The sequence below is a fragment of the Anabas testudineus genome, chromosome 3 (genome assembly GCF_900324465.2).
Source record: "Anabas testudineus chromosome 3, fAnaTes1.2, whole genome shotgun sequence".
Taxonomy (NCBI): domain Eukaryota; kingdom Metazoa; phylum Chordata; class Actinopteri; order Anabantiformes; family Anabantidae; genus Anabas; species Anabas testudineus.
The window spans coordinates 20,633,331-20,705,419 of record NC_046612.1 but is presented as its reverse complement, the minus strand read 5'-3'; the positions used below and the strand labels follow the sequence as shown (position 1 = coordinate 20,705,419).

The following is a 72,089-nucleotide window of genomic DNA, read 5'->3' as shown; positions in this document are numbered from 1 at the left end:
ATCAGAATACTAATTAAAAACCACAAGTAAAGTACAAGCAACTTATAATGTCAACAGCTTAATCATATGCCTTGGAGGATAATTATTATTTTTTATTTTCAACCTTGGTCTTGTTGTGCAAGGTTGTTCATTATATTTAAAACACAATCAGTTGTATTTTTGCAGCAACTCCAGCTCTAAAGTGTGCTTCCATGGAGGCGTGGACATTTTTCACCTAAGGCATTTTGCAAGAATAAACACAGCCAGCAATCAACTTGTGTATATTTAAACACAATCAATTGTCATAAGGGCAGCAATCCAATTGCTTTTTACTGCACTTTTTATGTTGATAGTTTTGTAAATGGCCTCTAAATACAGTACAGACAGGTGCATTCAGTATGTTTGTGTTGAAATCGTAGATAGTGTTGCAGCACAGGTTATCGACATAACCTAAAATCTAAAGGTTTAAGCCTTCGGCTTGCTCTGAAATGTGGACAGGAAGCAACAACTACAACACAGGGGCCCTTGAGCAAGTCATGCTATACATGTACAGAAACTTCTTCATCCCAGTTGTTGTGAGAGCAGTGATTGAAGAACTCATCTGAAAAAAAGGAATAATGATGTGCATTACATAATGTTTGCATGGTTTGTGTTTGCAGTCACGAGGTAATGACATGTCTGCAGGTAAAAATAAAAGTAGGGTAAGCAGACTAGACGTGATCCATTACCACAAGCTAACATATCTGGACAGTAAAACCCTCCCTGCCATCATTAAACATTCATAATGTCCAAGTCTTGTCTATGCAGCTAATTAATTAGAGTAGCAATTATATATGTGCAGATGTTCGGCCAGATGCCAGTGAACTCTGCTCTGAAGTCATTTCAGCAAATTAAACCTGACAAACATGAGGCATGTAATCAAGAGTCTGTCTAATAACAAGAACTGCATCTGGTCTCACGCACATCCAAGATCCAAAGAGTTCAAAGATTCAGTAAAGTAAATGTACGTAAGTATTGGTAGTGAAGTCTACTTAAAGTATTACATTTAAAAGCCATTTGTGATGCTGAAACAGGACTCCTGACAGTTTTCTCATAAGCTGTACTTTCTTTTGCATCTTGTTGAGGTGAAGCTTGGTTTAACAATTATGATCCTGGACGATTAATCTACTGCAAAGCAATGCATTGTGTTTTATAAGCTCATAATCAATTTTCTAGATTGTGATATTATCCGCAAATAACAGCTAACAGTAAAAATTACTATTGTGAAAAGGAAAACTATAAAGATGATTTGGGTCTGTTGAGTGTCAAGGATGTTACTAATACACATGAGAAAACATGTCACTTTATTTTGTAATTTGCAGCAGGAAACACACTAATGTTTTAAACCCATTTTCATTACTTTCAGTCAACTAGTTAGCGTTCCTCTGCTTATCTCATCTAGTGAAAACTGTGCAGCTCCAAAGTGGCAAAACAGTGATGTGCTGCAATGCAGATGGATTATTCAGTGCCCTGCATGGAAGAGGGCAAACAGGTAACAGTGCCTCTATCCTCGCCAGGGTCTCTCTTGTCTCGGCAGCCTCCAGTCAAAACCCATGATCATCACTTCTCCTCTCTTTATCGCCACAATGTTCCGCGTCCTCTCCACCTGACAATTTCATATGAGCTGAAATTCACAACCTCATCACAATGTAGAAATTGATTTAGCATGCTGTGATTCCCTTTTTGCTTCTGAAGCTCATTCCGATTCTTATTTTTTGATGGCAGTGAGAATATGATGTGCTGAATTTTCGCGCTCTTCAATTACATTTGATATGTGAAGTCAGATTTGATGGTGCTTAGAGAATGCAAGCAGCTGGGTCAATAAATGACAAACAACAGAACTCAAAAATATTATACAGTCTGCAAAATGACTAGGGATCTCTAGTTGCATTTTAAAATGTCAAAGTAAATGTATGTGATGCCTTTTCAACATCATAAGGACACAACAATGTTTCTATGTCTCCAGTTTATAAAATTTACATTCACCTGGGAGGAGCCAGTAGATTATGCACTGCAATTATTTGGAAAAGGAATTCAATTAATAACTGGTTGCCTTAATAAAGTGTCTGTTTTTGTCAGTGATGACAGGTTGAGGAAGTGTATTTGATAGGTAGCGTTTGTAAATCCCATTGAAAGGCGTCATTAATCTTCTCATCTGGATGCTGCGGGACATAAAATGAAAGAGTGGGAAATTACTTGTCATCCTCACAGCAGTGCACTGGAACATTTTAAATGGGGGCGTAATTGTTTTCCTGATTAGTTCAGTGTGGGTATGTGTCTATTTATTTACATGTTCTGTTAACAAGGACGACAGTGTTTGTTTGTGACCTACACACTTCCACCCCCGCCCCCTTTAGGGACCCTGCAGTGAGATTACACTAACACTAACGTAAAGTAGCTGGGACGAACCTCGGGGAAGAGACATGATTAGTGTTTTACTAAAGAGTCAATGAGTAAATGTTGGTAAAACAGCAGACAAAGTGGTCTATACTTGGACTTTAATGAAAGATACTTGACAGAAGTTGTTCCTCAGCATCAATATTGAGCTGAGTTCTGGGCTCTGACTTGGCCCAGTTCAATGTTTTATGTACTGTAGACTTGAACACTGATGTTAGCCAGTTCCAATGATGCCTTCAAATCTTCGGCTGTCACTCTGGGTTGTTTCTTTACCTTATTGATGAGTGTTTGTTGTGTTCTTGGGGTCATTGTGACTGGTCGCCCACTTCTTGGTAGCGTAGCCGCAGTGTCCCCATTTGTAGATTGTTTGCCTAACGTTTGACTGGTGACTGGTAAATAACTTTGTAACCCTTTCCAGCTTTACGTAAATCAACAATTCTCGATCGTAGATCCTCTGGACGCTCTTTTTGACAAAGCATGGCTCACATAAGCATATTCTTCTTGTGCAGAGCAAACTCAAAAAGTGCTTTTTGTCAGTCAAAGTAGCTCTAGTCCACACCTCCAAACAAATTTACCTAAGTTATGCTTACACCTGACTCCAATGAGCTTTTTTGAGTTGGGTTCACATACTTTTTCCACTCGCCTTATGAGGTTTTTATGGTTGTTCTCAAACATAGCAATAATAGCACAGAGTTGGAGTCATGTTTCTCTTTAGCAGCTAAAAGCTGCAACAGCTGGTTTCCAACTGCTGTTTGGTGCTGAGCATGGAGCAGACAATTTACTAGATTTGTTTTACTAGATGTCAAACCAAAACAATTTGCTGAAAGGCGGTACAACACTGTGGCACTGAGCGACACCGCAGAGTCGGGCGACACAAAACATGTGCTGTGCACTGAGCAATGCACAGTATTGAGGGTGAAAGTGAAGCAACACTGGAGCAGTGCTCTGAGCTACAGTAAACCACCCACACCCCCCTAGCAGACACTGCAAAAGTGAGTAATGCTGCAGTGTTTATAATGAGTATACATTGATACATTTAGAAGCAGACTGTCTTCTGCATGGAATTCCTAATTGTATGGAAAGAAAATGCAGTGAGTGGGAGGTGTAATGCTTAGCTTTGGTGCAGTGTATTTAGTTTAAATGTCTTTTTCGAACCTATAATTAAACTACCTGCCCTAGTTTTAAAGGTTCGAAAATAACTCCTGAATGAGCAGATGTTTGCATTTTAACAGCAGCTGTCATGGCTGGGTGCTGGCAGCCTCATAACATGCATACTTGTAATTGAGAGGTAGTTCTGCTTGTCAAGTGAAAAAATACATCTGTCATAACAAACTGCTGCTGCAACTGGCAGGATTTATTGATATGGGTTGTAGAACTTGCCGGCAACCTGGAAATAATTTGAACTTTGTCACAGAGCCCTGAGCTGTACTGTGCTATCAGGCAGGCTAGCCATCCTTCATCACACCGTATCGGAACTCTTCTGTCATGGCCGCGTTCAAGCTCCCACTGCAGGAGAGAGAGAGGTGTAGTCAAAAACACTCGGAGGAGGAATATGGATGAATCAATAAACCTTTATGGTTTTGTTTATGTACTGAATGTGCCAGAAGTATTTATGAGTATGTACAATCATCAGACACAATGATTGTTGTTGGTATTTGTAAATACCAGCAACAACATTAAATGTTCTTTATTTCTTTAGCTTTAAAGCAACACATGCAATCATGTTGTCATATATTTGTTCATCCACTCACAAAAGTATTATTATTATTATTACTTTAAAAATAGACTTATTATGTAGTAAAACGTGACATGAAGAAAACTCTGTTGTGTTTATCTCGTGCACCCTGTAGTGACGTGTGCCGTGAAGTGCTGGTCACAGACACAGACCCCCCCCTACATCATGATGCAACTAGATCTAAACACAGAAACCTGATCATTCACGTCTCATGGGAGCCTGCCGATGTGCCAAAAGGCTCAAGTTCACAAGCAACAAAAACCCAAGGATGCAAGCCACCTGCTGCTGCTCAAACAAAACAACGGCCAAAAACTGCGGCTCACGCAGCTCCTCACTCCTGTTGACCAGCCAGCGCAACATTACCACTGATCCAGACAAAGCCAGTCTCGCCGAGCATCAATAAGTAATGGCGAGTCATAATCACAAGGTTCTTAATAAAGGACTTCTTAGTCACTGGTCTTTTCAGGGTTAACCAGCTGTGTTGTAGGCGAAAGTCAAACCAATGCTTTGTTCAACCCATTTATTTTACTTTGATTCTGATGTAGAATAAAATGCAAAGTGTTAAAAAGTTGCTCATTTTTGTTCTATATATAAATAGGTACGATTTGTTTGAGTAGTAACTGCAGCATTTTAAATGAACTGCAGCACCCTGTTGTAATAATAGAGTTAGTTATTGTCCACCATACTCCGAATTAGATGTCCTCTTGCTGCTGTCACAACAGAGCTTTCCATAATGTGTGCTATTTCAGTCTGTGGTGGTGGGAAACATGATCCTAAATATCAATATCCCATTCACTGTTCTCAGCTCCTTACAACCCAGTTTGATGAAGGTGCACGGACTTAGAATCAGATTAGCATAGTTAGAAATCATCTAGCACCAGCCAGGGCCGGGAGAAAACAACAAGACAGTTGATATGTGTAAATGAGTAGTCCTGTTCTTAAAGTAGAATGTATTCTCACACCATTAATAGCCCATAATTTGTACGACTGTGCCAATTTCACACAAACAAATCACAGACAGTTATAGGATACAATTTGTTTCGTACTTTTCGCCTTCCTGACATTTAATTTCACTTTATTAGTTAGTCTGGCTTTCTGTTCGTTTACTGTATTCAGCTGGGTAGCTACCTAACAAAGAACATGATTATTATGTTCAGATTACACGCTGAAATTTGATCTTTTTGCCCTGAAGTGAACCAGGTTTTTTTTTTCACTGAGGTGTGAACAAACCAAATCAGATTTCTTTTATATCAGATCTGAGTCACACTCGTATGTGGTCCTAAATCCAATTTATAGATGATCTCCATGGTCAGATCAGAATTAATGTTCTTTTTTTTTTTTCTAAATGTCTTAACTCCATGTGCATGCACAAATCGTCAGTTGTAATCAGTCAGTGTTGGGATCTCACAGTAAAAAAAAAAAAAAACACAGATGGGGGTGTACGTTTGGTACAGTATGTATGTATAGCTGAGGTTGAACATTTACAGAGAAGGTTCGTGCCAAACAGAAGGTAAATATTGTAAACCAGCAGGTTTTTGAAGATTTGACTGTCTCACAACTGATGTTGTTGTAAGCATATGGCTTACTTTTCAGGTATATTTGCATATATGTGGCAGTTAAGGACCATAATGATGTTCACACCACGGTTAGATACCTGTCCCTTGTGAATTACCAACATGAAAAGACTGGATCTGAGCAGAAAATATTAATTTTCTTTTCAGATCTGTGATGTCAACTTAGCCTAATCTTGCTTGTTTACAGGTTCTAGTTACTCTTATGAAAAAAATAAACCCCTTTCAGTGGACACAACACCACCAAACCCATTTAAAATGCTGAACAAATTGAAGACATGGGCAGCAATTCAGAGATCCGAAATCAGGCTTCCTACAACTTCAGCAACAAATCAAAACTTCCAACTCAAACAGGCAGCTGGCAGAGCTCTGTCGAGTGACCTGACCGACATCAAATCTTTTCTTCTCCTGCTTCGTCTTATAATTCTAAAGCATCTCAGACTGGGCAGGAAACACGAGCGCCCTAAAAGAATTTTAATTATGTCACTGTTCAAGATTCAGGTCAGCGAGCCGGTGAAAATTCATTTACTTTTTTGCTGTCATTTGGCGTGGTAATGTGCAAACCCGATAGCTTCAAGCGTGCTCTACTTGTGGCTGCATTCAGGACAGGTTTGTTTGCAAAATCAAGCTCTATATTACTGCACACATTGATTAAACACAAGCTGGCACCCTGTTGCGTGTATTAGAGCTCATATATTTGTGCCTGGCACGCCGTCAATTTTACATACAAGTGAATGGGAGAAGGAAGTTGCACCTGCCCCTTTGTTCTCTTGCCCGAGGGGGATCTTTGTGTTTGTCTGAAAGCACGATGGAGTACAGTGACAAATTTCACTCTATAAACCACACAGCCACTGACAATGACTAAGGAGTTTATTCCACCTCCCATTCTCTGTTACAGTTATATGTTTGTTAAATGAGAGGAATTAAGCAGCAGGCTGGGCTATCGAGAAGTATTTTAACAGAACAGTCTCCACTCCTGCTTTTCTTTTTTTTTTTTTCATACCTTTTTTTAGTACACACTTACACGATCACACATGCACACACACACACACACACACATAAAAGAGAAAAAAATTAGGCGTTCTGCCAAGCCTATTACCATTTTTACAAAGCCATCTTCTGATTTAAAGGGGCAAAATACTGAAAAAGAAATCAATTAAAGTGAATTGGATACAGTATAACGGATAAAGCGGACACGTTGTTGAAATGCAAACAGCAACTCCAACACCTCCCCTAAAAGAAAGAAAGAAAGAAAGAAAAAAACACTCCCATCTCTTCAGCTGCTTCGGCCTTGTCCTGAGAGATTGGAGCTGCAGAATAAAGACGGCATCTGTACTCTTCCAGGTCAGTCATGCCCTGTTTGGGAAGGTTGGAATTTGAGAATCAAGGATAAACATCAGCTCCTCAGAGAGGACAGTTACTCATGTTTGAATACTGCACGGGGAAAATGAATCTCTCCACAAGCAAAACATCCAAGAAGAACACTTTTTCCCTGAGACATTGCCTCTTTTGGGAAAGTTAATTCTTAACCAGCGGCTTTAGGCTGTGCAGTAACTACAGTATGAAAGACAGAAAAAGTATATGAACCTTTTGGAATTTCGTGGTTTTCTGCATTAATTTGTCATAAAATGTGATCTGATCTTCATCTAAGTCAAAAAAATAACACAAAGAAATTCTGATCTTTCATGTCTTCACTGAGAACAATCATAAAAACCTCACAGTGATAGTGGAAAAAGTATGTGAACCCTTCTGAATAATGACCTCCAAAAAGCTAATTAGAGTCACGTGTTAGCAGAAGTTAGGAAAACTAAAAGCAGACTCATGAACACAGATGTTCGTGAGCCAGTTCCAATGATGCCTTCAAATCTTTGTCTGTCACTCTGGGTTGTTTCTTTACCTCATTGATGAGTGTTTGTTGTGCTCTCGGGGTCATTTTGACTGGCCCCCCACTTCTTGGTAGAGTAGCCACAATCTCAGAGTGTCTCCATTTGTAGATTGTTTTCCCAAATGTAGACTGGTGAATTTCTAAGGTCTGTAACTCTTTCCAGCTTTATGTAAATCATCGTTTGAGTGGTTTTTGTCAGTCAAAGTAGCTCTACTCCACACCTCCAAACTAAGTTTCCTAAGTTATGCTAACATCTGACTCCAATTAGGTTTTTTTAGGTCATTATTTAAAGGGTTCACATACTTTTTCCACTTTTACTGTGAGGTTTTTATATTTGTTCTCAATAAAAACATAAAAGACCCAAGTTTCTTTGTGTTATTACTTTAGGCACATCATATTTGTTAATACTCTTAACTTAGATGAAGATCAGATCACATTTTATGAGAAATTAATGCAGAAAACCATGAAATTCATTCACATACTTTTTCTAGCTACGTGTATGCATGGCTCCTCTTCTTGTTTAACACACATAAAACAAACACCATTGTGGAGGAATTGTGGATAAATGACAATATAAATGTAAAACAGAAACTTCTATCTTTCCGGGTAAACTACATTGCATTTCGCTTTTGCTAACAGAACTCACAGGAGCTTCTGGTGAATAAAGTATTTCTCTGCAAAGGTCTAAAATACCATTTGCTTGTGAAGCATGCAGAAATTTCTACTGCTGTCCATTTGCTATTCATTTTGATCACCCATCTCTTTTTTCTGGGCAGAGAATAATGTCTCCATGGGCAGAACCAAGAGTAAACAGCTGCGCCTTTGTGTTATGAGTGGTTACAGGTAATCAACAATGCATCCACTTAGCTAAGACTCTTCACAGAGGGGATTGTTTTCAGCTGCATTCAGTGATTGAAAGCATTAGTGATGAATGGCACTGCTTAGATGGCTCACAGACTTCCACTGTGACCACGGACACAGAGTGATCGTCAAATAATATGTAGGCTACCATTTTAGTGTTTACTTATCTCTCATGTTCAAGTTATGCTGTTTAGAAATAGCATGCACAGAGAAGCATGTTGTTTATTTTGCCATCTGTCGAAGCACTATCTTTTGAACAGTCAGTGCAAACAGAGTAAGAAGAGATTTTTAGTGAAATCTAGGTGCCGGTGAATACCTGCAGAATAGAATATGATAAGAGACGGAGAGGACGGAGACTTGTAGCTGCCCAAAGACGTTCAGCATGTAGATCCAGCAGTAAAATGTGACCTTTATTTTCCAGTCTTTTACTTAAGCGAGATGTGCCTGTGTCTCCCCTGTGTCTCCCCTCCCTCCGGCACACAGTCACACCTGTTTTCAAAGCAAATGTTATCAGACCAGAGGCCATCCAACCAAATCAAACAGACAAAGCTCAGCTGTTGTGACTCGGTAACATTTCTTTTTCAAAATAGCTGCTTTCCTTTCAAGTAAATCACACACTGAAGGGTTCACGTTAAATAGCCTTGTTGTGGCCTCTGGGCAGCACTTCTATGCTTTATCTCCGTAGAAATATGTGCTTGTGTACTTCTCTGGAGAAAATTAATGCACAGGGAAAATACTCCTGCATTTTATATATCACTAAATGTTGTTTTTCTTTAGAAAATATCGGCACTCTTCCTGCTAATGAGCAATTTGGCAAGGAGACAATGCTTTATTGTTACTATTAATCTGCTGAGATTCTGCACAGTGATGGGGTTGTGGCTCTGCGCCGAACCAGGTCAACCAGAAAGTGCAGCAAAAATGAGGGTTTGTGAGAGTTAATGAGATTTTCATGGCCTCTCTGATCACTTTTTTATACTGTACCTACAAAAATACTAATTGTCAATGAGATACTACAAAATAGGAGATGATGGCATGTAACTGTACTCCTGAGTATGCAGCATATATAATAATAATAAAGTATGTATGATTGCTTGCAAACCTGTGCTTTTATACACCAAGACGTTTCCATTTTTATTTTTAAACTTGTTAACTCTCAGCATTTATCTGGAAATAATGATTAAACTCTTGTTTCTAGATTTTAATCTATGTCCCTGGTAAATAAGTTTTTCTGATTTCGATTCTCTTGTTCGGTTAATGCAGCTGTAGCATACGTTTATGGCTGCAGTCCATAACAGTCATGTCCTCATTTATTGGAAATGGACATTGAAATTAAAATGTGCTTCTTTCATTTAAATCTAATTTGTATTTTCCTTTGCTCTAGTTGTTGTGGTCTTGTGCACTTAAATGCACTGACACATACAAACAAAAAAAAAGAAGATCTGAATGATCTGACTCACCACTGAGTCTTCGTCTCCAGGGGTATGGAGCTCAGTCATTGAAGCGACCTTGTGTTGTGTGGCCCCACTAACACCTGTCATCAAGACAGCAAAGAAAACAGATTATGGCAGATAAACGTCTATTGAATTCTCATTCCTTAGCATTTCTTTGCATGTACGGTGCATGACGTCTGTTAGCCTACTCCAGGGCAGGTGTGTGGGATGCCACAGCAAAACAAAACATGTTCTTTTTAAAAAAGTAATTTTGTCTTTCTGTGTATACGTTTGGGACTAATTACTGTCTAATAGAAGCTGCAAGGAACAGGCATGTGCCAAAAGAACTAATTTGATTGTAGGCAAGCTAATTATAACCTAATTACCCAGCTTACATTGCCTGAATTAGAGCACAGTGGGTTTGTAGTGGGTGAACTGATCATGCTTAGCTGGGTTTTAGTCAAGCCAAGTGTTTATTAACACAAATGAGCTCGGGGCTATTTTTATAAAAAGTATATATAATATATATATCTATATATGTTTTGCAGCTGTAACCACTTCTTGTAAGCTTGTTTTTCCACTCTACACAGCACCTGATGAAATCTACTCGACTGATGTTACAGCCACGCTTAGGGGCAGCAGAAACAAGCTGGAAACACAACACTCAGACTCAAATTGTAATGGCAAACATGTTAGCAAAAATTTTTTCTGTATACCAGATCTACTAGAGGCAACGTTAGCATTCATTTAGAGTCACCATGGAGTCATCGTGACAGCTCCAATATTCTGTCTCCTTTTATCTCTGTTTATCAAACATTACCTGCTACATGCCCGATGTTCACCAGCTAGTGGCTGGATAGTGTAGTGGTAAGACTGTCGCCCTCAATGCGGGAGTCGTTTTGGAAAAAGCATCTGTCAAATGACTAAATGTTAATGTACCTAGTCAGTGAATGTGTCTGTTTGTCATTTTGTGTCTATCCAGCAACAAAATGTGCAACATTCACCAATTTTCATTTACTAGGTGGAAAATATGACAATATCACTAGTTAAGTGCTGCAGGAAGTAAAGTAGGAACTTCTCACTACCTCAGTGACTCATCAGGTCTGTCCAGTATCATCCTCTATTCTAACACCTGACAGTGTAAGATCAGCTCATGCGCACTCCAACATCTTAGTGACTGTTGACCCCCTTGACCTCCTCACATAGTTGTCATGAAGCATTTTGCTTTAGAAAGATGTTTTCAGAGTCTCATTTCATGTAGCCTGGACCATTATTCTATTTCTGATACAATAATTAGTTGAATTTTTCCACAAACACTGCAGAACTGGCAGCAGGACTGGCAGCCCTGTAAGGCTATTTTAGGGGGACTTGATTATGCAAAGGATTGAATTTCAGGAATGCACACTTCCTCATGTAGAGGTGGCAGTCATCAGTGTGAAACTAATAATTCACGACACGTGTATGCAGTTGAGAGCTTTTTGGGAACCCAACCCGGGAACAACTGAACGAACGTCCCAGAGAGTGAAATGAAGTGAGAGTGAGAGAAATTCCGACTATGAAAATGTTCTTGTATGTTGCCAGTGACCTTAAAGGCGCTAAAAAGCTTTGCAGATGCACAACTGTGCAGTGAGATCATCATAATCATAGGTTTCTCACAAGTAACATGTTTCACACTCCACATAGTCATTTAATCCATTGTTAATATTTACACATTTATTATAGCAGCTTTAATGTTGTATAAATTAACAACATTTAATGTAATGTTTACCAGTTTTAAAAGTAGTTTAAATCAAGGTGCTTACAGTTCAGGGGCTGGAGAGCACTAAACAAAACACCTTACAGTCATGATATTATTACTCCAAGACACAGGCACACCAGCTGGTATCACCACTCAGCTTCTGTAATTCTGCAGGTGTCCGTTTTTTCCCCCCTCCATCTCTCGTAAGTAGTTTGTCTAACCAGTCAGCAGTGGACAGCCTGCAGCAGTGTGTCCCAGAGCTGGCTCCAGTTGTGTTGTGTTACGCTGGATTAGAATCAGAAATGACAGCCTGGACAAGTATGAGGCAGATGGTTCATAACGTGGCATCAGTTACAGGTCTTACAGGGAAAACCTTTTCATCCCTTTGTTTGCACCCTGCTCGATGCACACACACAGATCGCATCATCAGAATCCCATTCTTCACACACGCCATTAGTTAACTGCATTGTTAGACTGGTTGTGAATTTGTTTTTTTGATGGTGTGTTTCCTGACTCTGTATGTACAATTCAAGTGGTTAACATTTATTCTTACATACTATTTGTGCAGCAAACAATCTGTTCTGCTTGACTATCTATATCCATTTAATCCAGATGGGTTGATTTGTTTAGCAATGATTTGACTGAAAAAATGTGTTTGCTTTAATTTTTGCACAATCGTGTTCTGAAAATTATAGAGTCCATAATATTTAGAGTATGAAAGAAAATATCACAGTTTGGCTTTAAAGGCAGACAGACAAAACAGAGGAATAAACAGTTTAATGCACTGAACGGAGCCACTGGTTCACAAGCAGCTGCCCAAACGCAGTTGAAAATACCAGGAGAGTGCAGCTGCAGCCTGGAGCCTATACTGTTCCTCATCAGGGTAAGAACGAATTGGCTACTTCTGCTCTCTCTAAACCTGCTGTGAAACATATGTCAATTCAGCACTGCCATTCAAAGGAGAGGCATTCTTTGCTTAGAAATGACCACAGTCATTACTGGCATCACCATTTTACCAAACGTACAGAGCAACAGAGAAGATATCTCAGGTGGGCCGTGGGGGAGCAGCTGGGCCATTGCATCAGTGAATTTATTGCAGTCAATTGAAATCTACCAAACACTTTAAGGTCCTTCTTTTCTAACTGTGGGATGGGTGTCAAATGGTGACAGAGCACTCTCGCCTTTGGCTCTCTTCTACAAAATCTCATAGAAATTGCACAGAAATTGGAAATATATTGTCTTGCTAACCTAAAAAACTGTGCTGTAAGTTACAAACCACAGACATATTGCCATAAAGCAAGTCCTCAGAGACACATATTCTCCAGGTTACCATATGACCGAGTTTCTAAATAACACTATAGTGAGCTGTAATTTAAATGGTAATCTCTGTGCTAATTTTAATCAGAACATTGACTATATATTTACATAATTTCAATGTTAATTAGATCAAATCCTTCTAGCATTCCTAGAAATGAAACAAAGAAACCCTTCGAAGATAATGTACCAACAGCAGCAAAAAATAAAACTTCAGCATCTGCAGTAAATGTTCTTTTCAGGTAATGAGGACATGTTCTTAATTAAGCTCATATATTTGTTATGTTGCAAATAGGTGGATAATGAATGTTAAATGTTTACAGGCAAAGAAAAAAGTGCGTGATTTAATATACATACAATATTCACAGTAATATTACACAAGTGCTTTTCTTATATAAACCGTACCACAGATGTGAGTGTGGGGGCACCAAGCATAAAAAGGCAGCATTTTACTGACTGATTCTATTGTAAATCAGTCAGTAAAGTCACATGCATACATACATGCAAACAAATCACAGGCTAAATATAACAGGAAATCATAAAAAAAGGACAAGCGTTTCTTATTAGTGATTAAAAAATGATTGATTCATCTTGTTTCATGCCGAGTGACTCTCAGTAACTCTGTTGGTCTTTTGTGAAATACTCCATCCTACTGTACACGCATTTCTTCTGTGTGATAGGGCTCAGTTCAAATACAAAAGATTGGCTCAAATGGCCTAAAACTCCCACTTTCAGGCCACTAGTGTCAAACAATAACAGAGCGTGCTGCCTCTCTCCAAGTCTTGTGTAAATGGCTTTGGACTGGAAAGATGTTGTCTGGCAGCATCTTAAACAAGCCAATATCATGAATGGAGCGGGGCAGACATTTCTCTAATTGGCATGCTGTTGTACAAGAAATAATTGGCTCATTTTAGTCAGTTGAGTGATGACTGGAAAATGTACCCTTAAAGAGTATCCATTCTGTACTTTGGGGACTAATCTGGAAAGCATTCATATTTATTGTCTGTGCTCAGAAAGACATGGATTTCCTTGTCTCACGTGTCAAGGTTATGAAAGGAAGGGATGATTAATGATGCAAGTTTCTCTTTTAAGTGCCATTATGGGCCGTCATTCACCACAGCTATAACCTCGAGCACTGCAGATCTTTATTCAGTGCTAGCTGCCTCTGTAAAGAAGACAAAATTCAATCACTTTCCCCTCAGTACTGAGGGAGACATGCTGGAAACAACACGACTGTGTTTTTAAAGTAGGTAAAGTAGAGCAGCAGCTGAATAGTGTTTAAGAAAAGTGTGCAAAAGCAGTGCATTAAAATAAAATGCTGTGCGGGTAATTACTCCCAAACATTTAATGGGTTTCCTTGATTTGTATTTGAAGTTTGTATTAGTCTGTTTTGGATGCATTTGAAAGATGTCATATGTGAAGCAGTGCTAGCCTTGCAGAGTCCTATTGATTTTCTGTGGTAATAAATTATACAAACCATACTCTCTCACTCAGATTCCAATGGCACACAGCTTGTATCAATTTGCCCTACAGCCCTTTCTCACACAATAAATAATGGAAAAATGATCCGAGTTCTACTATGCAGTAGCTCTGCTACAGTAAATAAGTACAATTACTAATTGTTACACTTGTATCTCCACACGAGCACATCTTGTACACTTACTGTACATTCATTTGCAACTACTTTGCATTAGCAATCATCTTCTGCAAATGTCTTGGGGTAACATAATTACTAATGCATAATAGCTGCATATGAATATGATTTCTCAGAGATTGGATTGCTCAGTGGATGAAACCAGTTCTTTTCTGGTGAACATTCTGTTGCAAGGCAGCACAAATACAACACTGACTCTGTATCTGTCAAAGCCCTCTTTTGTTTTGGCCAGGGTCACAGTTTCACTTTTGTCCCACTCCCAAAACACCACCACAGGGGATTTTGTTTCACGGTTCTGTCTTGAACAGGTGCAAAGAATGGGCTTGTTGGCTGAAATACTGTAACACACACACACACACACATAGATACGAGAGCAGTTTCGGTAAATGACAGAACTACTAAAGGGTGCAGTGGCTCATGTTTATCTGCTGAAGCTCCAACATGTTGGTGTGCTGGAGCCTTAGTGGGTTGCTTAACAAAAAAGATGTTTGAACCTAAAGAAATGTCATGCAGCAAAATGTTGACTTAAAGCACAAAAAAAGTTAAATAGTGAGCAAATGTAATGCGAGCAAGCTGAGGTTAGAAGGTTATATCAAGCACATCTTTTTAAGACCTTATAAATCATGCATAGTTTCGTTGGGTTGACAAATAATCAGTTAATCAAATGGTCAAAGCAAGATATCTTGGGACTGCTGACCAGAATATTCATCAACTCAGTGTGGAAATCCATGTTCTCCAGGGGATAATTATGACTCTCTTCTGTGACCCCCTGTGACCTGAACAACCATAATACATTCAAAAGTTTCCTTTGCTTAACACTAAGGAAACTAAAGGCTGGTTTTCCATGAAAATGTTGTGAGTATTCATGATTTACAGACTGAACCCAAATGACTTTAGTTGCCCAAAGACTTTTTCTTTGGCAACACCATCAGGCCAAAGGTCGTCATTGTAAACAAGAAATACAGTATCAAAATCTAATGAGCAGTTTGCTTTAATCATTACTGATCTTATTCATTTCCCAGAAGGTGAAACCTTTTCATTTTATATTTGTTATGATGCTATAGTAGTAGTATCACAGGCTTCATCTTACTAATTTCTGTTGTTTTAAAATAAACCCTTTACCAGCGATTAAAGAGCATCAACTCGGGCCATAAAACGCCAAACAAACATGGTCTGTGTTGCCAAGCAACACACAAATGTATCAATAGATTTAAGCATACCCAGACAGACTATTAGAAATGGAGGAACTTGTTTGGCATGACATCTGCTCAGTCATAACAGTTCCCACTGCTATATCCTTAAGTTCTTTCCTTAAGCATAGCAGGCAGAGAATGATGTATTGCAAATAGGGTGTTGTGTACTGTGCTCATCTCTCTGTTTACACCTCAGGCAACACAACATTTGCTTTTAGTGTGCAGCTGCAGTGAAAATGTTCACTCACTCAACTTGAGCAAATCAGTACTCTTAAAGTAAAGTCACATGTTACATAAATGCGAAAGCAATGTGCATTTCAATAATTGAAATGTGTTAAGGGCAGGTCTGGCAACTAGTGATCTATGTGTTAGAATGGTCAGAGCACTTTTGTCTTCTGAAGTTATGTGCTATGCTTTCATTAAGAGCTCCTGTTCTTTTCATCTTGACCCAGTAAATCTAATTTGACCAACTGTGATTGCTACAGAGCCTCATGAAAAAGTCAGAGACAAGGTCAGGACCTAATGAAAATGATTTGTACTGGAATGTCCCACTCCAGCCATAATTAAATGACAAAAAAAAAAAAAAAAAAGAAAAGAAAAGAAGACGTTACATACTTATATATCACTTTACATGCAAACAGAAAGGCTTACAGCTCAGTTTCTGTCACATAAGATAAGAATCTAGCTATATTATAGTTCTTAATATTCCACTAAAATATTATTTTGAGACTTAAATGTAAATGCACAATAAATTACCCACATAATAATACTGCTATATTTTGGGCCTCTGTTGTCAGATTGGATCAAGGTATAATTTGCAGAATTTTACATAATTGCACAGAAACCACAGCTGAAAAGAACCCGAGCCAGGAGAAACATCTGTGTGATTCATGCACATACCTCCACGCAGGAACAATAACTGGATGAAACATGAGTTATAATCTGCTGCATGTTGTTACCATAGTGTATGCTGTCGAAATATCAAGTATGGGCTAAATAATTACTATATGGATGAATACACAGGAAGATTGAAAACCCAAATTAAATATTGGTTGGAACAGGTGTGATATGCCATTCCAAAGAGACATAGCCTACTTAATAATTCAATCACCCCGTCGTTAAGATGGAGTTTTTTGTTTGTTTGTTTTTTCTGTCTCTTTACTTACCAGCCAAATTATTAGGGCGTGACAGGAGACGTTACATTCTTCTTATCCTAATATAAGACTTGAAATATTTGTTTATTAAATGCATTTATAAGCAATATAAGCAATGAGCAATACTCAAACTACTATGGAGCAAAGTATAGGACTATATAGAATATCACTTTTCAATTTAAGAAGTACACCAAGATAAACCTAATGCGAAACAAATCTAAAACAATCTAACAGCATCTCCACATCCACTATTTATTAGATGTGTGATCCAGACACATTATCAAATTAAAAAATCAGCTGGTCTCCTTGAAGCCTGTGGAGTTCTCTACAATGACAGTTTATGGAGGGTCATGAGATACTGTAGATAATATATATATATATATATATATATATATATATATATATATATATATATATATATATATATATATATATATATATATATATGCATATTTTCTTAGGCTGCCATTGTCACTTTAAAAGTTAGAAGCACACCTCCACCCCACTCTATCCACTACACATGTAAATACAGTATGTGTATCAGCTCACTGTGTGACTTTATTAATATTAGTTTCTGTCTCAGTCAGCTCTGATAACAATCCTTTCGACTGCTATGCCCCCCTCCCCTGCAGTTCATACAGCTACCAGGACAGCATTCATAGGCAGGTATTTACTCTACATACAATAAAAATTTATTTCATAATCACATTATGCTCATTTTAAAAAGGCTGTAGAGTAATTATAAAAGTAAAACTATTGACTTTTTACATAATATATAATATATTTCTAATATATACTTATATGTTGGTGGCCATTTTTTTCATTTATTTTGTTTAATTTTGAAAACACCATGTCAGAAGCACAATAAGACAGTTACACCTGTTGTTTTGCAGTATACGGTTGAAATCGTAGCAGGTTTCTGGTTGGGTGAGGGGGCTCTGAATGAAACACTGCCCAGGGCACTAAAACAGCAGGACCGCCACTGTCTCCAGAGCAGATGGACAATGAGCTGACAGAGAGCTAGTGAAGCACGCAGGAGGCAGGCCTCATGGCACAAAACACGCAGTAGAGAGCGAGCAGAGAGAGCCTCAAATTCAGCATGTGTTCGGATATTCTCTGCTCCAGATGTGCAGCCGTGCTCTTTCAGCATTTTACACAAAGCCTTGATGTTACAACTGTAATGTGCTATACTTTTTTTTTTAACTTGTGGTAACTCACTGACCTGACAGTTTTACAACTACAGAAGAATCCAGAGCATGTACATATATTGTACATGTTAAAATGGAAATTGTTTTATGTCTGAAATCAGGAATCCTCAAGATTTTACTGATTTGTCCCAGTAAAGCAAAAGGAAAATTAATTGATTTAATTATTGGGATCCATTACAGAATACAATTTAAACATTTCCTCAATTAATGTGGCATTAAGCCATGAAAACTACACATTTAAAATAAAACAAAACTGGGTGTGCATAAAAAAAAAGTGATATGTAGTTTCCTGTTTTTAGCCTTTAGGTGAATGCATTGGAAGCAAAAATAGCAAATGTTGAGTTAGCATTAGCATGCTACTTTGATATAATGTTAGGAAAGTGAAATGTAACTCGTGAGATGACATTTAAAAGACAAACACTGGATTACACACATTTTGTATTCTGTGAATTTGTTGCACTTAGCACAGTAATGTCAGACCCCACCACTAACAAAGAGAACTATGGAGAGCTAATTAACACATATAAACACACTTTAAAATACTGAGCATCTTAATCAAACTAATGAACAAGGGTTTATGTTGACACAAAATGTATGATTTCTAACATGCAAGGATGTCTTACAGTGATATCTGCATAGAAATTGTCCACATGCATTTTATTCCTCTTTGCTAATTGAATGTCTCTCTACAGGTCTGTTGAGCTGAGCTGAGCCGAGCCGTCATCAAACTGAGCAGATCAAAATAGAAAATTCTTGCAAAGGATCAAATGAGTGATGTAACCCAACAAAAACACAACCACAAGACATAACCCACCCTTTGTTTTTCATGCTGCCCTACTTTTGTCAGATTGTACTGAGGGAGACATGAGGTAGCGTTGCAGTAATTCAATCTCTTATCCACGTATAAGGAGGGGGAAAGGAAACACTTTGAACTCTGCAGGAACAGCAAACAGATGCTAATGAACATGATGTTCTAGTACAGGCCTCTGGCAAAGGGATCAAAACAATTTAAAAGAAGTAAGGAAAAGAAGATATCCACATGAGTATGGAGAAACACTGAAAATGGGGTACCGATGATGATACATACTTGGCCTGGTTAGAATTACAGAGAAAATGATTTCCTTTAATAACTGTTTTCATGAACAGTGGAGGCACTTTAGAATTGCAATGATTCAATTAAAAAATGTCCATAATTTGAATTACAGTAAATATGGCAGAGTATTCCTGCAAGCAATTATGATTCTGAGGTCAATCGGTGAATACAGACTAAATTGAAATTAAGTTTTGGGATTAAGGTCTCTCCAACTTTCAAGCACTTTCTTTTTTTAGCGAGTTTCCATCAAGGACATAACCCGCTGAGGTTCCAGTGATCTCTAAAATACATTTAATCCATGTCCTTGAGAAATAAAAAGAAAACTCTAAATTTTAGAATAAACATATCAATTGTGAGTGTGACAGAAGGACAGAGAATTTCTCATTTCTCCAACTTGTTTTCCTCATGTAATGTTAAGTGAGTTTTGTCCATTGTTATGGTGAACGGAGCATCGCTGCCTCCCATACCAGGTACTGTAACAGGAGAGCCAGGTGTAATTGGTTATTTGACCAGCATGGTTTATCTGAGATGGACTGTCATGGATGCAACAGTGAAAGACAAGGCAGAAAATTACACGTACTGAGACAGCCAGCTAGCTCTGGTACAAAAGGTTGGAAAATGTCATAAGCTGTGTCTTGATGTAGCAATAACAAGCAGGAGCATAGCACAAAAACAAGCATGAATAATGCATTCACACGTGCTCCCCACATACACACGCACACTCCTGTACACACGTGCATGCACACACACATGCTCAGAGCACGTCGAAGAAATGCTTGATTATAATGTATGAAATGTTTCTGATCAGTCAGCTGAAAAACTAATTTCATTTTCTCATTACAAGTCTCTGCCTCAGGCTCATTCTCATGTCAGTGTTTATTACTCTGAAAACAGAAAATTAAAATCATCGGCTTGGTCACAATCAGAGCTGTGAATCACTATTTACGACTAAGAGAGAAGGAGATGGATAGGGAGTGAAGAAAAAGTATTTTTTTTAAAAACAACAGTTTATGTAAATCCATCTTATCCATCCCTTTTACTGAGGCTGTGAATTTGCAGCTCATTTGACCTTTCCTGCTCAAGAGGACTGGAGTTTGACAGTTTTTATGATGAACTAAAATATGTCAATTTGAGGCTTTTTAAGGGTTTAAAAATGCAGTTAAATCTATTTGCACATCATTTTAACTCATCATAACACATAGCTTAACTTCAGCCATTATAAACGCAACATAAACCATCTCCATATAAAACAGGAGGTTAAACATCCTTTTAACATCACATATATCAAATGCAAATATCAAAACAGTAGAAGCAATATAATCAGCCAGTATTCAAAATATTTGTCATCTCTGAGATGTTTTACCTGAAGCCCGTATATTTATATGAACAGTTCTTTGGCACATGCTCTTATGCAAAGCGACTTACAAGAATAAGTGTGTCCGTTTGGTGGGATATAAATGCCACATAGGGAAGAGCAGAGTCTATGTGCGTGTGTCTTTTACTAACAAAGTTGTTAGTTGCCATTGTTTAAAATGTGTGTTTTTAACATGCATGTGTGTTTGATGTTTGTTCGGGTGAATTATTGTTATAGTTACGACTCATTTACAAGTCCTGACTTGATACAGCTTTAAAAAAATGAACCACCAAAACCAAATTTGTTTAAAAACATACATGCGTGATTGTCTGTATTTTACATAGATTTACCAAAGGCAGCAAACATTGGCTGGTATTTTATATCCCTCCCCTTTGGATCTCAGTCTGGCCCTATTTCCATATGTGCCAAACACTGTGCCACTGTGCTGTAAACTACTGCAACACACCATAGACCCACATTTGGAAGACATCTGGTTCCTTGTTACAGTTAATGTAAAAATGTTAATCCAGACAACTTTAGTCTCCCAAGTGTGCATCTTTTTGATATGAATAAATAAAGATCAAACCATGTGTTCCACCTATGAGATTCATCACATTCACAGGGTTTAAGTGACCTCGCCACCTAAACACACACAGACTGTATTTTTTATCACTGTCACAAATATTTTACAGTTGATCATCAAAAATACTCCATTGTTTTAACAGAGCAGCATGTAAAATTATACACAATATATACAATATCTTACAACAAAAACGTAAGATTCCTTTAATTGTTGAGAAAAGCTCAGGTTGGATTGTTTTGATCCAGGAAGCTGCACTGTCAGCTCACCTGAGAAAAATACGTGGCTGTGGTTTTTAATTTTGTAAATCACAATTTGTAAAACTGAACTTTAATGTATTAGGTACCAGTTAGTCATAAGTATGGATTATTGCTATTTAATGCTGGGTTAGAAGTAACCTGACTCAGTAATCCTGCTTGTCTACAGAGTACCCATGAATAGTGTGATATTATATTTTTTGATTAAGGCATGAACTATGAACAACTGAGTAGGATTTTTTTCTGGTGTTTGACTTTCTTCTATTAGATTTTATTACAATTTCATGTCACATTTACATTATCAATTTGATCAAAGTTGTCTGAACTACTTTTAAGTAGCATTTGTTAACCAAACTAGATTTACCCATGGGGCAACTTTGCTGTAGTTCAACTTCTCGATGTAATTGAAAGCTTTGAAAGTAACTTCCCCAACACTGATAGTGTGTTACTGATTTTAAAAAGTAAAACACATTTGAACTGGTCTGGTTTTTCATTATGTCCTGTGGTTATTTAGCCCTGAGTGCTTTCTGCAAATTGACATTTATACAAAGATGAAACAATTGAACCGCTACTGAATCAGTTTAGTTCTGTCTGAGTTACAGTAGTTAAAAAAATCAAGCTTCTCTCCACTGAGGCAAGCGTCAGCACCGACCTCCTGTGACTATACTGTGGACCAATTTACTATTATCACTGATATTTCGGTGCGATTATGCACTCAGGTAAGATACATTACTGTCTATTACCGTTCTTATTATCTCACCTTTTAGTTTTCAGCAAATCACTTGTGCTGTAAATTGAAGATTTACAGCACAATAATAGCAATAACAGCAATAATACAATTTGTAACAATAAAAAGTTACACTTATGCTGATAAAATTTAATATTTAAAATGAATATAAGGCAAATTCTGCACTTATTCTATTCTTAGTTGCTTATTGTTCATTTTACTTACAGCATTTCACTGCATACTAACGCGGGCTGTGTTTTGCAGACTCCTCTGCAATAACATGAGCAGTCTATATGTCCTCACACTTCTTCCTTTGGACTCAGACTTACTGGCTCAACATCTGGTCTGAGCTGATCTGCTCTAATTGTTGTCTATAGGGATATTTTTTTCGGATCTCATCAACCAGAATAGCAATGGAAAGTGAAATATAAGCCATGCAAGTATAAACAAGTGCCGTTTCTGTGAGTCTGTGCCAATTTTGATAATAAATGCTGTGATGTTGGTCATATCATATCTGATAACATATTAAATGAATAGTCAAATAAAGAGTCAGTGCTTAAAGTAGGTAAATTATGTAAGAAAATAGTTGAAGTCCCAACTTGTCAACCACAGGATGTTGCACAAATTCCTCCGGCATGACCATACAGTCTGCCCGGAAAACATTTCACTGAGACTGAATAAGACTTGATTTGTTGAGAATTCTTTGTATGGAGGTGCAGTCAGCCAAACCGTGCTATAAACTGACTTTATTCCACATCACAGAAACATGTGTCCTGACCTTTCCATCAGGACCTTTCATTTATTTTCTAATACAGTTCTCCTTGTGAGTTACTCTGTTCTCATAGTCATAGAAAAGGTCAAAGCAAGCACTCGTGTCTGATGTCTGTCTGCTGAATTAGCTGTGTCACCTTTAATTTTTCCAGAATCAGACCTCATCAGTCTTCCAAATCTCATTTGACTGTGTTGTTTGTATGAATATAAAAGCAGTGAGGGCAATAAAATGTCTTAATTTAGGGTTTCTTCTGTATCTTGAAACCAGGAGTTAAATATAAAAGAGTATTCTCCTATATAAGTTATAGTTACTATTTAACTGTGACAAAATAATAGTCAACATAAATTAAGTAATTTGGTGTCACTGCGATCCAAGGACACCAAAACCAAAGCAACAAAATCAAAGTCTGCATTGCTCTCCACTTGTTTAAGTGTGTAAAGAAAACAAAAAAGAAGTGAAGAGTGGTACATCTTGCAAAACACAGATGTTCCATTAATAACCAGGAAAAAAGAATAAAGGGACGAGAGTTTCCATTAATCAACAATGGCAGAGCAAGCTCATTTGTATTGTTATGGAGTGAAATTCTGAATTTGGGACGTAGTGAAGCAATGACCCCCTTTTGCATGTGAACGGCCTCTAAGAGGTAAGGCAGGGGTGGGGGGCTGGTGGGGCTGTCAAAGCAATGTTGATCGATGGTGCTGCCTCAGATTATGAACACAGAATTAGCACATTAGGACTCGTATGATAAATAGACCAACCATCAGCCAGTCCCCAAATCACCTCAAAGAGCAGCTAGACAAATTGACTACACCCTCAGCTTAAGCCAGCCTGCGTGTCCACAAAACCTCTAACTCACCCCATCAGGGTTACCCAACTGTCCACAGTGTCAACAGCAGAGCCTTAAAAAAGAAGAAGGACCTAACTACCTACAATATCACTCTAACGAGCTGGTCAAACCACACCGCACCTAAAATGAGAAGGTTTTGTGATAAAATCGGTTCATTTTTTAATGGAATTGTCGCCATCGGTGTGTTTGCAGGGTAGAATTCACTGTTGACGAGTAGAAAAGCATCTTGGCAGTGCTAACCTTTAGGCAAGCAATGTTTACATGGTGTCAGTTTTAATGGCTCATTCACTGTGGTGCGCCACCATTTTTAACCCTCCTCAGTATAAATTGCTCCTCAAAAGAGGAATACATGATAAACAGTTACGTGACAGACATTAACTCACTGCTGTGTTAGCGACACACCTCACACAACAGCCAATTGACACTTTGCACTCTTCAATAAAACACCATATTGAACAATGATGCACAATTCCAAGGACTTCACATGGACAATGATGTCGTCGAACAGGTGAACTGAATGGATTGTTGTGACTAAAACGTGTGAATGTCACATACAGGGCGAACATGAGCACCAGCTCTTCCTCACTGTACCTGTGTGCCACCATTCAGTCGATGCACGTGTGGCCTTCAGGGACCATACAGAGCATACACCAGTTATGTTTGGAGCTAAATGGTCTATGTCAGTCACATAAGCCGCTAAGCCAACCCATCCCACCATCCCATGGCGCAATTAATGGAATCACAGCAATTGTAATGTAGAAATGTCTTTTCCACACATCTCACATCTCATGTCATACATCAGCAGTTCTACATTTGTTTTGGTCAGCATCTAAAAACCTGCACAGTGATGTGACTTACTGTAGATCTACTACTTTTGTTAACCTCCTTGAGATAATGAGACACAGAGTGTCTGCCAGGATGAGATCTGATGAGACCTCACTAGTCTGTCTGATCTCTTCTGATAATTGGCTACAAACCCACATGTGAGTCAGACACCAGCTGATATATGGCTGGAAATGGGGAAACTGGCGTGGGCTATTTAATCTCTTTCTTTAATCAGCGATAAACTGTGGATGCAAATGAATCTAGAGATCTAAAAAAGAATGATAAATGTTTCTCACATGTAATCGGGAGGTTTTCTTCAGCTGGAAACAGAGAGGTATTTTAGCAACGCAGAGGGAAATGCAGCTTTATTTTATAAACGTGTAGCAAACCCATCAAGACTATTTTGCAGTCAGACTCTGCTTCTCTTGGGCTGAACTTTCATGTGAATGCCGTAGCCGTTTACTTGGAAAGTACAGTATTACTAACAATCTTAACAACTTGTTACCTTCTAGATTGAGACAAGTGTGCTTCTTAAAACCTCTCTATGCCCTCTAAGTAGCCTGACAATGAGAAAAAACAACAACACACAGCTGATCTTGTCTTTTCTTATCTTGTTTTCTTGGATGTCAGTGGTTTAAATATTTCAGCTGCATGAAGAAAAAGTGACCTGTAATCTGACCTGCAGTGTGAGTCTGAAATGATGCATCTTGGGTGCGCACACGCGTGTGTGTGTGTGTGTGTGTGTGTGTGTCTGTGCCAAAACACTAGTACAGATAATAAACATTAGGCCTCGTGTGTTGAGGGTAAGTGCAGACCCCTGGCACCCAGCAAGACCCCAGCTCTGCTCCTTCCCTCCCCTTTAGCTGGCCCCTTCTCTCTCTGTAGGCAACTGAACAAAGAGAGGACCCAAACAATGGATCATTCTGAGAGCTGAATGGCTTTGCGGGTCAAGCACTAACCCCCCTCCCTCTTTGACAGAAACACAACCCACACTTGTTCTGCTGAAGAGAGGCTGACCCTCCCGGCAAAGAAATAATGAACGCTGCCTGGGCATTAAACTGATAAAACTACAGGGACTGGAATCAGTTTGGCAGACAAATCACCTCTGATGGCGTGAGGCTGGAGCCTGTCTAATGTCCTGTCTCTCCCTTCTTCATTACAAGTCTACTGTACACTGTCCAGGCATCCACACGGCCATGTTAAGCGGCTCCGCAGAGTTCTCAGCCCAGGGCGTGACCTTAAAGAGCAGCTGCCCGCTCTTTCTCCAGGCATCGCTCATCTTTGCCTTTATTTCATTTTTTTTGTTTTGGTTGTTTGAATTGATGTTACAAACAAAGAGGCCATCGTGTGCAGCCAACTGAAAATGTGTTGGAGCGTTATTTGTTAGGCAAATTGACCGATCAACTGCCACAGGAGTTTCTGTTTATAAATACAACTCCACCTATGACATCTCTCACAGCATCAGGGTCCATCCCAGACATTTGCATGTTTCATAGTCAAATGGGTTAAAAATACATTTGCAAATCATCTCCATATTTTTTTTTTCTTACTTCTTCCTCCTGGAGTTTTACTGGCATCTGGAATTTCAGGCAATGACTGTATTAATCACAGAAACGCGGAGAATTTGTTTGCGGCTGCTTTGTTGTGATTATCCGATGCTTCTACTACATTATTCTGCTGCTTCTTTAGTGGCTGTAAAAATGCACCATCTGGTGCTGTGAGGTTAAGGAATTATTTTAATGTTATGAATTATGTGAAAATGCAATTAGATCCAGTGTCTGTTCAGAGTCAGCATAAGGAACGATAAGATAAAACTTGATTATCCCCATGGGGACAGTGAGTAAGATCATCATCACTTACTGATCCCTCTCTTCTCTTCTTCTTCTCCCTTCACTTTAACTTCGCTCCCTCCCGGACCGCTGTTTAACTGCTGCATTGTGCATTTGAGTTCCTGTCAGCTTTGTATATGGCTGCCGTGACACTTCTATGTGGCTCAAACGGTGGTTTTACAGCTCGCCGTCTGCATTGGCAGCTGAAGTCTAGAGGCATGCAAGCTGTTCAGTCGTTCACCTTTGCTCGCCGCCCCTCCCCCAGGTCAGCGGCCATACATTAGATCAAGCTGGGCCTCACAAGGTCGAGGAACCGGTGCCAATCACACCACAATGCAGCATAAAACGCAATGGAGAGTATCCATCATACTGAAGCAAGGACACACATATTTTTGTCTCCTATTTTAATTCATGTTTGTTTTAATTACAGGCTTGTTGTCAATAATTTAATTATTATAGTGATTATCTAACATTTTCTGTATAATCTGCCATTTAATTATATGCACTGAGAGGCTGCTATTAGTAAGATAAACAACATATTGTTATGACTTGCAGTTATGGATGGAAAACCAAGTATTAGCTATTTAGTTTTTGTTTTTTTGTTCTTTTAATAACATGTTGTTGTGGACTTACTGTCCGCTGCTGTCAACAGAGTGGGGCATAAGATGGTATAACTGACATCATTAGTCAAATAATCAATTACACAGAAAATGGAGGGGCAGCCATTAGTTTGAGTAAGTAAATAAATAAATCAACTGGTTCCAGCTTTTCAAAAGTGGATATTTGCTCTCTCTCTACATATATTAAAGGGAAACTGTGGATGAAAGTACTTTAATTAAGTACTGTATATGAATAACCATTCTATTCTATAGCATGTGAATTTAGTTCACAAATGCATAATTTAAATAACAATGGTTTTTAATCTTAGGGCATTTTTCTACATTAATGGTACTTTTACTTTAACTACCCTAATTGGACTTAGCTGTTAATACTTGTGTACAGAACAAAACTCACAGCCCTAAAAACTGTAAGCGCTTAATGCCCACCAGCGTGTACAGTATAAAGAACAGTATCAGTGCAGTTCCTGGACAGCCTGTGTGTATCCGTACCTGCATGTGCTTTAGACAGCAGTCAGAGACTCTATGGCTCATTTGCCTCCGCTCTTGAACCCCGAGAATCGACTGTGTAAAAGAATCACCCTCAGCTTGAATCTATTATCACCTGAGCTGTTCAAGTCTGCCAGGCCCACACACTGAACGCCTCACATTTAACCCTTTCCCCATCTCGCTGCTGGACGGCATCCCATTTCCCTGACTATTACAGAGAGTAAATGTTTTCCTTCGCCCTCTCCAATGAGTAATTTTTGGTGTTGAACTTGTCTATAACCTTTTCCTACCCCCTTTTGTTTGGCTTTTGTTTGGCAACAGCTGTTATCATGGATTTCTTCTTTTTTTTTTTTTTTTTTTTTTGGTCAGCTGTGATTGCTCCGGGCAAAACAGGAGCAGATGGTGTTTTGCTATGCATGAATGGAGCGTTAGAGGAGTTGGACTGAATAGGCCAAGTTTTGAATGGTGTCTACACAGCACCTGCCTCTTGTAGCAGCAGGGACATCCTAGTGGCATGATCTGTCTTGGCTTCTCTGCCGTCGTAAGGGATAAAAGAAAGAAACTGAGGGGGAACCTTGTTGGGTACCGTCCATATTTATTGATTTTCTTGCAAGTCGTGGCATAATGTGGTGTACAGTCAGTTTGAGTTAATTGGATGTGACACAGCATGCATGTGTAATCTATCACTCTAGTCTCCTGGTACACTTTATCGGTTTTGTTGCCATAGAAACATGTTGGCTCTGTAATAGCCTATATTAACAGGCTAAGTAAGTTGCAATAAAAGGCAATTTCAGAGTTGGGATCCTCTGCTGAACACAAAGCCTATAAAATACAGATGAAATAAATCGGAAAGTGGCAGCGGGGGGAGAGCGAGCTGGATTTTACATTCTTAAACCAAACAAATAGTCCAAACAAAAAGAAACTGCTATCGTTTCCATGCAATGCAGGGACATCTGTCAACCTCTGGGGCATGATGATCTGTCACAATAAAGAAAGCTTTCTCAAATCGCTGACAGCTTGCTGTGCTTTTCCTTTTTTACTCAAAGCCACTGTATAACTCAACAGCAAATAAAGGTTCTAGATGCATTTGCTCTGCTAAATACTGACAATGCACAATATCATACTGAGCTAACCAGAAACCATCTGAAACAAACCAGCTCCTCATACATTCACTGGTGTTATTGTTATGGTGACAACTGCTTCCAATAAACAGTTATTCTTTGGGATTTAGATGTTTATTCCATGACCTTTATGATGTTGACAGCAGTATAATGGTGGGTTTCTTATCTGCCCTGAGTCTAACCTGTGCTCATTTACACAGTACATACTTAAATATGTAAATAAAAGGTAGTGCTCTAGGTAGTAGGACAAATCGTGTGTATTCCTAATATCTAAAGAACAATACCAGTTGTTTGTTGATTATGAGTCTGTACTTAGATGAAAGAGGGTAATTGGCAGCCACTAACAGCTGCATCACTTCTTCTGGCACAGTTAAACATATGTTCTCTGCACTACAGCAGTACATGATCGAAGAGCCCTGGTTTTCTCTGCATTAGAAAGGTTCAGGAGTCAGAATCGTGCAGTCGTGCACAGACTGACATAGGTCAAAAGCCCGAAAGATCAGACTTACCACAGCAGAATCCAGCAAAAGATGGGGATAAGCCTAATGGCTGCATCAGTGCGTCACCAAGGCAACATCACTGCACGGAAATCCACCAGTGGAAAATGTGTGCATGTGTAAGTTTGCATGTTACGTGCTGATGCATGAAAGATGAGGAAGAGGGAACAAGAAGGCTCAATATGCAATTGTCCGTGCATTTAATCTAGAATTGAAGATTTAGAAAATTATTTGCTAATATAAAAATGTAAATGTGATTATTTACATTCATAAATAAAATCAACCCATCAAATTGAAGATGAATAAAGTTAATGCCCAGTCCATGGACTCAGATGAGATTAACAGAAAGCGTTTGTATAGTAGTATCATAATATTTATACTAGCCCCCCTGAATGTAGCATTTATTTTGCTCAGAGGCATCGTCTGTGGCTCTCCTCTCGTCTGCCAGGTCAAAAGTTCTCTAAACAAATGTTGCCATTGGTCAGAGATGTCAACAGTCCAGTCAGCCAACAGCCCCCCAAACAAAGTTCACCATTCATCTCAGAGGTCAATAGTTTTCTCCATGAAGCTCATCATCGCAAGGTCAAGAATTCTTTAAATGTAGTCAGCTATTTGCCTGGAGGCCTAGTATGGCTTCGGACCTGTAGGGTCAGCTCCTATCAGCCAAAATGCTTATATTTTTTTATTTTCCTTTCAGAGACACAGTTTAGTGGCAGAGCGGAGTGGCTGGTGCTGCTGCATCTGTGACCTGAGTCCAGACTGTGAGACTGGCTGCAGCGTGGGTCTGATGGTCAGATGGTCAGTGTCAGCAGGGCTTTTGTTATGTTCACATTGTGTCTGTGCGCTGAACGGGAAAACAACAAAAGAGCCAAATAAATCATTAAAATACAGAAGCCCTTAGCTTCCACATCTGACTCCTTAGTCATCCTCGGCACTGTGCCGAGCAACTGACCTCGGCGGGGAGGAGGAGGACAATTAGGTCACCTTATAATTGCATTACTCAAATGACATATTAATGTCATAGTGCTCTTTATACATTTCATCAACGTTAGTTAATGATGAGGACAGAAAAAGGACGCGCATGGCTGCTATTGATTCATTCATGCTTCTATGATCATATCATGTCTGGCTCAAAAACATTTCTCTTGCAGAGACAGCAGACAAAGTCTTCTGCATAAAGCAGGTGACATTTATTTATTCACCTATTCAAATGAAAGCAGAACGCATTATAGAAGGAGCAGTGTGTTATCCTTGTAAATTATCTGTGTGTGTATATCAGTGTTTTGAAAATGTCTGTAACCTTTTTATTGCACAGTCCTATAACTCCAACCCTGGCTGTGAGATATTTGTACACACAGTGACCGCAGTACTGAGAGGTTATGGAATAACAAGGAGCTCCATGCATTATTAATGGGCTCTGCTGTGAATCTGTTCAGAATAATAACAGCGATTTCCCAGAGCCTCATTACTGTGTGTTTTTAAAGCATGTGTTTGGTATCCATGGACACCCGCTCTCACATTCTCCTCTTCTCCCCCTGTGTTGAGATTCAGGTCATGCACAGCACTTGCGGTTTTTAATTTTCATTTCATCATAAGCACTTTAAGACTGTTGCCAGTGCTTATTTGCAGTTTTCCTGCAGACCTCTTCACTCGGGCTTCTGACAGGACAGATGCTGCAATTAATCACGCCGGAGAAATGGGCATCGTTTCCACACGGAGCCGAGGAGCCAATCACCACAGCCGCAGCAGCCGACAGGCCTCGCCCCAAATTACAAATGCTTTCCTAAAAGTAACTAATTGAAAACCAACCAATGTTTGAAAATTCTATCAGGCTGCTATCACAGAAGCACAGGAGCATTTTCTCTCTCCTAATTTGTAACTAACATTAACCCATGTTCAAAAAAGTCTCAGCTGCCTTTGGAAAAAAAAAAGAAAAAAAAAAGAAAAGACCCTTCTCTGGGCCAGTGGATTCACAGCCTATTGTGAAGATATGATAATTATTGTTTGCCTGCCTTCCCTCCCCCGCTCACCATATTATTCAAGGGAGTTCAGCAAACCCCTGGGGATGTCTTGGAAATGAAGCGATTTTGAAGGGAGTAAGAAAGAAGCAGAATCCAATGCACTGGTGTGTGAGAAGGGGACTGTTATTGAGACAAGTACCAGTTACATGCTGACCTCGTCCAGCATCAACACTGTTTTTACACACGGTTACAATGGACTTCCATTCAAATCACTGAGAAACAGCACGCAGTATAATAATGCCAACATGAATGCTCATATATCCCTGCAAAGTTTTTTTCTTCTTCTTATAGAATTATTCCATAGAAAACATACAAATTTATCTTGTATACTGTAAACAACTGAGTGCTATGAATATTTATCAGTGTATTATTTTTTGAAAAACTAACAAGGAAACACCTCATAAAAAATAATGGCTAATATAACGTTTGAAATAAACCAATTCCTTCAAATAAATATTTGTGGTTGATAGTTTAATTTTGAACAGAGACAGAAAGAAATATATAATACTTCATACAAAATTATGGCTACTATCATATTAGTGATGGAATGTCTCTGGATTCGTCTTCGGTGCAGAGCGAAAAACTCAAATGTTAAATTACTTTTCCCATTGAGAGCTGAAAACAACTTTTTCAAGACCTCCATACCGATATGCATTTATTCTATGGGCAGTTTTCCAAAGCAGTTGGCTTGAAAGTAAAATACAAACAAAATTCATTGCTGCTATTGTAACTCATAAAAAAGTATAAAAGAGCAGAAATGCACTATGTGATATAGCAATCCACAGGTCGTTTAACAATGTTTTAATTAAAGCCTCACATATTAAAACTTTACAACAGGTGATATGAAAAATGTACAACGCTTTCTTTTTTCAGGGACTTCTGTACAGCTGGCAAAAATACCTCCAATGCCTTTTCAGTTGGCTTTGGCAGTGCAACAAAACTGGCTCTGCTAGTTTTTTTTTTTTGTCATTTTTTAAAACAACGACGGCGTCAAGGAGCTGAGTAAAAATACATCGCTCCCCAAAACCATCTGCCTTCATCTGCAAATTTGTATTTACCATAAAATATCCCTTTTGTTACACAAAATAAAAACATAATTTAATTGTTAAACATCTGAAGTAAAAACAAATAGATTAAAGAAGGATTTTTTTTGGGGGGGGGGGGGTTTGCCAGTTACACGCTTTTGGGCAAATCATCTGGAGGGTAAATTACTGGATAAAGGAGGTCTCGTCTCCCCCCACTCTACAAAACATGTACAGCAGATTACAGCTACAGTTTGATGATGCGATGAAATACATGATTTATGGCAGTTTCTGTCTCGGTCTGTTCCGTCAGTCAGAGATCTGCAGCGCAAGACCTTTTATTTTCAGTTCCCCTTATTCCTCAAGACATTGTCTGCATTTGTGTCATGTTTTAAATGTGTTCAAATATCACTGGGCCTCCAACGTGTGAAGATCTGATCGATGATTTCCTCCATGCCGTTGTTGAACAGTTACATCTGTGAGAATGGTTGGTGAAAGAGAAAGGTTGGAGTAAAGAAAGTCTTGTTATATACTGGCCAGTGTGGGAACAAAGACTGATGTGTGGGTTACTGGTTTCCAGCAAGGTTCCTGTGAGTCATCCAGTCCAAGCAAGAGCTAAAGAGATAAAAATCCTTTTGTTGGAACGCATTCAAAATGTCCTTTCGCTGCGCTGAACTGACAACTCTGGCCTCATAAATAAAGCTTCATTGTTAAATAAAACAGGGAAAGACACGCGTCTTTCCACGTGTTGTGTGCCCAGTCAGTTTAAATTGACAACTGAAAGACCTCACAAACAAACAAATAATCACTGAGCGCTCGCCCAAACAGCTTTCTGTCATAGCTCAGCCTATTTTATAGACAAAACCCCAACTAACATGTTTACCTCCTGTACACGCATGTGCATATCCGTCTATAACAATGGACAAGTTCTCTGTATAACATTCTAAATCTTACACACTTCTTAAGTGCAACATAGAAAAGCAACGTGGAATGATGCTTTTATTCTATTCTTGTTCTTTGAGATAGGATTTCCATTTGGCTCAGAAAATGCTGACCTGGGACAGGACCTGGGCATGGGCCTGGATTTGGGAGGGGTGTGGCTGCTGCTGTGGGGCCGGCTGGGGGCTGCCAAGCGATGCAGAGCCTCCAACTGAGTGGGGCGTACTGGGAGAGTGCTGGGGTGGAGAACACTGGGATTGATGCTGCTGTTGCTGCTGCTGCTGTTGTTGTTGCTGCTGCTGCTGCTGCTGCTGCTGGAGATGTTGCATCTGCTGCTGATGCAGCTGATGCTGCATCTGCATGTGTTGCAGCTGCATCTGCTGTTGCTGCTGATGATGTTGTTGCTGCTGCTGCTGCTGCTGTTGCTGCTGCTGCTGCTGCTGCATGTGGTGCTGCTGCAGCTGTTGTTGGAGGTGGTGTTGGAAATGCTGATGCTGCATTTGCTGCTGGATCTGCTGGTGATGCATCTGCTGCTGCTGCATCTGATGATGCTGGAGGTGCTGCTGCATCTGCTGCTGCTGTTGCTGCTGCTGGAGCTGCTGCATTGCGTGTTGCTGCACCGGTTGCATGGGTGGACTCATCTGAGACACCGCAGTGGACTGAGCTCCCGCCACCATGGCTCCACCAGCCCCCATCTGCCCAAGCAGCTGTGGTGGCATCCCAGGTGACATGTTTTGGTGGGAAACAGTGACCGAGGTCACAATCTGACTGCCCCCTAGTCTCATCTGCAGAGGTTTCGGGGCAATGGCCCGTGGTAAGGCTTGTTGGAGAGCCTGGGAAGCTGATGCCATGGAGGGGTGCTGATTGAGGGGTGAAGGCAGCACTAAGCCTGGAGACAGGCTGGTGGAGGCCAGTGTTTGCTGCACAGAGCGGATGGTCTGGGCCTCAGCTGATTCAGCTGCAGCCTGGATGGAGAGAAATGGCCAAAAATTATGTAAAAGCTCATTTGGCAAATTTCATTACAGCCATACTTTACATGTTTTAGACCTAAAATAGCTTCACTTGTTTCTGTCATTCCAAAAGTTTGCAGTGGATATTGTACTACCAACAATTCTGGGAGACATAATTCACTTTTCTGTCAAATTCGCACATTTTCCAGGTGAAAAGAAGAAACAGTTTCTCACCTTGGAAACCAGGCTAGCACGGTACGCAGCAAGGGCTTTTAAATATTCTTTCTTGGCAGCTTCTGTTTTGCTTTTGTAAACCTGCGATGACACAAAGGTATGTGTGAATGGACAATTAAAGCCTCTCTATAGTATGAAACATTGATACCTCTTAGGTAGGTAACATAAATAGAATACAGCATATTGTACAAACAAATAAATACATATACATGTACACACACACACACACACACACCCATAATTTCTGTATATCTGTTAATTATGGTACATTATATATTGATTTGAATAACTTTAATAATAATTTTGTCTTACCTGCTTCTGCTCCTCCCCCAGACCATCCCACATGGAGGCTACGATCTTGGACACTTCTCCGAAGGTAGCATTGGGATTCTGACCCTTGATGGCAGCCTGGGTGTCTCTGAAGAACAGGGCATAAGCTGACACTGGCTTCTGTGGCTCATTGGGATCCTTCTTCTTCTTCTTCTTAGGCGTCTTGGGCTTCTTTGTGGGGTCTATGGGGGCTGGCCGCTTCTCTCCAACGACCTGCGATTATGGTAATTGTTGACATTTACGAAAATGACCTTTACATGAGCAGATTCATTCCCTACAATAACTGTACAATTAAAACTTCTTCCTCACCCTGTTGCTGTCGTCCTGGTCGTCTTCGTTAATGGAGCTGGATGGGGATGGTGTCGCAGACTTGCTGGCAGGTGGAGATGGGGAAGTATGGGTAATGTTTGGTCCTGCCATGTTCAGGCTCAGCTGTGCATTGAGTTGGGATTGGTTGATGGTGGTGAGTTGATTCCGTGACATCATGCCATTGGGGCTGTTCATGTTAATGATGGACTTCATCACCATGGCCGGGTTAGGCGGGTATTGGCGAAGGTGGCCTGGTCCCACATTCTGCAAAACAAAGGTGAAGACAGTTTGATGAGTTAGTGTAACATTTAAAGTAATATTTTACTGCTCTATCTCCCTCTGCTTTCTCACACCACTGCACAAAATTACACTTCATTTCCCAAACTCAATTATTTTCTCTACTCTATATTATCTTGACACCAGAGAAGCCAACTTTTTAAGTGAGTAATAGATGGCTACTCAGTTCAGTTGATTCATTTCAAAGCTCTATTGTATGGAAATGTGTGACACGGCTGTTGACTGCCTTGTCCCTGGAGGGAAACGGTGGACTTTCCCTGCACTGTGGTACATAACTTCAAATGCCACAATACTGTTCCAGTTGCAGCATGTACTGTATGTATGCACTTACATGTCAAGGTGGCCACAGTCCTATATGCTTTAGTGTAATGTAACTTTAAGGTTATAACTTTGTAAAACAGGCACCTTTGATAGATCACATTTGATTGTCAAAAAGTGGAAAAGAATTCTATATAATACACTCCATAAATCAACCAGCTGAAGGCATTAAGCCCAAGAGCTCTGGACATGTCCCCTTCCTTTTACCATCCAAGGTATAATGTAATAACCTTTTGAAAATCTCTTTCACTTTTTTTTTTCCTGGCAAAACATTCAGTTCCTGAAAGACTGTTAGAAAAGGTGTGGGCAACATGTTTGCATTGATTGTGGTAAGGATGAAATTACGAGACCTGCCAGCTCCCCAGAGGGAAGACTGATCAAACAGCCAGCAGAGCTGACATGGAACAGAGGAGGGGACACGAACACAACAGAAAAGGTGATTTGTTCTCCCTAGGTACATCCATCTGGTATTCAGTAGCACAAACTCAATCTCTCCCAACATCAACACATCATAAACCCACGCACCTGGCTTTATTGAAAGAACCTTATGAATGCCCGTCTTCAAAAACAATATTGTAACACCATTTCAGACAGAAACATATTGGATCTACAATCCATTTCTTTCTCATATGCCATGTCTACTGCTTATCATAAATGCAATCTATGAAGTGAGAGCAGATTTATATTTACATGTGCCAGAGAAATTCTGTGAAAGGTGAGGTGAAGGTGGGAAAAGAAATTGAAGACATATTGTTGTGGTTCTTCAGATATGGACGCTTTCAGTTTTCTTGCAAATGAAAGCTGCAGTAAACAAGACTATGACCAAATTACTGTGATTTACATACATATCTGCAGCCCGCCATGTTCCAAGTGCTATTGTCATCTTCATTACTGAGAACACGATGGCTCGCAGTTTGCTCTCTGCTCGCTGCGAACATCAAAGATGTGCACACTGAGCTCATTAGTCGTGGCCATCTGTATAATAAAACTTTTGCTCAGTCCCAATGATGTAGTTTGGACTTAGAGCAATGGACCCATTCTGCCATTTGTTTGGAATATGGTGATTTCTTCTAAATGGTCTTTGGAAGATGTGAATTTTGAAAAATATGCACTGATGACCACCATTAAACACTTAATCATATCACATACACCATCACGCTAAATGTCTTATGTCACCACATATTATTGCAATAACTGGAGTGGCAGCGATTCTGCTGCTCACTTCATGTTACAAAAGAGAGCTGACGGTTATGTCAATGGAACACCAGCATTAGCACATCTGATTTGAATGAAAACATAACAGCTAATAACATACTACTGGAAGAAATCATCTTAAGTAACAGTTGCCTTGATTGTGATGTTGCATGAATGTGGCAGTAGGATGTTTGTTTATGTCCCCCTGTCTTCTCATTTGCATTTTGATTGCAGTATTGTCAGCACTCACAGCAGACATCTAACTAGATATTTTGATAGTCATCGTAAATCTGCAAATAAGTCCTTATCTTGAGTACACAGTGGCCAGATGTGCCCTCCTTAGTCAGGTTTGTGAGTGTGTGTCTAGGTGTGTTGTCTGTCTGTGTGGCTGCTAACAAGCAGAAATCTTCTCTCTAATCAGTAAAGGTTTTTTTTTAAATGTAAATTCAGTTTGTAATATTCCCCATTGTGTTGCTTTTAATGTGAAAGATGAAATAGCTGGCAACAACATAATGCTACCAACAATATGAAGCAAAGAAAAGTAAAATTACTCTTGGCTGCTTCCACTTTTAACACAGAAAACACTCCACACACAGCCACATAAAGCATTCTGAAAACTAGCAGATGAGAAAAAAAAGAGACTATTGACAATGTGTCAAACCCTTTCCACAATAAACGCACGCCAATAAACACAGCAACTGGACTCTGAATATTATGCATTCAGCGAGTGATAAAAATCTCAACACTGATGTCGGTGAAAGCCGCCTTCAGTCTGTTCTTAAAGATATTGGAAATCAGAATTTGGGGTGAATTTATGAACAGTGGCACCATGTACTAAGCTATAACAGACTGAAAAGAATGTTAACAAGTTCAATTTCCATTCAATCAATGCCAGAGCTCTTGGAAATGTTCCATGGCAGGAGAGGGGTAAAATCATCTATATGGTAATTACAAGGATGAATCCCCCAGTAACTTTCGCCAGCATGAAAGGTCAGTCCTATTAAAGATAGTTTATCAGTGCTTTGCACATATTCCTTTACTATGCTTCTATATGGGTACATCATTTTATTTTTTCCCTCCGTTTTCTGCAACCTGCTGAAGTCTGTGCTTAAGCCAAATGAGAAAAATGGAATTTTGAATGCCAGTAAAGGCTATAATAGCATGAAGATAAATTGTTTTTCTTTCCCCTGCCCTGTCTCAGGCAAACACACTCTCTCTTTCTCTCAGTGGTGTACAAGCCCAGTCTATCGCCCCAACCTCTAACCCCCACTTTAAAACAAAGCTCTCCCGCTCTCCCCCTTGTTCTGCAATGCTCGTAGGCTCCCTCCCCTTCAGCCGCTGACCCATACCCCTTTCCACCATTTCTCCTGATGCATTATGGGTACTTAAAATTTGTCCAACATGACATCATTTCATTTTGAGAGCCCGAGAAAAGTAAATTACAGACTCAATCATGTAGAAGGTCAAGCTGAGACTTCATTACAAGTATTGCATGCCTGCATGAATATCTTTCATTTCTGACTGACCCAATATGTCACAATAACAGTCTGTTGAGGGAGAAAAGAAAAAAGAAACAGAGCAAAAAAAGAAAAATCCACTCTCTTAAATTGATGTACAACTCATGTCAGTGCTTGGAATGGAGATAAGAGGGAAGTGTAGAAAAACATGCTTTCTGCAACAGTGCTCACATTTTCCATTTGATTCAGGATATAGTGGTTTCTGACCAGTCAAAACTGAGGGCATTATACTCACAGGCAATCTCCACAGTATTGAGGCATATCAAATCATCTGAACAACAAACTACATATGGCTTTTTCAGCCCCACTTTCATCTGGCATGATGCATGTGTCCCAAACACACTATTTTGGATTAGATATTAGCATATCTTTGCTGCTGTAAAGCTAATGACATGTGAAGCAGCTAGTTGGTAATGAAAAATACATAATGCATCACCACATAGTGGAAAATGTAATAAGACAGCAGGGCTCATATCCCCTAAATATTGATTTTTACATCTAATACAACTAGTAGACTACTGTAGGTTTTCAAATCCAATCATGGAGGACACAGAGCACTCTGTACATGCTTACATGTGTCAAGAAAACCCTAAAATGTGGTGAAGGCACCAGGTGCTTTTTGAAATAGAACCCTGAGACCCTTGCTGTGCAGCAGGGAGAAAATCGAGAAGAAATTGTGAATAAAGCAATACTGGCAGCTCTAACTCCAGTACTATTTGGCACTATTGAATCTCAATCACAAATCAGGAGGACACATGCTGGGAGACAAAAATGAGAGTCAGAAGCTTGTTAGGAGAGCAGATTAAATAAATAATGACTTCAGATTCTGGGCTTGCCAGGCACACTGCAGCTGAAAAAATGTATTTCTCTTTGTAGAAGCCCAGCATCTGTGGCCAATTTGCAAGACATACGCTGAACATTATGGGGAGAGGAATTAGCAGAACACTTGGCAACGCAATGACATGGAAGAAGCTTTTCAAAATAGCCCAGGTATATTCACTGGTTGGGTTTCTCATTAAGTCGTGATAAGAGACAGGCGTTCACACACACACACACACACACACACACACACACACACACACACACACACACACACACTAAATATTCTCCACCAGTAAGATAGCACCGAGAAAGAAAGCCAAGACAAGTGTTTGGGAAATATGAGCATGGTGGCTTGATGAAAAATGTAATTGCAATAGTGCACGGTTTATTTGTTTGCCCCTGCAGCCATAACAAATAACACAGAATGTAATCATGTATATAAGGTTGTCATTCCTTTATCAGTGTGCTGACAAAATGACAAAACACCCCTCTTAGGGCCTCCGTAAATCATTGTCTCTGTATATAGAATGCAGCTCTGTTACTTATCTCATTTAAAAGTTGCGTTTCTTTTCATGGCAAAGATAACACCATAGATGAATAGAATTTCTATAGGCATTGTCACAAGACTTTTGGGGATCAAACCCATTTACAGGAAAAATGAAGGGCCACCACAAGCCTTCTTGCGGTACAATGTGTGATGACTGATAACGAGTGAGTAGTGTGCAGATGACAATGCCACGAGGCAAGGAGCAGAAACCCACATTCTCCCCTCAGTTTTTAATAGAGTCTCCACACAATCAGAGACATGAGCCATGCAAATGGTGTTAAAGAGGAATAATGTTTGAGAATCAAATCTAATCCTCCAGCAAGTCGTGAGAACAGTCAGGAATGTAATTGTGTCAAGGTTCCGTTTCTTCCAGATGTAGAAAGCTTAACTGACCATGAAATGAAAATTCTTTAGGCAAAAGCCTTCTGGGGCTCACTTACTGTATGAGGCAGAGATATTTTAAAGGCTGCAATTATTTCACATGCTAGAAGCATGGAAGCAGAAAAAAAAAAAAGAGCTGTAAAATTTTATAGCCCCTTCCCATATGGAATGTAAATAAATATCTGTAATATCAGTGCGATTCAACAAATGTGTTAGAGAGAAAGAGGAGACGCAGGGGGTCTAAAACACATTTCATTTATTCACACAGTTATAATGATCATGGCACCTCTTCTGTGCTTTGTGCTTCACAAAGCAAATTCAGCATCGATATCATTGTCTCTCCGCTCATGCCTCTGTCCTTTCATTTCTTTTACTCCTAAATGAATCTTCCATTGCTGTAATAGGTCTGTAAGACAACTAGTCAGCCAGTGACATTTCCATTTTTCCTCCTCAATGCTTCTATGATTGTGGCATTTGAAAATGCCTTTCCACCCCGAGACAACAATCTCACAATCTATAGCACATAACCATATCAACATAAATAGAGTGATTACTTTGTCTACTGTTCCATGTTTTACCATCTGTATCAGAGGAAAGGAGGATTAAGTTAAAAATATTGTTTGTCGAGACCTCACTAGGACACAGCTCGTTCTACACTCAATTCTAACGGCTTGTGTGTGTTTTGAAGACTTTGTGTGACATTGGACAGAAGCATGCATCAGCATTTACGGCAGGAAAAAAAAAAAAAAAGGGGCTTGCGGAGGCAACGTGAATTAAATATGAGCTTGTGAAACTGTGGCACTTTTGGGTCCCATTTTTACTATCCTTCTGAATACACTTTGTACTCTAACACCTGTGATCTATTCACATCTGCTCACCTTACAGCGAGGGAGCATCCATGCTCTGTGAGCCTTTTTTTTTTTTTTTTTTAAATCCTCACAGTAAGAAACATAATATCATGACATTTACTGAATGTGATCATATACCTCCTGTGTTGTAAACAAGGCCAGATGCTGTGCCAGATGTGCTGACAACAGGAGGTGTACAAAAACTGTGAAGGTGACATTATGGTTGAGTAAAAGGGCTCATTTAAGCACTGTATGCTTTTGATATCAGTGCTTTCCAGTAGTATATACTTATAAATCGCATGTCTTACTTTGGGTAGCACATCTGGAGGTGCAGCTACAGCTAGGATACGTACGACAAATGAGGATAACATTTCTCTGTTTTCTAGTTGCGGAAGATAAAGACACTTTTTGATATACAAGTGGTAATTAAACGTAAAAGAGCTCACCACAGGTTGGCCGTTATTCACAGGCACCCCGTCCTGGTCCATCATGTTGCGTGAGATAGTAATAGAGGGCAGATCCAGGCTCTGAGGGGGGAACTGAGGGATTAATGGGCCCCTTTGTGGAATAGGGGGTTCTGGCATTGCTGGGAAAGGTGAGTCCACTTCGGACAGACTGAGACCAGACTCTGTCTCAGGCGGAGGTGTAATGGGAGGAATCTCAAACTCCTCGTCTCCCAAGCTAGGCGTATGAAAAGTCTGGAAAGAAAGAATGAAGAGGAAAGTCATGAAATCCATAAACACAATGCATTTGTTGAAGCAGGCCTTATCTAACATACCGGAAGGAAACCTTTAGGGATTAAAACAGACTACTTTGTTTAAAAGAAGGAGTGTTTCAGTTGGGCGGTAATACACTTGTCTGTAAGTGCAGTAAGATGTAACATTTCCCAAACCTATTAAAGTCCACTTAGAGGGAAAAGAAGGAAAAAGTCCAGTGAGGAAGAAGACGTCAAAAGCAAAAATATCAAGCTGCAATCACGGGAGAGAGAGGATACATGATAAAAGCCCTTAATCTTAGGGATGGAAGATGTTGGGTTGAAGTGCAATGAAAATACACGTCACAGAGAGATGGGTTTAAAGAACATTTTCAAAGATTATTACGCTTGGCCAGAAGTGTTTCTCTTTGTTCCCCTTGCCTGCACCCTTAAATCTGCTCATCAAACAGCCTAATCCTTCTGCCTTTCAAATTAAAGCTTTTGGTCACACTTAATTTGCTTATGTGCCTTCTTGGAGATGGGACTGTTCACCTACTTGGGTCTTGTTTTCATCTGTGCAGTGCATTAAGCCACTCTCTGGAAAACCAATATATTCATATCCTTACAATGATCACTCGCCAGGTCCACACAAACGCAGCTGAACACAGGGCCAAACACTGTGCTGTTTGAGGTGCTGGGATTGGCTGCTGCAGTTAAGTTATTGAAAACCTCCTCAAAGCACGGGTCTCTTAGTAAAAGTGACATGATTTAAACTGCTACATGTAGCAAGGCTTGACATACGGTTTGAAAGCTTAGTGGTATAGTCCTGAAGTCACGCTAAAACTCCCAGAATGCTGCATTGGGAGAGCCTCGGGATTATCTCAAACGCTACTTTCTTTACTTCGTGTCACTTTTACATCAGTGTTTAAGAGCTGCTTCCAGAAATCTCATCAAGTATTTGATATTTCTCAGACAATCTGGTGTAAATAGGAATTATTAACCTTTTGGTACATCTGCATTTCATTTTCCGAGGGATCGTGAGTTCTAAAGAGATAAATCTAGCTGCTCTGAAAGGCCGGCTGGTTTTTATCATTCTCTGTTTACTCACGCTTAAAACTTGTCAACGTTCCTGCCATAACAGAGGTGAGCATGCCTCTGCAGTCAACAACAAAGTTAACCAGCCTTGCCTTCCTGGTCCTTCTCACCTCTGTATCTCTGTCTCCGGTAGTGGATGGAATAACAGAAGGGAGACAATGGAGGGAATATGCCAACACAGCCCTTGATTAGGGAGTATTAATGTTCCCCTTGCCTGCTTTAGCACACAGACACTTGAAACTAATTTGTTGCCTACTCAGGGCAGCTGTCTTTACAAGCACTGATGAATTCCAGTGGCAGAGGCAGTTAATAGAGTTCTCATTCCCCCCCCTTTTCTCTCTCTTTTCCTGCTCCCTACCACCATTTCACTTCTCAATGCTTGTTTCACAGCTAAAGAATCAGTTCTCTTTTCAGAAGGAGCTAAGGTCATATTCATCATAGCGCCGGCCTCTGGTTTGCAGAGTGCAGAATAAATCACAAGCACCTTCTGTAGGAACCATTTACTTTGAGTACACAGCTGTCGCATTACACTTCACTCCACAAAAAATCCCTCTAAAGTTCACCATTCGCCTGTTCGGCAGCACGTGAATCAAAACACACTGTTTATAAAGTCAATAATACAAAACTGTCATGACTCGTGGACAGAAAGCATCAGTAGGATATGTAAAGAATGAGAGCTCGTCCATCATCTTCTCGTCTTCTTCCCCACTTCCCCTGCGGAGCAGGGTCAATCTCCACACCAGCCTTGAGAGCTATGGTCCCAGCCTCATCTGTATCACATCATGCAGCAATCTGAAAACACTGGCACACCATTAAAATCTCCCTGACACCTCTGTCTAGATCTACCCTACTCCAATACTGTCAAATACACAGCACTGGCTGTAATGCTTTTGCCACATTTATCCACAAAAGCCTTTGCAGGGATGCTTTTGACGAGAAACATATCGCTATGGATACAGTTTGCCGATGTAAGTTGGTTTCCAGTGGTGTTTCATTGTGCAAGGTAATTCAGGGCAGAGCTTTGGTATACAAGCAACTGGACCCTATAGGCTGGTGCACTGTGTCCTGAAATACAGAGCCAACCTAGAGATTTGAGAAAACCTTCAAAGCAGAAGGTTGGCTAAGGTGACTTCCTTTTTTTTTTAGGAGAGCAGCACAAGCACAACTGTGACCTTTAAGTGAAACACAAACGTGTACTTGGAGCAGAGGAATGCTAGTGTTTAGTGTCTGTTAAACAGCATGGAGGTTGAAAACAGAGAGGAAAAAATATTACAGGGGAAAAGGGAAAGATGGAGTAAGATCGGTATCAAACACCGTGTGTGTGTGCATCATCTCTCTTTGTTAGTCATGATACAAATTAACATGTACACCAGGGGCACTGACAATGGAGACATGCCGTTTGTGTCTCATTTGGGGGCAGGGGGCATGGAAGATGTTAGCTGTCCGCAGAGAAACAGCTCTCTCCCCAGGGAAGAGGTGCCAGATTTTACTGGAACCCACAGAGTGTTACAGTGTTGCACACTGGCTGGTGTCATTTCACATAAAGCCAGTCTAATTCTGCACCAGGAGCAGCTTAGGGGGCTCTGATTGGAGATTAAGAGATGCACAATCCACTTTCTTCGCATCATCAGCCTGATTATCCATTTAAATTGTTCTGAAAGGCTCAGCAGAGCCAAGTGCCAAGCTAGATACTGGCTTGGGATGTGCAGGCATGTACATGTTAAGGGCTGGGCAAGGGAGAGGACAACAGAGAGAGAGAGAGAGAGAAAAGAAAGAGTCCAGTGTGCACGACTGTCTGTTGGCAGTCACATGCTTCAGTGGTATGAGGACAGAGCATGGTTTGTAACAGAGAGGCCTGATGTACCCATCCTGAGCATGGGCATGGGAAATCTCCAGTCTCAAGTCTCCAGTGCATACTTCAGTGGTATACCTGGACCAACTATACTGTGCAAACACTGATTTCAATAAATATTATATTCTGCCTGTTGGCTTACCTGATTTGTGGAAGAATCATACATAGTCAGTTACATGACAAACGTAGAGAACTCACGAACATGCTCACACTGACAATGCAAAAACTTCAAGGAAAACCACAGCGCAGATATTCCCCTAAAAAAAACAAATGCCAATTTCATTTTGGAATGGAAAAGGGACAGTCATAAAAACATTAAGTGTCCGTTCACCATAAATATCTGAACAAAATTTGCTATTAATCCATTATTTAATTCTCAAGACATATCTCTCAAAATAAAAAATGCCACATGTGGCTCCAGTGTAAAGGTCAGGGGGTCACAAAGGTTATTGGGATTCATCTTCTGGGGACCATGAGTGCCTGTACAAGTATTCATGGCCAATAGTTTTTAAGATAGTTCAGTCTGTGGCTAGACAAACCCAGGCCTGCTGCTAGCATGGATAAAAAGAACTGTCTGATGTAAACAGTATGTGTTGGTTTACACAGGATTCATACGTCTGTATACAGTAAATAAAATCTTGTCACGATGGTTACAACAGTAGAAACCATAGAGGAAGGTGTGTATCAGTGAGTTTTCCTATCTGATGCTGGATCGCAGTAGCAAGTTGGTGGCGCCCCAGGTGGCAGCCTGTTGCAGCAGCTCTGGTTATATCTGTTCTTTTTTGTTAGTTTTTGTTGGTCTTTCTACTCTTTTCTGTCTTCTTTATTCTTACTAATCAGATAGGCAGTGGATTACCTTAAAGTATTTCAGAGTTCAGGAGCAGTTGTATTACTTAGCAGCTGATCGCGCTCTCCAGGCCTACACTGTTAGGAGCGAGGCCCCAGAGCCCAGTGGGGCTGAGAAGAATATGCCGGCGATGCAGGGCTGGACTCAAACGGAAAGAGTGGATGAGAAGGTTTAAACCTTTTCTCTCTACTGTCGTTGGGGGAAATGTGAGGTCCCTGGCAAATAACGTGGATGAGCTTGGAGCGCTGACTATGACCCAGCAGAGAGTGCAGTATTACGTGCTTTACTGAGACATTGCTGCAGGAACATATCCTGGACTCCAACTGCACCACCAGCTTCTTCCAGACGGTGCAGGCTGACAGAGACTGAAAGCAGAGCAGTAAGAAGAGAGGAGGGGGGATTGCGATGCTTGTGAGTAACAGGTAGTGTAATACTGGACATGTTATTGTGACAGAACGTCACTGTAGCCCGGACATTGAACTGTTAGCTTTCAGTCTGCATCCATATTATCTGCCGAGGGAGTTTACATGTGTTATTGCTATCACGACATACATTCTGCTGTCAGCAGCTGCCGAGGTAACTTCACTCTGTTACCGATAGACTTTAACCACGTGTCTCTTTCCACAACTCGTGCAACTTTTTCCCAGTACGTTAACTGACGTACTGGGAAAAAGACAGATATCAACTTTTGTGTGGATAATATCCCAACCACGACAGTAATGTGCTTCTCCAACAATAAGCCCTGGATTAACCGCAACCTGAAGCAGCTGCTGAACAGAAAGAAGAAAGCCTTCTTGACAGGTGACAAGCACCAGGTGAAGATGGTTTCAGGGAGCTGAAGTGAGGCTGAGGGAGAGTAAGGATGCCTACAGGAGGAAGCTAGAGAATCCACTCCAACACAACAACATGAAGCATGTGTGGTCTGGTATGAAAAAAAAAAAACGCACCCCCCTCCAGCAATGAATACAAGAGACTGCCACCAAGCCACACCCATCACTGCGGACACCATAGAAAATTGGATCCCACCATTACCCCCCTACTCCAACATTACCACTCCCCCCTGTTTCCAGCAGCCAGGTAAAGAGGCAGCTAAAGGTTGAGGGTGAACCAAAACAAGGTTTTAGGACATGTTGGAGTCAGCCCCAGATTCCTGAAGGCCTTTGCTGATCAGCTCTGTGGGATCCTACAGCACCTCTTTTACCCCAGCCTGAGACAGAAGTGTCTGCTGAAAACATCATGTCCCATGCCCATGCCAAAATGTTCATCTCCAGCATCCCTAAATGATTACAGACCAGTTGCCATTACCTCACATGATGAAAGTTCTGGAGAGGCTAGTGCTGACCCATTTGAGGCCTCAGGTGGCAACATCTTTGGATGCAGTACAGTTCGCCTATCGTCCCCAGGTTGGAGTAGATGATGCCATCATATACCTGCTCCAAAGAGCTCTCTTGCACCTGAATGGAGCACGCAGCACTGTGAGGATCATGCTTTTTTGACTTCTCCAGTGTCTTTAATTCAATCCAGGAGAGAAGCTCCTAAAGATGCAGTCTGACTCCTCCACAGATTTCTGAATTACTGACTACCTGACGGACAGACCACAGTTTGTATGGCTGAGGATGTGAGTCTGAGCAGGTGATCAGCAGCACAGGAGCACCACAGGGAACTGTTCTCTTACCATCAGATCCAGGGACAACAACAAATTAAAGAAACAGATTATTACAAGTAACTATTAACTAGTTAGTTGGAGAGATTTGCTCCAATTAACACTGGGGGGAAAGACTAGAACAACTTCATTTTATTTTATTCTATGCATCTATCTATCCCTTTACTGCATATTATGTTTTCAATATCAGGACAATGAGCAAGAAAAAGCTTTTAAGGCAATATTGTCAGTCCCTTAATAAATGCAGTAATACAGTTCACAGATGCAATAACCAAGACTTGTTAAAGGCAGCAGCATGCAATTATTGCACATAATAGGGCTCAGAATCAATAGAGGCAGCACTGAGGATCCAGTTTCATATATCTAGAGAGATAGTGTGCAGCTACTCAAATGACAACATCAACCATGGCACCCCTATTCAACATTATTTCAAATTTGGATCATTTGTAGTCCATTTCTACATATTTATAGTTCATTACATGTCTCTAATTTGATTGGGAAAGTAAAATGATACATCTTAGTGGAACACAATCTCAGTGTACAGTATCATTTTCCCTGTGGAAAGCAGTCAAGCTTCCCCTGCTAGGATGTATGCTTTACCAGGCACAGCAAGGTCATCTTATCTCATCCTCTAAGTGCATAAGGTAAATGATACAGCAGCCATATAAACAGCAAAATGCAAGTTCTGATGTAGAAGCATTCCCCCTTGTGCACAATGCATAATGCATGCAATTTGAAATAAACTGTGTGTTGCAAGGAAAATGGTAGCTTGATTAAACAGGCTTATATTTAGCTTTTGTGGTAAATAAAGGAAGTAAACAACAATCTACTTTGATTCAAAGCTGTGACAACAACACTAGTAAAATATATATATATATATATATATTTCAGCAACAAGCATGAAACTTTTGATGAAACAAATATTATATTATTTCTTAGACAAATAAGAGTTCATCTCTAAGTGTTACAATCTAGCATTAGCTTCCTGCACTTAACAGATTAATCTTTTTTTTTTTTTTTCCACACAGGCTAAAAACTTTGACAGTAACCAAATTAACACCTCTAATCATATCTTTCCCATGACCTAACTTGAGAAAGTTAAAAGTAAAGAGGTATGGTTACACAATAAGCTGAAGTGGAACATATTTTATACAGTAATCCTCTGGTTTGATTTGAAAACAATACATAATCAAATGTGGTGGCATAAATTTCGCCTTGCTCTCAAACCTAGCTGTTCATTATGGAGCCCGCATAAAGAAGACTTCCTTTCTCATTGTATCCTGAGCCCAAGGCAGACATTATATAGATTAATATAGCAAACTCAAACTCAAAGAGGAAGTCACTTTAATCTTACTTTAGCTCAGATTGCAACAAACAATACTTTGGACACCCCATTGCTTGAGAAAAAGAAAATGCTGTCTCTGTCCCTCTAAGTATTATACCATCTGTGCCCGAACACTGGAAACAGTTGTTTCTTTTGACAAAAACGCAAATGAGCTGGGCTGTTTTTCTTTTTTTTTTTTCTTATCAAGGAGTCCCTCGTACCCCCACCTACCCCGCCTGAGCCACAGTGGGCCCTCACAGCTGGGGGCTGAACGCTCTCCAAGCAGCTTGTGTCGCCGTGGTCCTGGCTGCAGTGGGCCCCAGCAGAGGATACAGATGATGCACCAAATCACTGCAATGTGGGGGGGGGGGATGAAACGTCTTCTATGACACTCAGTGGCTGATTTATGTACATGAGGTCATGAGCTTCAAACAGCTCTAAGCCTGAATGTCACAGTTTTGATCCAACTGCTCAAAACTGGTGTAATTAAAAACACCAAGGTTAACAATGAGATCTATCTCAGTGTTTTGGAGCTGTGTGTAATGATGCTTTGCTGTTCTTGGAAGCCAGATCAATCTCCCCTGCTAAACTGGAGGAGATTGGTCTGTTTGAACCACAGAGGATGATGGGTATTTTTGGTACACTTGTCTCTAATGACAGGGCAGCAGAGTGGGTGGAGGGGGAATAAAATGGATACATTTAGCACACTGTTAGGACTTCTATGCCTCGGAGAGGAGGTTATTTACCTCCAGAGAAACAACTATTCTCTATCCCTTCTCTCTTTTAATGCAGCAGCAGATAAAACTGAGTTGTTCCACAACCAAAGGTTGTTGGGGACATTTTACTTTTTGTAAGTGTAAGTCCTGATGTCTTAGCAAAAAAGGAAAAAAAAAAGCTTTGTGAGACATCACTTCATCTTACACAATGAATTCAAGGAAGTCAGACCACATCAGCATCAACAGGGTGAGCCTATAGCTCATCTTTTTATGGGCTTAGAGTCTTGAATGGGTCTCAGGACAGGAAGCATTTGAGCCAGCAGCATTTCAGGTAATAAAAATATTATTTCCTGTGATAAAATGGAAAGATTCAAATTGGAGTTTATCATCATGCATGTTTTAGAGGGATTTACTGAGCTTCCAGTTCATCATATTGGTTTTACTGTTTCCTAGTCTATATTTCCTTAAGTAATGAATCATGAACCGGGGTGTAATATCAAAAAGTGCATTAGCATAAACATAACACCACAAGACAAGATCTAAATAAATGAAAAAATGGGTTTAGTTAATAACAAGTAGAAAAGGAGAAAGAAATATTTCTTGGCTGAATTTGTATTGAAAAAGAAAAGTTAGATTTGTTGAGTTTCCCATGTTCAAGGGGGAGTTTTTAAATAGAGAAGAGTAAAATATACTCACATCACCAGCAGCGAGCAGGGCGCCGTTTGCTTCCGCCATGTTCATGTAGTTGTTGTTATTCTGGAACTGCAAACGAAGACAAAAAAAAAAAACACACACACACAATCAGTCTGGTGGTGTAGGATAACATGCAGTGTAACCAAAGCTGCTCCTCTTTCATAATGGACACCTGTCACTCAAACAGATTGTCACACTTGGCTCTGAATGTTTACACATGGAGTTAACCCCTTTCTCTACGCACGCGGGCAAATTCTCCCACTCCGCCATTATTGTGACATGACAAGAGGCATGTGAGAGGCCCAGGCCAATTCAAACCAGGGTAATGAGAATCTGGTCTGGCTATTCAGCTTTTACGGGATGGCAATTAAGGATATGGTTGCATCACAATGCCAAGTATCAAGATGCTGTGGCAGGTTATTAACTTCAAATAACCTATGGGAGAGGAGTGACACTGAGGGCAAAATAAGGAGGTGGGGTGTGTTTTTAATACATGCACAGTACAGTTTGGTTAATTGTAGTTAGGTTAAATAAATTATTTCGTACCATGATTTTTTCTTTTACATGTTTTTGTATTTTAGTTTCATCCTGTTTAGCAAAAATAAAAGTGTGTTTCTTTCTTTTCACACATGTACCTGTTATAATAACTATAATTTCAAATGAACAGGGAGTGTAAACACGCGTCAGTGTTTAAAATGGCTGATAAGCTATTAAAACCCTGTACTTTGGTAAGATAACATGTTTTCGCCCCCCATCACCACCATCACCATCACCACCACCCCCAAAACCCACACATAGCCTGCTGGCAAAATGGCAGCCACTTCCTTTCTTTGGAGACACAACCACGCTGACAGGTAGGAACAATGGGACATAGAATGAAGAATTATGGGGTAGCAGCTGGGCCCAGGAGCACAATGCACCTCTCTGTGAGTGAGGAGTGCAAAACCCAGCCTACACGCTCCGAGGAGAAAGAATCACAGTATGTTTGCGTCTTCACGAGGTTCCACTCATGAACACTCCCGCTATTTTCAACACAGCTCACAGTCATTTCGTTTGTGGGTTTATTACTAAATCACTCTCTTAAAACATTATGAGTGGCGAGGAACTCCAATAGGCGAGAGCGAGGAGAAAAAAAAAAAATAATGGCTTCTTATCTTAGCAGAAGCCAAACAATAGCGGAAACAAATTAAGATCAGAGCAAACTGAGAAGTGCATTAATATATTTTCCAGCCCTTTGTGTGTGTTTTCTTTTCTCCTTTTCTTCTGAGCGGTTAGTATGCGAATGTAATTACTGAAAGAACTGCTGCTAATCAACTGCGAATGGTATCCATTAATTAGTCTATGCCCTGGAGAGAGAGTGGGGAATCAGCAGCAATGTTAACAGTGTCATGCACCGATGAGGAGCGGAGCCACAAGCTCTGCTAGCAGTTGCTGAAGCAGGTGGTTTGCGCTGTCGAGGCCTCCGGTGCCATCTTACCTGGAGCTGCCCCACTGAACTACATTTGACTTGAGCACTGGGGTTGCACTAACGCTCAAAGAAATGAGTAGAAAAAGACCCATACAGAGTCACAGGCCTCAAGTGGGAAACATTTCTTAATGGACGGTCCTCCTTCACTCCCCAGCTGTGCGTAACTTTTGAAACATGACATGGCGAGGTTACGTCAGCCACTTGGCTGGTAATTAACCTTACGCGAGGCTTATCTTGGAAGTGTTACTCCGTCCCCCTTCTTCTTTTAGATAACAAATTGAAGTCTCAGAGATATCCCTCTCTACTGAAGCACTAGGAACATTGTTCTGATTGTGGGAGGAGATATGGCTTCATGCAGTGGTGTCTCTGTTTCTTCTATCTGCGTGCCTCTCTCGATGCGAACAAGACTTTAAAGAGAGAGCAGACAGTTGCTCTTTATTATTAATAGTTCTCCAAAAATTTGAGAGCAGAGCATCTTAACAGCGGACAGCTGGCAATCTTCTATTATAGATGAGTGTGTACTTTGTTGCCTGTTGCGTGTAATGCTTCTGCAAGCAGAGGAGCTTTGTCTCAGGTTAAATGCAAACGTCTTAATGGCTTTAATAGTCACACGTTTTCAACTCAATTACTCACCAAGTTACACATCACTGAATAATGTGGATGACAACTTCACAAGCAATGCAAGCGTTCATAATATATAATACCAGGAAGTGATTTGCCATTAACACACCACTCTAAAAGGTATGGTTGAATCACATAGCATAAGCAAGGACACTGATCGGAATCACATTGGCTTCATTAAAGAAAACACAATCAACTTAAGCCAAGTGCTAATTAGTGGTGTGAAACTACTCCCTGAGCTCTGTCTCTCTGTGCCATGTTTTATTGTGTTTCCAGGTCCCTTTAAGAGCAGTTCCAAATTTCCTCCAAGAGCTGTGACTAACCTCACAAGATATGTCCCCAGCCATCAGTATCAATCTTCACCATTAAGGACATTTTGTGGTGCGGCCCAGGCTGGAGGCCTCGATGGATGGAGCAGAGATTGCTACTGTTATTCCCAATTCATTTTTTGGGGGAGGAGGCATTCGACACTCATGTTCGCGGCAGTGCCAATTGAGTTAAATGCCAGATGAAATTAAGTGTGATTGGAGGGACCACGCAGCTGATGGTGAGGGACCGAGCTAAAATGGGTCAGCACAGACAATAAAGGCTCTGTAATTAAAATGATGTGATGAGCTAGACAAGAGCTGCTGCAGTCGTGTGAGGGGCCAAACAACTATGCGTGTGCACGGAGAAGCATTTTGGCAATGAGAGATGTAAGAGGAATAAAAGTGTTGCTCCTGAAACACAATAAACTGGCTTTAAATGTCTTGTAAAGTACTATAGCAACAGCTCAGGCAGGGATGTTACATCCATTCAAGAAACCACCTCCCTTGTTCACATTTCCAAAACCTAGTCGTACTTCTAGAAGGGAACCATAGGGAAGCTATAGAAAAGGGTACTTTAAAATAGCTGGTGTAGAAGGCTTTTATTAACAGAATGAATTCAAGGTTAAAGGTGTTCTGTAATATGAGTCGCAGTAAGAGCCAGACATGGCTACATGGTAGAGCAAACACTGGGAACTCAGTGTTTTTATTTCTCCCTCTGCACCACCAGCACATTTCTTCAATAACTGTTTAACAGGAGAGAATTAAGAGCTTACATGGACCCTGATCCTGACGTGAAAAGACTCCACTGTCTGCATGATTGCAGGCAGACAGAAAACCAAGCTAGCTCACAGTGAACGGGATGAATTTGAATTTACAGGGTTTTCTGTAAATGCACAGCACTGCCTTTCTTTTCATTCTACAGTACATGCAAGTCAAAACAATACCTGATGGATATTCTTTGAATCACTGTGAAATATTCTGTTATTCATTAGCAGATCAAATAGTTGCAATCAGGATAAAAAAAACAACATATGCGCATCCATTCTGCGCCTATGTAATTTTGATGCTTGGTTTTGTTCCCAACTTTCAAATCCCAGGGCAGGAATATTTGTATGAAAGAAAGTCTAGTGGGAAATAAGGTGTTTTACAGCTATTATCGCAAACAAAATTATTTCAACCTCAGGGCGAACACAATATTGCACCAACATGACCCCATCTCACCCCCAATATGATGGAGTAACCACACTGATCCTATCAGTAAACATGAACCGGACAACCAAGATCCACAGAATACATGCCTGAAGAGCCTCTGATAGCACAGCTGCCTTCTCTGCATGAATACAAATGGGAAAAACATGCACCATCCAATACCTTTTCATCTGAACCTCAAATACTGCTTTGTCAGTTGTCATTAAATGATAAAGAATAACTGGAAAACAGTCGTAATGACGTAAAATAGAATGGACAACAAAGTCAATGCATTTTCAGGAGACTTTTCTTTGGATTACACTTTGATGTAAAAGTCACAATATCAGTGCTGTCTGTCAGCAGGTAACCAAACCGGACACATTTCTTTCTTCCAACTGAAAGCCACCAAACTAATTCAATCAAGAGCCCGGGCTTTCCAGAAACATATCAACTGCTGACAAGCAATTTTACAGTTCAGCTTGAGCTCAGTAATCACAGCCTAGCATGTGTTCTCTGGAACATGACACTTGTGCTAATATGTTCTCCAGTGGTCTCCATAAAAGACAGCAAAAACACCACAGTTAAAACCCAACCTCCAATCCCGAAAAGCCTGCAGTAATGTGCTATGTATTATTTTATGCAATTTCCTTTAAAGACTGGCCTACTGCCAGTGGTGAGTCCCTCTCCTGGTAAAGGGGACTGAAGACTCAAAAAAGCACCACTGTTTCCTTTCCTACGATGCTGGTCAGACTCCTTGTAGCCGCTGGGAAAGTTATCTTCTGATTCCCAAGGTCCTCCTAACCAAATACATGCTCATTTACAACCCAATTCAGCATAAACACTGTGCAGCTGCCTCTCTGACGATCACAAGGCCTATTCACGCCCAGCAGGCCGTTGTGCATGCAGCGCCAAGCTGACATATATAGATATATTTCCTCCTATGTGTGCAGCAGTCAATTTGTAAAGCAACTCCACAACACAGCATGTCCACACAGTTGGCTCGCAAGCTGTGTTCTGATCTGCAGGCTGAATCGATTGGTAATTCAGTTTAAAGCAAAATCATTACTCCCCCAGCCCAGCACTGTCTTCCACCATTAGGACTGCTAGTACTCAACTACATAAGATAGCACAGAGGGGAAGTTCATTGTAAGCATCTCACTCTTCCTTTGCCTCTCAGGGCGAGTATGTTAAGTGTAGCACAGAGGACGCAGCCTGACAAAAAAATCTTAAGTCTTACCTGGGATCTCAACAAAGCTGAAGGAAGCTTTGTTCAGCCTGTGTGCTGATTATCTCTTCTCTAACACCACACTGACCACTATGTCATCACACTGTTTTAGTAAACATGAACCTGGAGGAAGAGTTTAAACCCTTGCAGAGATCTCAGACATTCAGCAAAAGACCACATTAGAGTGCACTACCTTTGTTTAGTGCATGGGTTTCAGGTTGAAATGAGGTTGCACCTTTAACTTGTGGTAGATCATTAAGGTCTCTAAGATTTAAAAGCAAGCTAGTACAGATGGAAGTTGTCATGAGTAAACCCAAAAGCAGAGTCTCCGTTCTTCAAATTACACTTCATGTTGCAGGGGCATTACAATTCTGTCATGGGGCATGAAACTAAGTTTGCATAACCAACCAAAATTACAAGCTTAACTATCAAAATAAAGGAAAAAACTTTGAGCGATTTCACAGCTCAGCAAATATGTATTATGTTTTTTCAAGCTTCCCAGTCATTATGGCAGCGTTGAAAGACAGTAAAAGGCGAGCTATAGTTGGTGCATTCAGCATATTCCTTGGGGCTAAATTTATATTCAGCACAGATGCAGTGTACAAGAGTGATAACATGGAGACACAAACAGACCGGGGTGAAACAGCATTTGTACGATCTCTGCATTTCTTTTAAAGTATTTGCAAATGAGATTAGTGGAGTTTACTGCATTAGTTCATGCATTATGTAAGGCAGAAAAGCTGCCAATGACAGAAGTGAACTTCCGTCAAACTGCAGCATTTTTGCAATGAAACGTGAATTTAAAACATGAACATGTTCGGTATGTTATGCCACTGTGGTAATTGCACTGAATGAAAGAAAACATATCTATGGTTTCATAACATTGGTTTCTTGGGAATGCTGGTTGAATTAAAAAAAACAAATTGACTTTGTTTATAATAAAAATGTCAAGTCACTGGAAATCATCAGAAGGTGACGTGGCATCATCGCCTTATTTACTACAAACAAACAAAAAAATGTGTAAGGTGGGCCACTTTTTCAATCTCCAAAGAGTCTCCTCAATATTCTTCTTAGATAAAGCATAAACATTTTCAGATACTATACAGTATGTGTATTAAGTTTGTAGAGGCCCATGGTATAAGTCTATGGGTTCTGCTATAGCCTCTCAGTCATTTCTCTTTATTTTGTGTTCTTTCTTTCTGCTTTTGCATTGTTTTTATCTAAAAGACTAATAAACTAAATGAAATGATAATAATTTAGTTTGTAATTGTAGTGGAAACTGGTCTATTGAGTGAAATTGTAAAGTATAAAGAAATAAAAAAGCACAAAGAAGGAAAAATGTTCAGTTATACAGCACAATACTCTCATGAAAGGCTTCAGTCAAATGAACAAAGAACAATCTGTTACACAGCTATTTATGATTGTGGGATCTGAAGTCAAAACTATTACAACCACACCATCTTATTTTTAGTATGTTAGCACGCTGTTATTTGCTCATTATCAATAAAACACTAAGCATTATTGCGTTTCGTCATCTGTACGTTTTTATGGCAATTCACCATTTCAGTTTATGCCAAAGTGGTGAACAGACCAATAAACCAAAATGACCATTCCTAAAGGCTGAGTTAAAAATAAGACTATTATTCTAAATTGTACAGATTGCTTTTTTTTATTATTAAGACATTTTGAAAGTATAAAATCCTAGAGTTCATTGAGAACCCAATACATAAAAACGTTAAATCACCATAAACAGTGTTTTCTCTGAGATGTAAGACACAGACCGATGTCAGCATTTGTCATTATGGACCAATAGCCCGAGCACAGCAGTCTCAATACTATGCAGGGCAACGTCCAACATCCACTTTTTTTTTTTCTAGCTGTTGAGTATTTTCTGTACTCTCAAGAGCAAATCCTAAAAGAAAGCACAAGCTAAATGGGGTTCCAACTTTGATCTGGTGGGGTGCAGAGGCATTGGCCAAGAGCCACAAAGGAGCTTAGGCGTAGGAGAGGGCCTCAGAAACATGGTGTAGCTTTCTCACAATGGCTGCTGCTGCATGGACACACAGCTCTTGAGGAAGCCACATGAGAAAGGCCAGCCTTCGTGGTGTTGTCTCGCTTTTACTCCGAAGCCATGTCTCAAGGCTGTTTACTTTCAGCAGCTTTGAAGGAACTCCAAGTCAAGATGCTATCAGAGGTGTGGGTTTTAGCCAAGCTTACACTCTTCTGTTTGACATTCTTCTAGGCTGCTGCGGAGTTAAGGAAGCTAATAAGTGAAAATGACTTGGTTGAATGTCGTACATGAAAAGAAAAGCTTTGTGCCAGTGGAAATGGTTTTGTTTTTGATGGCGCTACTGGTGATGGTTGTGCTACTACTCTTAGTTTATGCAGCAGCTATGAGCTGGGAACCGGATTCACATAAAGCTCTATTGAAAGCTGCTGGGAGTTGATTCCTTCCCATTGCTCTAGAAGCACAGATGCATTTTCCTATTCCCTGTGTGCTGTTACTGGCTAATACACTCATTATAACCAGCTTTGGGACTGTGCACAGTCAAGAGCTTTTAGGGATGGACTAAACACAATCCTTATTTCTTATCTAAGCCGTGACAGATTTGCAAGAAAATGTTTAATTTTAATTTTAATAACAACACTATGCATTTATAGTGCAGGAACAATCTCTGAATGTACTAAGAGTACTATCAAGACAATAAACCCAGTAAAGGCTTTAATTACAGTAAAGCATCCTTTTGAACAACACTGCTTATTGGCTGAGTCCATTAGAATGAAATATTAATTCATACTGAATATATGAATGTGCTGTATGGGAAATTACAGATACTCTTTCTAGGGGCTGTGTTAGTGTGTGCAGCTAGGTGGATGTTTAGTGTCTTGGCCTCTTCTGATCCAGTGGTTCAGCACTAGATTTTAAAAACCTCCCAGTGTGCACTGTCACAATATTTCCCAACCTGTGCTGCTGTCTTTTCTGTCATTCCTACCATAAGCCCGCAGTAAGCACAAACTGACCAATTGTTCAATCTCTATAAAACTGAAAAACACAAACTGCTGAGCGGTGACTCATATATCAGTCTATTATATACTACAGGGCTGACTGTATTAAACAAATGGCCAGGCCTGCAGCTGGAAAAGAGAGGCAATATAGAGAGAGCAGAGGTTATTGTCTAATTTAAATCTTGGCTGCTTTCCCAGAACTGTACCACATTCCAATTTGTGGCTGTGTTGCTTGGCGATACTGACAGAGGTCCGGCTGCAAATACTCTCGGGCTCCTCTCCAGAAATGTGTCTCCAAACTGACAGTCAACAAGTTGGCAGAGATTAACGGAATGACTGGGGCAAGTTAGGTGGAATAATGAAAATGCACAGATAGGAACGCTGCGCCTTGTTTCGGCACGTGATGTTTTGTCCTCCTACTGTGGTTGCAATAATGTATCTATAATCATTATGACTTGATGTGCAACAACGGAGGCTCATAAAGAAGCCAGTGCATTGCTTCTGTAATGTCTTTGAGTTCCGTAATGAAATAGCAGCTGGAAAAGACATCTGTGAACACACAGTAGTTACAGAATGGATGAGCAAGCTCTTAGAAGCAATTAGCTATTTCAAGCATTTTCTCCTTGGCATACTATTGTCCGTTCATCTGCTAGATTGACAGCACACCAGGACATCATTAGCAAACCTGACGGCTGTTGAGTCAGAGACATTGTTTTTCTTGTGACAGCAACCATCAGGCTAAGTGCTTCACTAATGTTTTTAACAGTATTTAAACTCAAAATGTCACTTTAACATTTCCTACTTCAAAAGCAGTGTGAGATTAAGATACCAGCTTTGAATAATTACAAACACTAAGCTTCAACTTTGATTCCATATCATTGCGCTGACATTTAAAGTGATTTGGAACAAAGAGTCACTACATACTGTATCTTTTCGTCATAATGCAAAACCGATTCCTTTCCTCTGTGTAAAGCGACAGGCTGGAGATCAAAGGCGCACAGAAACCTGGGGGTCTGCTGTGGATTGGAAGCAGTGCTTTTTTTAAGAGAACAAGGTGAGTTGGCAGAGTGTTCACACATGGAGAAAACAGCAAAAAAAAAAAGCTCTATGAAAAAATATTTTCTGATGATGACACTTGTCACCGTCTGGAAAGTTGTTTGCAGCCATTTTTCCAGATTAAATCTCCCTATTGATGCTATGAGGCAAACATCCATCAACAGCGTCTACCCACTGCAGTTAAAAAACAAATTACTGTTAATGAAAATAATGCAGCACAGGCGTTTATCTTTGTGGTCCTGTTGATGCAGTGTTGACATGTTACTATAGCAAGCAATAACCCTGAATCTGTCTCTTTTTAAAATTGGAAAATAATTGTATATTTTATTTTTATACACCCCGTACCACCCTCCCTCCCTCCCTCCTCCTTTACAGCGGTATTGATTTCCTCCTTTGACCACAGCTCCCTCTGAGCACTTTTATCCCATTTGTCTAGTATAGGTAGCTAAAAAAGGGGTCACTGACATTTTCTGTATTTGAGCCTTGACCTCTATTTTAGGAGCATGCTGCGAGTTTGTCCACTAAAATAAATTAGAGCAGAGCACAGTCTGCTCTGTACTCACACCTTCCTGTGCACATGCCTTCCCATCACTCTTCATTTGTCTTCATTAGGTTCAGGCCCTGCCAGTATTTACAGTCTGGAGAGAGCATTGCAATGTGTAATGCTGTAGCCCAAATGTCCTGGCATCTTGTTAATTATACGTAAAGCTGACCAGCAACGAAATGCCAATTACTTGTAACTAACACAATCAAACCTTTTATAGCCTAAAATACATGTAAGGTGCGCTCCCATGTCAGTCAGATGCACACAGTTAACAGACCCTGAAGGACTGCCGCTGAACTGCCACTAATCAAATTAATCAATATATAAACAAAGCCTGTAATGAGAAAATCACTGATTTCAACAGGGGGCGCAATGCTGGATATAATGACTGCAGCTTTAAGTCAGAGTGAGAAACAGAATTCCCACTGTTAACTTGTCATCAGCTAATTTACCTGGAGCCAGAGGGGAAGATTCACTGGACACATAGGGAGAGTTAATCTCTTCATTCATCTCTGCTAAAGAGATCGACCCAATTAGCTTGCCACATTGACTGACAGCCCTTGTGTTTGCTTTCCTCCCTTGACTTCCCCCTTCTTAGTTATGCAGTTGCAGGAGTTATGCAGTTTATGCTGGCTCCAGCTGAAGGCCTCTGAAATTATTCGAGAGTACTGTATGACAGTGAAATAATCATGATGTCTTTATTTAAATCTGTTGAGTCTAAAATATTCACCACTGCAATTTGCTGTGACTGATTAGCCAGTGGAAGGGTTGCTTGGGGATAGCTCTCCAGAGCTCTGTAATTGAGTGGATTTGACTTGGGAGAGTTAGTTCTTTTTTTTTTTCCTGCTGATAACTACACACATTCACTTTTTAATGTACTTTTCTTTTTTTAGCCTCTCTTAAGAGCCAGTGCACATTAGAATTATGACGCTTGCAAAAACAGCAGTATGTGGGACAGGCATCCCTGGAAAATGGGATTTTGCATTGTGTTTAAACTGATGGTTTAACACAGCCAAGAGACCAGGGAGCCCTGGTCACTGCAGAACTGTCAGTTCAAGAAATGCATAGATCGGGAACAACAACAGCCCCAAGGACGACCTCTGACATCCCATAATACACACCATATAGAGAATACTGATGCAAATGTCTGTCTATGTGTTAGTAATAGTAAATATGCTGTATGGAGATCATCCAACTATCCACATGGTTCCTTATTTTAAAAAACATGTACTAAGTCAGTTTGTATGACTCATGATACATTTTAATATTTACCATAATAAACATCTCATCTTGTTGGATCTGTGAGACAACAACATTTTATACTTATCATGGTCATGTGACATTTTGACTAGACTACGGTTATATTCTGTAGCTGGCACATCCATGTGAGGGATTGCAAGGGATAAAACAGGATGGTAAACAGTGTAGTCAAAAGGGTAAGCCATCAAATAATGTATAATAATGAGCTGTTTCATTATAATCCTGTATGGATAATTATGAGATTAATATGTCAATCCTGGTTTTGGCACATTCTGCAGCCAGGAAAGGCTATATTCATCACAGTCCTTAAGCCACAATGCACTGAAAACAGCTTTTTTCTTTCACATTACATCTCATTTATTTTGTACAGGAAAAAAAAGAGACGCTGTTATTCTTTTCCAAAACACACCACTAATGCTCTGGGGCATGATTTGTCATTGTTATTCAGTGCTCGCTCACCTATACTTAAAACATGATCCTTCTGGATTTTAATTAAGCACCAAGGTACCTCCCAGGGGGTTCTGGCTTGGCAAAGGAAACTACTTTGATTTATGTACTACTTTGTAGTTCCTGCTTGAAGCTTGCCTGTCATGAGAGACTGTGTTGATCAATGAAAGAACTGGGCAATTATTCTTATTTGTTAATTAGTTCCTGTTAGCAATGTATTCTTTTGAAAATATGAATACACAACACCAGTGAGGCTGAACATAGACCTATCTCTTTACATGTCATCTCTACACCCAACAACAATCAAACAGAAACCAGCCACTACGAACACTTAGCACAGGGTAAACTGGGTCTCTTCCTCTGAGGTGGGCACATGTTCATACACACTCTGCTAAATCTGGTGACAATTCACTGTTACAGTACATCAACTAGAGCTGATAGAAATGTGGCTCCATGTGTTAAGTATGCCAGCAGGATAATACATCAATTTGCATGCATCCCCCACCCCCCGCTGCCCATACAGCAGAAAATAGCACAAATCAGCACAAATACTTATTTGCAGGACACTGTGGAAAGTCACTGCAACAGCAATTGTGTTCAAACTATAAAACACACTTTAACTGGCGGCTAAATTGGTAATTAATACCAAACATTGTGGCAGTTTCACAGAATTCTTTACGAACTATACATAATTGTCAAATATCAAATCACCTCTCTTGCAGGAACAACAACTGAACGTTGTTATCCTGTAGTAATGCACTTCCTCTTTCTAGATACAGTAGATATGACTTTCTCAGTAATGATATGAGACAGTTTTCCATTTGGCACATAAAGTACTGACAACGGTATTATCCAAACTACTCAGGTGAACAATATGCAGCTGTTTTTAATAACAAGCCATGTGCCCTACAATAACAGATGACAACTACCCATAAGTGACAGTATGCTTGTTCATGTTCTTCATTTAATGCTTAAAAAAGCACTATAGTTCAATCAGTGTGTTATGGTGTCAATCTTTCTGTCACTTCTTATTTATTTAGTCTGGATGAGCATCACGTAAACTCGCTCGAACAACTTCGTCGTGGCGTTCACAAATCAGAGACGCAGCTGAAGACATATCCTACGAAAATGGTCAGCCACCTCAGTGACACGAGAATAGTTTCAGAGACAGACCTTGGTCGAGGTCTGCTCTCCGAGATGCGTATCAAACGTTAATGGAGTCTCAAAACTACAGGGGTGCTGCGGGATCGCTACGATTAGCTCATGGAACTGCTGAAGGTCGCCACTGCTGAGCTGAGCAGCCACAAGCTTTCATAAAACCATGCAGCGTATCATTATTTTCAAAGTGTTTCATTATGGATGGTTAACCTTGGCTAACTCCGACCTAACACTTTAATCAGCTGCCTGTAATGCGTTTGAAACAGTGTAATCATTCAGCTTCTCTTCTTGTTTATCAGCAGGGGAGACGCACAAATGTAGTGGGGCCCATTTAAAAACAAAGGCAGATCTCTTTCCCAAGGATCTTCAGGTATTTGCAAAATTCCACTGTTAGTCAGTACCTCTAAACATGAGGAAGTAGATCAGTTTCCTTAGAAGGAGTGCCGTTTGATAGAATCATCAGTGGCTGTCCAGGCAGGGAAACCCTGCCAATGCTGGGGCTTTACAAACCTTGATCTCGTTTCTACTTCTGCCATCCCACACTACGACCACATGTGAGAGTCCACGAGCCAGCAGAAACACACTCATCACAATAAACAAGGACATGCTGTGAATAAGCCCCGATTTCAACTCCTGAAAATATCAGAAGTCAGCTCAAGAATTTCGTGGACCTCATTCATAATCCCAGTTGAGGTTTCAGGGACTGGACTGAAGATTTTACTGAGGCCATGTCCATTGTTCCTTTTTGATCATGCAGTGGAACAAAACACTAGATAGATTCATGAATACTGCATGATTTTCATTTAATGGAAAATCTAAAGGTTGTTGAGAGCTTTGCTCATTGAGATGAAGACAACTGATGTACAATAAGGCCTAAAAGAATGATGTAAGAGTGATGTAATGCGCCAACAGCATTACCTAAAAACCGTGTGCTCTGTTGAACGTCTTTCATTTAACATCCATACAGTATTCACATGTGGCAACTAAAGCATGATTAACATTTTTATGGTTCTGTTAAGACAACTCTGAGCTGTTGGTTAGGATTCAGGGACAGATAATGATCTTAGATCAATATTGAACAAGGTCAGTGCGTCCCGTCTTTAAGGCAAATTTGCAAAGTCTCCACAAATACAAAAGTTCTTTATTGTGAGAAATTGTACAATTGGTTAGCAAATTTGTGACTGGGCAAATCGCTCGGCAGGCAGTACTCCTGTAAAGAAGCCTCTAAGATAGACACAAACACATTTGTGATGAACCAAGCAAAGCAAAGAGTAAAGGGCAAACATATTCTTCTAAGAACCGTTTTATTTAACATCAGCCTGCTGTGTTGAGATCTTTACATGTAGACATTAATTAAAAAAACAAGCTCTTCATGCCAGTGAATATTCTTATCAATCTAAAGAATGTCTAAAGAAGATTTTAGTGAGATGGCCCTTTTCCCATTCTGTGAGACTATTAAAGCTCATTTAGGGGGTGAAGTAGGTTTATAGGCTGCAGTACTATTGTTATGGCAGTAACTGCTCAGATTGACATTAACGATAACCAGCTGCCACAGACAGACTTTAGGAGTCTTTCTTTGATTATAAGGTACGCACCGAGCATGTACCAGCATGAACAGAATCAGGCAAGAAGGGAGCAGAACAATAACCAAGCTTCTCTATTTTATCTGTAAGTTCCAAATACATGAATCAAGATTTGTTTTAAACTGATGCGTACGTGCTTCCTTGTGATATACAGGTTGCATTTAGTCTTTCTTGAACCCTGAGGGAGTTTGCTCTGACGTGCCATATATTTGACCATTCAAATAAAAGTTTTATTTACCCCCATTATTTAAACTCTTTGTCCAGCGGGTCTGAGGGATATTTGCACACCTGCTACTGTTGTCCGTCCCTCTAGTGCAACCTGGTAACACACTGCATTGTGGGAATGTGCGATATGGGAGGGGGGAAGGTGAAAAAAGGGCAGATTAATCACACTGCATAACATGTAATGCTGCACATGCAGCACACACAGAGCACATACTCCTTTAATGAGAAAGATGCTCCCATTCACCCTGACACAGGAGCAACTATTGTTGGAACAGTGACTAATATTTCTATGAGTTCACAGTTTTTTCTTAAAATGGTCACAGCTAAACCCGAGCACATAAAGAAATCCTACACCTAGCCAATAAATCTCATCTGGTTGTTCAATAGTAGCATGATTCCAGCAGGAACAGCTGGAGGAAAGTCTAATATAGATGAATTCAACTAGTCTACCCTTACAAATATTAAGTGTAACTGTGTGACATGGAGGACGTTCATCAGTGGTCCGTGCTCCTTGAAAAGAGCCAGGGGTTTAAGTCAAGCAAGTCAAGTTAAAAGGAAACCAGCAGAATGTTTTGATACAGTCGGTGAGCCCATTAAGAGAATTGGACATTAGATCTACTGTATGAAACATGGAATGGCTGCCTCTCTGGAAAAGCTTTAAAAATGAATGTGTCTTAAGAGCGAGGCTCACCACTAAAGGGACACAACACTTATTGAATCAGCCAACCAGAAGTGATTGACTGGTCCTTTTGAAACTGCCTAATTCACGGTAAAAGCAGTTTCTGGGGAGCAGGGAGGTTTTCTTCCCCCCCTTTCTTTTAATAAGTCAGCAAGGTTGAGGCTGTCAAAGATGTAGTGAGCCAAAACCAGATTAAAACAGTTTATCATGGTGGAAAAAATATCTGTTGTGGGGGCCCTGCTTTTGATTTGAAGGGGCAGAGTATTCACCCAAGAGAAGAGGGCTGTTTCAAACAGCTCACAGGAGGTTAAGTTTATCTTTGACTTTACAAGACAGATCAACCCAAACGACAGATGCACTATTTCTTATGTCAGTGACTATATACAACTTAGAAAAACTCCAGTAACTCAAGTGCTTTCGCTACTTGAGTCAAGTGGTATCTCATTCTTATCTAAAGATCGTCAAATCCTAAAACTAAAACTCAACCTCCTGCTGATCTGGACGATGTAAGCAGGTGAACCTAACAAGGGTGTCATAGATTTTTTAGTTCTTGTGGCTTTGTTCATCCCCTTCATCGCTTCAAATCCATTTTAACACAAACTTTGAAACTGAGGTCAGTATGGACATCTGTTCCAAACTATATATGATCGAATCACCATCAACTTAAATTAAACATAAGAATGATTTTAGTGTCATGTTTCATTTGCACTATAATACACACACACACACACACACACACACACACACACATACTTTGGAGAAAAGTAATGACAAAGCAAGGAGCAATACCTACTTTCATTCATGTTTAAGAAAAAAACTAGCTCTTAAAGCAGCGATGTAAAACCAATGTTCATTTACGTAACACACATCCACAACACTTTCCGCACTACAACTGAAAACCAACTCTTCTTTTAATGTATGACTTGGAAAGGAAAAAGAAACTGTTTTTCCTCAGGCACTTACATTGTTTGATGGATGATGTGGTGATGCTGTGCACAAGATCAAAATCCAATAACGAATGTGACTCTCCTGTGCATTCATCCTGTTTGTATCAGTGAAAGAGATGTTTCTGAAGCAGCCCTGTAGCTACAAATTGTCCAGCAAGAGAAGGTTGCTTTAATACTGTGAGGACGTCCACGGCCAGGGGTAATCCTCAGGGGGAAAACATCAAATTATGCACATATGGTATCTACTGTATGAAGACATCTGTCGTTTATGAATGGATTGTTTTACTGGTTTTGCTACATATTGGAGCCCTAACACGTCTCTTGTTTTTTGTCTACAGCCGTGTCACTTAATGGTCCACAACCCACCAGTTGAGAAACTATTTCAAAGTGTGAGGTTTACCTAAATGAACTGTGCTGAGTAATGTACGAGGAGATGTAATGAAGTGGATTTATGAGCAGTGATGGCAGGATTACAGGTCTTTACGAGAGCTGATCTGGGCAGTGGTCTGTGTCTGTCTAACATTTCAGAGCCTTTGTCATATTCACCTCATAAACAAAGCAGACAGCCCGGTCTTATGTTGCCTACAGGTTCAGACTGTTGGTTCACATTATCACACTATGCTGGCTAAAACAAACTGAAATGAGCTGAAACTAATTCAGAGGGGCTGAGTTGGCGCATGTGCGTACGTGCCGTACGTCAACGTGATCGGCAAAGTGAAGAGACTGACAGCTGTGGTAATGTGCAGTGTCAGAGAAATCAGAAACTATGAAGCTTGAGGTTTAATACGCGGCTGTTGGCACTCTAGTTTTCTTGGGAAACAATAACTGTGAAGTTCTTTAAAGTGAGTTGTCATAAACATTTATGTCGTTTCTATTGTTACAACATGTCTCTATCACTGTCGCATCACAGCGGCCATCAGCGACTTTGTTCAGAGGAAACCCGGTGAAGGAAGCGGAGAGTTGTGCATTAACAAAATATGAACATCTGCTTCATGTAGACTTATGTGTAGTGTGGCCTGTCAAACAGAGCAGTCATTCTTAGAGGCAGAGACTCCAAGTACAGCGTGTGTCTTCGAGCAGGCGGACTAAAAATAACACTCTCTAATCTCAGTGGGAAAATTAGGTGTTTAATAAATCTGTTGAACTACATTCTCCTGACAAGCTACAATTAAAAGACTCAGCAAAACACATCAGCTATTCACTTCTTGGACATTTAAACATTTAACACGCACCTTGGAGTCATATCCATCAACTGGTGAGGTTCACGAAGCAGACAGCCTCTGAAGTAACACCACCCCCACCACAATACACACACACACACACACTCTGCATCAGCACGCACACATTTAGAGTTGTGTTTGGATATGTTTAGATGTGTGTGATGAAATGGCACCAGCTGTGTACACTGGAGAGATGCACAAGGCCCCCTGGTTGAGCACAGAGTTAACCCCTTCCGTCCTGATGAAGCACAAAGGGGACAGAGGACACAAAAGAAGCCTGGCCCACTATGGTTGGACACAATGGAGGCTTATTGCCCAGGGATTTGGTGCTGTCAAAGTACAGTAATTCACTAAAACCCCTTAACTTTTTGTTCTGTTTTTAGTTTCCTTACATATGCACGGGTCAGTAGGAATCACATGAACCATTAGCAGCCTCCTGTTTCACCTACAGCACATTTTACAGGCTCAATATAATCTACTGATAATTGCAGCTGCTGCTCTACTTCGTCATGTCAAGTCTTGAAGTCGTACGACTTCCTAATCATAGTCTCTACGGCACATTTAGTACTTTATATCATAGGTGAGTGGATGGGTGTTTTCTGTGTTTAGTTTAAAAAGGAAAATAGTAGAACATGTGCCGCAATGGAGGATTTGTCCCACTAAAAACTAAAGTACTTTAAGGCTTAAAGTCCTGGTGGATGTGGTGACACCAGTGTTTACTGGTGGCAACAGCTAGTGCAGTTTAATCTAACCCCAAACACACTTGAGCAGCTACTTTGTCAGAAATAGAACAGCAGAGCAACTGGTGTATCTGTTTACAAGACTTCTAACCAAAGTATTTAACACCGCTTTCATTAGGAATTCAGTCAATAACCTGATCTCATGCTCAGTGTTCAGTGAGCATGTTCAGCAAACTGCTACCTTGATGAGGTTAAAAACTGTCTTGTTTTGTAGACACGTTTTGGAGCGACATACAAATGAGATTGGATTTCATGAAAATATCTTAGTGATTACAGCTGTTAGTCAAAGCTCATCTTCACTAAGCACAACACTGTGTTTCCCTGCAATGCTCGACAATGACACAAGCCGCAGATGATCTATAGGGCCATTAAAATGCTCAGATGTATGGTCTGTTCTCCACTGAATTATGATGTCTCCATGGTGATGGCATTAGCTTTGCAAATAAACCTCAAGTGTTTGCACCAGTGCAGGTGAAAACTTTGAATTAACATCTGTTGGTAATTTCAGCCTCTCTGCGCCTGGAGGTAATGAAAGCCCACACCGAATGGATACTGTACTTGAAACATTATTAAACCTTAAGTAAGAAAAAAAGAAAGACCAGATGGCCATAAATATGGGAATAACACTGGGTCCCTTTCATGAATCCATTAAAGTCAATCACATTTGACTTTTACAAATACTAAAATGAGTCAAATCCAAACAGCACATTGTCTTTGGTGATTGCTGTGCATGACTTAAGAGCTTACCCAGAAAAACCACATAACATTAACTGCCTCGCATCACTGGCTTAACCAAAACACAAAATTAGATAAATGAGAGCTAGATGCATAAATATATATATACACACCTATGTGTTTGTTTCAAGTTTTCCAAACTCTGAAAGGCAGCTCCTATAAATTTTACTGACTACATCCAGGTGTTTCTCAGCTCAAGCCAAAGAGCCAATAAAACTGGGAGTCATTATCAGAGATAAATTGAAAACAACACAACTTAAAGTATCAACCAATCAGTAAAAGTGAGGCTCTGGGGCGGGTGTGCCCCTGAGCTCATAGCATGTCCGTGTTCAACCTTCAAGTCAAAGCAGTTTAAGAGAAACGGAGCCTGCTGTGACAGCCCTGTCATCCACACTGCATTTAAAAAACAAATCACAGTAATGAACCTTTACATTCATTTAAAAGAGAGTTTGGATAAAGAAACTGTCTTTAATCTTTCATTCTACCAGATTAAAGCGAGTGCATATTTATTTATTTATTTATTTCATTATTATTATTAGGTTTTTTTTTTTCTGAATATATTTCATGAACATTATTCAGCTGTGTGAAGTTGTGGCATGTTTCTCTTCAGCACCGCTGTTTCGCCTTCATCTCGGTGCCAAAAACAGGCAGTTCATTAGTCATGACTGTAGCACCTAATTAAGTTTGTGCCACTCGTTTGGGTTTTTCTGTAATTTTAAAAGAATCTCTGATGTTTCAAAGTGCCTCTGGGCCCTTCTGTCTCTGTTGTCATTAAAAACGGAATATTTCCTGTGCCGGCGTTTTGAAGGGGTATTGCCTGTTCTCAAATCCAAACTGTGAATCCACTGAAAGTTTTCGCTGTTTGCAAAGGTGCTGTGACAGCTTATAAATAGATTAAAGGAGCAATGCTTCAGCTCTGTGCGACTTGTAAGCATGCCACATCTTTCTGGATGACTAACTGCTCTGCATTGTGCTACCTTTCAGCAAGCCGATTCAAATAAATTGGAGGCTTATTTGAAAGATACATGCAAAAGAGCCTATTTGTACACCATGGAAAGGAACTGTAATTAGCATGAAATGTGCGCTTTGTACTCTCCCCCACTTTCTTTCTCTCTCTCTCTCTAACATAACTGGTACAGATACTGGATACACCTTCTCACCACCCTCCCTCTTCCTCGCTGCCTCCTTTTGCATTGTGGCCAATTACTGTTACAGATGGAAAATTTCACTTGACCTGGGGAATTTACGAGCAGGAATAAAATAGCCCATACGACTATTACACCGATTCAAAGCGATGTAGTTAAAATTTCTCAGGGCTGATGAAGACATGATGAAACTGGGCACATATGACAACTTGGCCACATGACAAAGAGCTGATGAAACAGTGAGACAAACCTGGTAACTGTTTTGAGCAGCATCAGATTGCAACGGCAAACAGAGCTGCACTAAAGAGGTGAATTATTGGGGAGGGGGGTGGTGTGTGTGTGTGTGTGTGTGAGGGGTGGGGGGATGTAGAGGGTACCATTGTTTGGACTTTGGAAAACCAGCACGCTGCAGTTGTGTGATGTCTGTCTGTCACTGTAATGTTCACTCTTGCTGAGCAAAACGGGAGTCAAGCTGTTGACGGATGTCGTCCTGACAGAAAAATCCCAAAGCATCCGTTTGTGTTTCAGATCGTCTTTAAGAGTTAATAAACTTGCCACAGCTCAGTAATGTTATTCTTAACAACTCAAGACACGGCGTTGCTTGTGTACAGATGTAGCCAAGTGATTAAAACAACTTGAAAACAATGTTAATGCTAGAAGACAGGCTATCCAGTCTGGGAGGGAGCAGATAAAACGCTGCTGTACATCCTGTGGCTGTTTCTGTTAGTACAACAGTGCGAGGGTTTACTGATGCCATGTTGAGATACAGCACAGAGCAATGCTGACAATGAATGCATTCATACTGAGCCGCTAAAACCTGTGCTGTTTGTTTCACTTTCTCTGTCTGTCTGTCTCCACGCAGGGCTGCGAGGGGTGAATGTAACAATCAGAGAGAGTCGCTTTTAAGCAGGAAGAGTGTGCAAAAGCTCACAACTGCAATAGCTTCAAAGTTTAACACCCTGTCATCTGAGTTGTGCATCCAGATAAAAACAGAAACGCACCCACACATCTGCAAGAAGCAAAACTGTAACATGTTATTTAACAGCACTTCACGTTGACCATCATATCACCGGATCCCAGTTCAGTACAGTGTGTGTGTGTGTGTGTGTGTGTGTGTGTGTGTGTGTGTGTGTGTGTGGCACTTTCATCACATATCCTAATGCATATATATGCCAGTGCAATGATCTACCGGTGAGGCTGCACAAGACTGTCTGGGCTCACTGTGGTGAGAGTTTAGCAGTGAACAGAGGCTGCTCTCAGCTTGTCGTGTGCTCCCGTTTCCATTAATACACAACAACAAAGTTGGAGGCACGGGAGGGAAAAAACAACTTCAGAGAGACAGCAGCGATCCGTAGGCTGAAGCCACAGGAAGGTGACTGGAGGCATCTAAGAAGTGTAGCATGCACTAGTTGAAATCAACTTGCACTCGGAAAGGTTAGAAAGTGTGGAGCACGCTTTCAGCACCTGCGAGGTCCCACATCCCAAAACTCGGCTACAGTAGTGACCAGAGAGAGGGGGGGGGTTTGCTCACCTTATTGAAGTTATAGTAGCCCAAACAGTGGGCAAAATCCAGGTTGGGTGGCTCTCCTGGAATAGCATTTCCACCAGCCGTCGGATAAAATCTTACATCCATGGTGCGTGAGGGAGCCGCGCAGCTGTAGCCTGCTCTGCACGGAGCTCAGTGTGTTTGTGCCGTTCCCAATCCACGCGCTCAGAGAGAGAGAGAGAGACTGACCAAGCGTTTGGCTGGACTAAACGAGACGCGCTTTGGAGAGAGAGAGAGAGAGAGAAAGAGAGAGATAAAGTTTTGATATTCCTCTTCTACACCTGGTTCAGCCGCTTCATCTCTGAGGAAGCCCGCATGAAGGTTGGACCGAGCCCAACAAGCTGTCCCTCACGGAGCAGCAGCCTCTTGTGCGCCCATGCATTTACACACAGCTGCTGCTGTATACAAAGAAGCCACGAGAGCGGCGGCTGAGCGTGGGGCCACCTCCTTTCCCTCCCCCTCCAGACGCAGGAAAAAGAAAAATGGAAGACTGTGATGAAGTGCCGGCGATCGCCGCCAAGTAAGTCCGCGCGTCACGGAGAGCCGTGCGTCGGTATCCTCCACCGCGCCTCTCAAAAGTTCCTCTCTCTCCAACTTAAAGACAACTAGTTGGTGACGGAGTCTGAACGAGATGGAGACTCGCCGGCCATGTGCTAAACAGAGCGTTTTGGAGGGTTTGTAAAACAAGCGAAACAACAACGGTCCACAGATGGTGCAATTAGGGAGTATGATGTAGCGCACGGAGCGTCCCGGTTCAGCCTTCGGCTCTGTCTGGCGTAGTGATGAACAAGACTAAATGTGTGAACAAGCCAGCCACTCCCCAAACACACTAAGCCACTCCCATGAAAACACTGCATTTAAGTCCATGTGACAGGTTGGCATATGGTAATTAATTACAATTAGTCTGTTTTATATTTCTATTTGCATTGTATCATTTTACCACAGCACCCCCGTCCCTGCGTTTGGACAGTGGCATGTAATGGACACCGTTACGTCCTCTCACACACAGCTAAGCATTATCACAGTTATTACATTTTCAGCGACTGATTTTAAACAAGCAGCTCTGCACTAACAGCAATCATTTTTCATTTGGGCAGGCTGAGGCATTTTCAGCCTGGATGGATGTGTCTTCACCTCAGCCAGGTAAACTGTTTCCATATCTACCCACACTTTAAATTATTATTATTTTTTAGTTTTTAGTTTCAGACC

At 40.4% G+C, this 72,089-nt stretch overlaps 1 protein-coding gene across 2 annotated transcripts; it reads right to left on the bottom strand.

Annotated features, from left to right (window-relative positions):
* Window positions 1-31,649: 31,649 nt before the first annotated feature.
* tox3 (TOX high mobility group box family member 3) lies at window positions 31,650-71,638 on the bottom strand. 2 transcript variants are annotated; one of them, XM_026379144.1, is made up of 7 exons: window positions 70,866-71,638; window positions 49,783-49,848; window positions 41,342-41,593; window positions 34,972-35,235; window positions 34,645-34,875; window positions 34,333-34,413; window positions 31,650-34,113 (listed from the first exon to the last, which is right to left on the bottom strand). In XM_026379144.1, the coding sequence occupies exons 1-7, from the start codon at window positions 70,965-70,967 to the stop codon at window positions 33,250-33,252; spliced, it is 1,860 nt and encodes a 619-aa protein (XP_026234929.1). In that variant the 5' UTR covers window positions 70,968-71,638; the 3' UTR covers window positions 31,650-33,249. The 2 variants fall into 2 exon arrangements, with proteins under 2 accessions (XP_026234929.1, XP_026234930.1); XM_026379145.1 differs by lacking the exons at window positions 49,783-49,848; window positions 70,866-71,638 and adding an exon at window positions 46,689-46,904.
* Window positions 71,639-72,089: the final 451 nt, after the last annotated feature.

Excerpts from the sequence above, each read along its gene's own strand:
- tox3 (XM_026379144.1), bottom strand. The coding sequence starts at position 70,967 with ATGGATGTAAGATTTTATCCGACGGCTGGTGGAAATGCTATTCCAGGA. Across the intron at positions 41,594-49,782 it reads CCCTGCTCGCTGCTGGTGAT|ACTTTTCATACGCCTAGCTT; the intron begins GTGAGTATATTT and ends CTTTCTTTCCAG. Across the intron at positions 34,414-34,644 it reads TGGGGGAGGAGCAGAAGCAG|GTTTACAAAAGCAAAACAGA; the intron begins GTAAGACAAAAT and ends GTGTCATCGCAG.